The 66,570-nt window shown below is 38.3% G+C and overlaps 3 protein-coding genes across 7 annotated transcripts; 1 reads left to right on the top strand and 2 right to left on the bottom strand.

Annotated features, from left to right (window-relative positions):
• Positions 1 to 6,197: 6,197 nt before the first annotated feature.
• Positions 6,198 to 28,349, top strand: LOC107188898 (myosin heavy chain 95F). 4 transcript variants are annotated; one of them, XM_015577289.1, is made up of 18 exons: positions 6,198 to 6,252; positions 18,573 to 18,766; positions 19,247 to 19,320; positions 19,395 to 19,524; positions 20,215 to 20,379; positions 20,777 to 21,189; positions 21,600 to 21,859; positions 21,927 to 22,084; positions 22,415 to 22,579; positions 22,645 to 22,868; positions 22,990 to 23,181; positions 23,311 to 24,294; positions 24,787 to 24,926; positions 25,110 to 25,154; positions 25,641 to 25,761; positions 25,860 to 25,977; positions 26,295 to 26,510; positions 27,071 to 28,349. In XM_015577289.1, exons 2-18 carry the CDS (start codon positions 18,586 to 18,588, stop codon positions 27,220 to 27,222), a joined length of 3,738 nt encoding a protein of 1,245 aa, XP_015432775.1. In that variant the 5' UTR covers positions 6,198 to 6,252; positions 18,573 to 18,585; the 3' UTR covers positions 27,223 to 28,349. The 4 variants fall into 4 exon arrangements, with proteins under 4 accessions (XP_015432775.1, XP_015432774.1, XP_015432777.1 ...); XM_015577288.1 differs by having other exon boundaries at positions 26,277 to 26,510; XM_015577291.1 differs by lacking the exon at positions 25,110 to 25,154.
• Positions 28,350 to 28,687: 338 nt separating this feature from the next.
• LOC107188899 (fatty-acid amide hydrolase 2-B-like) lies at positions 28,688 to 41,607 on the bottom strand. 2 transcript variants are annotated; one of them, XM_015577293.1, is made up of 10 exons: positions 41,566 to 41,607; positions 35,055 to 35,227; positions 34,407 to 34,626; positions 33,651 to 33,868; positions 32,258 to 32,369; positions 31,233 to 31,531; positions 30,448 to 30,546; positions 29,836 to 30,003; positions 29,396 to 29,578; positions 28,688 to 28,977 (listed from the first exon to the last, which is right to left on the bottom strand). In XM_015577293.1, the coding sequence occupies exons 2-10, from the start codon at positions 35,220 to 35,222 to the stop codon at positions 28,885 to 28,887; spliced, it is 1,560 nt and encodes a 519-aa protein (XP_015432779.1). In that variant the 5' UTR covers positions 35,223 to 35,227; positions 41,566 to 41,607; the 3' UTR covers positions 28,688 to 28,884. The 2 variants fall into 2 exon arrangements, with proteins under 2 accessions (XP_015432779.1, XP_015432778.1); XM_015577292.1 differs by lacking the exon at positions 41,566 to 41,607 and adding an exon at positions 41,295 to 41,461.
• Positions 41,608 to 43,788: 2,181 nt separating this feature from the next.
• On the bottom strand, positions 43,789 to 54,511 carry LOC107188827 (fatty-acid amide hydrolase 2-B-like). The gene is made up of 11 exons (XM_015577193.1): positions 54,499 to 54,511; positions 51,317 to 51,496; positions 50,678 to 50,897; positions 47,796 to 48,013; positions 47,135 to 47,246; positions 46,326 to 46,483; positions 45,984 to 46,121; positions 45,528 to 45,623; positions 44,991 to 45,158; positions 44,661 to 44,843; positions 43,789 to 44,235 (listed from the first exon to the last, which is right to left on the bottom strand). The coding sequence occupies exons 2-11, from the start codon at positions 51,479 to 51,481 to the stop codon at positions 44,128 to 44,130; spliced, it is 1,566 nt and encodes a 521-aa protein (XP_015432679.1). The 5' UTR covers positions 51,482 to 51,496; positions 54,499 to 54,511; the 3' UTR covers positions 43,789 to 44,127.
• Positions 54,512 to 66,570: the final 12,059 nt, after the last annotated feature.

Raw genomic sequence — 66,570 nt, 5'->3', positions numbered from 1 at the left:
TTACCTCGTCGAACCGTCTTACGTCACACCGTGAAAATGGGGGACCGTGCTCGATTCGAATAACACATGTGTGCGTGTGTCCCCCCTCGAGCGCTTTCTTGTATCGATGAAACAATCGATCCGTGAACATCGGACAGGATCGACGTGTCTTTCTAGCCGTAGTATGCAAGCAGTTTTGTGTTTTTTTAATCGGTGTGTCTGTGTGTGTGTGTGTAAGTGAATTCGTGAGATGCAGTATTTTTTTCCTGTTTTCTAAATCGAGCTTCCTTCAACCGTTTTTAACGGGTACGTCATTCGCGTGACTAATCAGCCGTGTAACGATTGGGAAATACTGAATAATTAGCGATTTCAGATAGACCGTGACACCTGCCTCAAACCACGATTGTTCGAGCAGTTTTAACAGGATCTGGCGTACAAGGATGATTGCGAAATACTGAAAAACACGTTTGGGATTATGTTATCGTACATTGCAAGATGAAATCGTCTTCACTCCGGGTCATGTCTGACCCAAGTTATAATTCTTCTTGTGCTGTCTCCACAGTATTTTTTATTATTATTTTATTAATTTCGTTTTAAAATATTTTTGGTTATTTAGTAAACGTTCAATACTTATATCATTATATGTTACATAACTCCATTATTATTTCTTATTATTAGACTGCGGATGTTTATGCATGTCTAACATTCCTTAACATGGAAAAAATAATAAACTATAGATTTAAATGAAATTTAATATTATCTATGTGTTACTACAAATGTGAGTGTAGTCTCCAGTGCAGAATTTAAGATAACGCCCTATTTAAATTTTTAAATACTCGTACTTAAAATTGTGAATTTGCATAAACTTTGGTAATCTACTTATTACATAAATAGAGTGGGTTGAGAGAGACGTGCAAGGAAATCTTAGGCGCAGAAAGATGCGCACGATTCTGTGAAAAAAATTACCTTGTTATTTACTGTTCTAAGAAGCCCTCTGGCGATGATCGAAAACAGTAATTAATGAACAGTCTTTATATACCTGTTTCTTTAAAGAGATTGAATCGACTTTGAAATAACCTTCAGCGAATTCAGATCAATTTTTTTTATCTGTACCATTTTCGGTTACCTTGTAATCTGGGGCGTTACCTCAACTCTCGCCTTGGGACCAAAATATGCTAAACGTGAATAATTATTATGTACATTTACATACATATACGGTGTATTTCCATTACACCATATAGGTACATGTATGTACATATGTGAAGAGGACAGACAAATAATTTTTCGTCTTCGAGATTAGGTGCCATTTTGATAAATAAGCGGCCATTGTATTTCTTTCAACTTTCGAATCACTTCGGACACAATATTCAGTCTTATTGTTAGTAAAAATTCATTCACGATGCCCCCCCCCCCTAATCATTGATCTTAACAACAGAATTCCAATTCGAATGTCGGTTACCATTCAAATATCGTTCGCGACGATGAATTATATATTATCATCTCGACTGAATGAAATACCAACGCCACGGCGAGTATTATGCCGTCATAAATTATTCTCTCTTTCTTTCTCGATGATTACGATCCGTTGTGGATTCTCGTCACCATCGTTGCAGTCTGCGTGTGCGGTTGCTCCGTCGCTCGGATTACCTTTTTTCTTCCATTTACATCGCGTATCGCTGACCACGCAAGGAAACGAGATACGTGGAGTCGTTCATTTGCCAAAACGATTAAATCCGCGAAAGTTATATTATACTTAACCCATTAACGCCCAGCATATCGTATACGTTACATCTGGAAAATTATATACAGTTACAATTATATTACAGTCATGCAAAAGATGATTTTCTTGATATAGAGGGTACTGATGTAGGCTCCTTAAAGAAAGGTCGCTTACCGTGTGCAACGTAGCACCTCCTATAGAAAGAAAACAATCTTTTGTATGACTATTACTATGTACTATTACTATTTTTACTATGTAAAAATGGGAAATTAGTGTCTAAAGACAGATTAATAAATGTAGGAAAGAATTATCGAGATTGTATATGTTGTATAGAAAAAAATTCGCTAACGATTTAAGGGTCTGGGCGTTAAAGGTTTAAAAGTTTCAGATACAAAAAATTAAGCATCAATCAAATGCTGTTTTGGCACGAAAATTGGAAAAAATTCAAGAACTGCAGTTACGTCGCTTTGGCCAGTGAACGGCTCGTATTTATTACGGTTGCGAAAAACGCAGCGACAGACGGCAACGATGAGAAGGACGAACTGGAAAAAGAAACCGAACGGGATGCGTTTCCTCGCCGCAGGCGATTCTACTTTTAGAAAGCTCGAAATGCATTGTCGTTGTAAAAACCGTTCACCAATAATCTTAAACGATAAATTCCTCCTGGAGTATTCATGTATCTCGTCTGTGGTTTAATGCTCAATCCGGCAATTGGATTTCACGGTTTTGTCATTCGTCGACGGTGAATTGTTCGCAATTATTCTATTACCACGGTCATACTTATAATGGACGTTGAATCTGCGAAACGCAATAATATCGGCTTCGAAATACGAACGCTTAATGGCTGTTCGTAGTTGACGGCGTACAATTAGTAATCGCTAAATTATCCATTGCGATCTTTCCATCTGACGTGATCATTCAAGATATCTCTGTTATTTATTGGTTATGCGTGAATATGCTCGAATGCCGTAAGGTGTATGGCACTTAGGTAAACATGGTATAATTCGTAGAGTTCAAGGTTATCATTTGTAACGTTTCATCCTTTCGAATAATTCTTAATTTCATTTTATTCATTCCTTTCTTACCTGTCGTCTTGTATCGTTAAAATACGGACAGGTACACTTTTGGTCTTACATCGTCCGTTAAGTGTCTTACACGTTAGACGCAATAAACGCGATAAATGTCCGATTTCGTGGGTGGAGCTTACGTCATCGGCTGACATTGGAATTACCAATGCGCGATCAGAAAATCCTCCGCGAATTATCTAAACGGGAAGAATGGATTTATTCGAATCGTTCGCGCGAATAGATCGCCGGTAATCGTCCAAGTGTACGACTACGCGTCACAAGGAATTTCGCTGACGTCGGAGTACCTGGCTTGCGAATTTTCCTTATAGACCTGAGAATAGAAAGTTTCCCCGTTGCTGTTCATTGGGCCAGTTAGAAACTGCACACGGAAATGGGACCTCAGGAGGATTATATCGGTAACCATAAACGAGGCTAACGGTGGATAAGATCTGTGTTTCATTTAACCATTTGCACACTTAGGTCTTTTTTAATGTTTGAACAAAATGAAATCAAAATTTTCTGAAAAAATGTGCGCCGACTTCAAAACGCGCTAAGAAGTACAAAATAATTTTTATTTTTATTATTTATTTTCTACTTTTTAGTGTATTTTGAAGTCGGTCGAAAACCATATCCAATAGTAAAGAGTGCATTTTTTGAACAATAGTAAAGTTGCATTATTTGAAAGCTCGTTGGACGTAAGAAATCTGCGAGGCAAATGCAAATTTTAATAACGTCACTGAGGTTATCTATAAAATTATATTTAGAAAGTGGGTCTATGCAAATGCAGGTTTTACCCACTATACGTTGTGTGCCAGATTTTGTAAATAAACCAGAGTAGGGTGATAGAGAAAGCAAAGGAAGCTACAATTGAATTAAAAATATAATTCTCATGTTCCAGATGAATGAAGTTAACAGTGTTAAGCTGTATATCCATTTGTTGCGTATCATCGTATTGTATCACTGAGGATACGCAACAAGTGGATACGCACCTTTAGAAAGTGCAGTTAGCGACTAATTGTAAGAAGGTATTGGTCTTATATTATTGCTACCTTGCTAAGAATTGATAAAATGTAGTAAAGAAACGAAACGAGTAAAGTTTTACAGAAGATTTGTATTTGATTTTTATGTAATCACCATTAACAGAGAGAAGAAATTGAATGCGGTGAAGTCAGGTTAAAATTAAATGTCCACTAGGGGCCACTCGTATTATCCCCACGATTATGTTTGCTTATCTAACCCCCTACAGTGTTTCGAGTGGTCTCCGCTACCTTACTGTGACATCAAGTGATCTTGAATCGTTAATCGAATCTACGGGAGTCCTTATATTTTATCGATTGTATGGTAATCGATGTTATGGATCAACGTTCTTAAGTAATCTTGAAATATTTCATCTTTCTGGATATGTAACTGGGTAAAGTTTATCGTATCGTGTTCAGTTGAGACATTGTTAATGGGTCGTAAACAGAACACATGCATCTATTCGATAGATATTGTTAAGATGATCGTACTCTAATAAGAGTAAAGTACTTTTATTCACGCGAAATTTTCCACTGATTGCAATTAATATATTCAATCTTTATTTATAACTGTTTCGTGATACATTTAGATCGATGATTAAATCTGTCTACATAGGGAATGGTGCAAACATAATTCGGACAATACATAAAATTAAATGCATACTATGCAAAACTGGTCGAAGAAGAAGTATAATTTAGAAAAAAAATTGCAGGACCTGAACCTGTCATAACCTCGTTGGGTTATTATTACCTCACCATTTTCGTGTTTCCTAGTTAAGGCGCCCTCTCTGTGGTGAGTGAACTAATGTAATAGGACATGCATGTATCCTTGAAGATTTTCTAATGAAGTGACTGTGTGTTTTACTTATGAAAGGATGTCATGCTTTGAAAAGAATTGCAGAAAGCCATAGTCAGTCCAGAAGTACTATTGTCAAGGATTCTTCAGATAGATAGTTGAACAGAAAGCATCGAAACAAAAGAGGTTAGAATGGAACGAAAAGACGGTGTGTGAAAATATTTTCCGAGTTTGTAGTTCATAGTTGGATGCCATTAGAAACTGAAGGAGAATTGGCAAGCTCAGTTAAATGCCAAGGATGAAGGGGATTCTACATTGTTCCTTCCATTCCTTAGGCCTTAGACCCTACTATGAGAAAGTAATGTGAACGTTCTTGAACCTAAGAAGGTACATATTTAAAAGGAATTGTAAATAAATTATGACTCTAACGACAACCTTCTAATAAAGAAAATAAAATCTTTTTAAATTAATTTTAATATCGATGCGAATAAAATTTATCAAAGAAATACGGTTTCATCATATCTTTCTTCGCAGAAGAAGGAAGTACATAACGGGAAAGTTATTTTTCTAAAGAACACGAAACGGAAGGAATACCTTCGGCTATGAACAAACATTTAGAGCACGCAATGATCCGTGCCTCGTGTTTCCGTGTATTTCATCCGAAGAAATAGCAATGAAACATTTTATGTCGATATAAAACGAGGAGTTAGCTTTTCTTGCATATCGAGACGTGTACCGGTCGCACCTTGCGTTTACAAGCCATCCGAGGTTAACGAACTTCGTCTGATCGGGTACATTCTAAAACGTTGACCTCAGGTCGTACTTCTAGAATTTTAATGGGAATTTTAAATAAATACCATTGGTTTCAATAACCGATAGATTAATTGTACAAAATACTATAATCAAATGTTTCTCAACAATTCTTACCTCGATCGAATTTGGTACAGATAACGTACTTTCCATGTTCTGTTTTACCAGTCGTAACTTTTCATACAGGTTATCATAGGTGTCGCTACATTACCGTCACCGCTTCGTCAACTGCAGTAACCTACTTCGTAAAGAGGAATGTTCTCTCGATAAATAATATTTTCCCTCGATAATATTCTCTCGATAACTATTTATGTAAACGACATAAATACTGGCGATAATAGTTTTCTGTTTAGAAATATATTCAAGGTAACTAATTTAAAATTCAGAACGTTGTCACAGTAATCGAAAATTTAATGATTACAGAACTTAATTACTCGAAGTAATGTACAAATTTGAATATTTAAATGTCTGGGACCTTGGAAGAACAGTTCATATCTTTGAAATTGCAGTTTACGTTATAGAATCATAACTAGACTATTTCCCACAATTGTATATGTCATCAACGTATAACATCATTGTAACACGATAAAGTACTTATAAAATTATATACATTTTTTTCAATTATTCATATGACATATGGCTTGATTCATGTAAACAGGTTGACGTTTTTGAATTTTCGTTACCACCTGTTGTTACAGATAGCAATCGCGGTTAAATTCCCTCGGTACGCCAGGTGATTGCCGTGTGCTCGCGTGGCACGCCCGAAAACCCACGAAAATTGCCGATCCGATGGGACTGACGCGCCGCAGCGCCAGTTGCGTGTCGGACTTCGTGCTGACTGTGTCGTTACTGTTTCCCGGTTTGGTAAGTAACATTTTCTCCAATTACAAAATACCTTTGGATTCATTTCCTGCATGCTTGTTACTGTAACAATAGTAACTTGTATTCTTCGTTGAAATAGTTTCACCATTTCTGACAAATGCTCCCAATTCGATGCAGTCGTCGACATTTTCTGTTGCGACCAGTTCGAATATTCGTTTGTGTGTGTATCAGTGTGAAAAAATCAGCGGTAAAGACGTAACCGTTTATATTGCAATCGTTCATTACCGGAAAAGTTTGAATTTCTTATTGGTGATTTTGATTTCTGTGACTGTTACGTTTGATATATGCGTATATCGAGAGAGAGACAGGTGATTATGGATAGCTATTATGCAATTGAGGAAGGTGACACTCGGTTTAGAATTGTTAGTGTAAATTAGATTGAACAACAATCATTTTTCGGATAACTTCTACCGTGTAACATTCTCGTGAATTTTAATCGTTGAAAGAATCGGTATTGTGTTCCAACTATTCTACGCTTGATAATAGGCTTCGAGGTTGTCAATTTGAGAACGATGACATCGGGCTGTCGCGGTGCGTTCATGGTACACTGCAATCCATAATTTGTGGAACATGTGATAAATATAACTATTGATTTTATCAGTTGAGGAATAGTAACAGTATTGTCGATATACGTTGCTGTATATCCGAAATTGCTGTGTTCGAATATCTATGGACGGTGGTATCTCTGTTTATGTTTACGCGTACACAACGTGCAGGAAGCATCGAATAAGAGGTTAACAAGGCAACAGAAGTCCAGCGACATATGTACGTCTCACACGTTAACCAGGCATTCGTATTATGTGTATTACTGTTATTTGTTCACCTGTTCTGCGCGTGATGAGACATATGTTCAACCACGATTCAATTTTCATTTTTATATTCAGCAAAAAATATTAATATTTTGTAACTGTCTTTCTCGAAGCAAAGGAATAATTCCTGCTATTTGTATTCTTTTTTTTGTTTGCAGTATATTTAGAAGTAGAGATACGTAACTTTTCGTATCGATTTCTTTAACCTTAGATCGTATTCCATGTACTTCCATTAGTACGAGTGTGTTCTGTAAAAAAGAATTAATGGTGAGTAACGGTGGTTTCAAGTATCCTGTTCTGACACCGGGTAGAAGTGATATGGACATATGTATTGCGGTTTTCTTCAGATACATGCGTACCATCATTAAAGAGATCAATTTCTTACGTTCGATTTATTTCTACAAATCTCAGAATGTTCGAGTAAAATACCGGTACACAATCGTGTTTCATCTATGTTACTCACGTGTACAGTGCAATTTGAGGAAGAAATTATTAATATTGTTAGAGACGTTACTGATGCAAATTACGTTCGTTACAATAGTCAAGAAAAATAAGACAGCAGTTTTTCCATTCAGAAACTAGATAAACCTCTCAAGGCTTTTCACGTCTTAATCGTTGGTAACCGCTTCAGTACTAATTAGGTTAGGAGAGCATGATGTACGTCAGTTTCGGCCGTGAAAATTACCCTACGGAACTGTGTGGAACGTCTTCTAACGCTTCATTTCCTCGTAACCAGTGTGGAACGGTTCTTTTGAACTTTTAACATTTGAACAATTTAATTTCTTCCCCTGCCATTTTGTTCCATTGTTCGAACGATTAACACTTAAATTCTCTGTTTCGAGTTACGATACAGGTGTCAATTGGCAATTGTGGCACGGTTTGTTTATTTTGTAAAAATAACAAACAGGAATCAAGAACGACTGATTAAGACATTGCTTTCGTGTTTCACTGTTGCTTCATTGACAATCGTCGATCAATTCACGCAACTTCCGTAGGTAGTGTGCCGTATACACACCCAGTACGAAGATGATCGGCATTGTTGAAGGCAATAATCGTTCTACAATCCGGGGCATGGTGTATACATATATAGGGTGTCTTTATATTCTGTCACCATTTTTTTTCCTAACGCTTTCACGAAATATTTTTTTTCGTCTCCGCGAAATATGCCGAAGTTACAATAAGCTCTACAAACTTGTACTATCAAAATTTTGAAAAAAGTTTTTTCCTTAAAATAAAATGTTTAAAATTTTATTATTCCAGTCCGTGAGTCAGTATTCCCGTGTTAGTAACAACGTTTGTGCCGGTTTGATAAGGTTCTGTAATACGTCCCCCCTCTCAAAAATTTCATTAAGACACCTGTATTTATAATTAGTCTCGGTATTAAATTGTAATTGGCTTAGGGCTGCGTTAAGGCTTCTCTTCGATCACAGATGAAAAAACTATATATTCATGCCAGTAACGTGTACTGTTGGAAATGGAATAGAAAGATGATGGACGGTTGTCCTCTGTGGAGAGTGCGTATTGCATTGTTATTGTTACGTCGAGTGACGATGATAAAACGCCGCGATATTTTTCTTCCAGTTACAACCCAGGGGGTTAGGAGAGTGGAACGAAGGCGCACAGGTGGCGCGGGGAAAGCCAACGATCCTCGGTTCTCGGGTGAATTAGCGTGTGAATCGTACGCGTCTTCGTTCCCTCTTCCCCGTAAGTGTATCTGATACCGCGAACAAAAACAAAGAAAATCCTGGTTTCTGTCTCTCTTGGTGCGTGATGAAAGCTCGTTTCAGGGTATGCGTGTGTTACCGTGCGATTACGGAAGAAGCGCTCATTTCGAAAACAGTGAGTTTCTTTTCAGCCCCGCACCTGCCTCCGGTATCGTGTTACAAAATTCTGCTTCTGTTCGGTCACGTGACCGCGATGAATCTAGGAAACTCGCATAATTGCCGCCATAAGTGTTTCCGTTTCACGGAGTCCAGGCGTGTAACGGGGCGAAATTCAAATAGCAATGGTGTTAAATTCAATAATATAACATTTTCTTTTCTGGAATTCTTTTATTTACGACAGCAAGGAGGTAGAAATAAATTTTTTTTTAACACTGCAAGCAGTAGACAGATGTGCACTATGATAGGTCCCGGTGAAAATAAAACAAAATCGCCTCAGAACAGACGTTAAAATTAATGAACGTTTCAATGTGCACTGGGTCTGAGATGGTTAACCGTAAGGAAGCTCTTGTAGCGTTTCGAAGTTACACAGCCGTGTGGGAGATGTTAACGAAAGCTGGGTTTCGATCAGCTGACGAATTAATTACGGGGACAAAACGGCCCGACGTGTCCTTAATCGTGACACGAAGTCCAACGGCTAAACAAGATTCACCGTTGGGGTCCTTGGTCGAACGGTCGCCGCGCGCGTACACATGACTCACCCGACAACACGATACGTATTCTCGGTCTCTCTCGCGACATCGGTTCGCCTACATGGGAACGATCCTTCTTTCCGTGATTACGTAACACGGTCTCCAGATGCTGTAAAGGTGCGTTTCCACGTGACAGTGAATCGTGACTTTTACGGTCGTGACTAGACTGCGGATGTTTATGCATTCATAGCATAAAGGAGTATGTGAAATGCAATAGACGATAGAACTTACATCAGGTTTAATATATTTCTCATTTTATTCTTAACGCAATAAACTTCCTAGGAGGCAAAAGAAGTCTTTTTTTTTTAATTCTGCCTTTGTAAATTCCTGTATAAAATTTTATTTTGCATAAAGATCCGCAGTCTAGTGATTATCGTTCTCTATGCAAGGATCGTTGAATGTTTCTCACTGCACAGGAGATGGTCTCATAAATTCTAATCGAAGTGACGCGGAGCACCTAACCTCTCTTTCTCTCTCTCTCTCTCTCTTTCGTCATACGTGGTGCGTGGATTAAATAGCGCAGTGTGCCACCGCACGACATGCTCGAAATCACATCCCACGGCTCAATCTAATCGTTGAAAGCGGTCGATGACGATGATCGCGCGAAGGTTGTTCCAATTAATATTAAACGGCCTGCGAAACGATCGTCCATCACCGTGTACGTGGATCGTACGAGCCACGCGGTACTGTAACACTTGTTGCGCCGTTCACGATCCTCAGGTAGGTGTACAGCGTAACCGACGAATAAAGTTGGGCAGAATTTTTATTCGAATAGTACACAGTGAAAAGTAGCAGTATCTAAGGGTGTCTTTCTGAGTTTTAAACAGTTAATGAGATTAAATAATTGTTCGACAATTAAATATAGATATAATTATAAAAATAAAAATTTCCATGTTTAAACAATTAAAAATGACGATATATTTTTTTTTCTACAACTTCAGGTCGTACTTGGTAAGTTCGACTAATTGCTTTGTTATACTAACTTGTATTTTCGTTTATTTATATAATAAGTAAAGTTTATTTATTTACTAAATAATAAAACGTGTTGTCAAACGAGAGTAATAAAAAAAATAATAAATAGAGTGGGGACAGCACAAGAGAAACTATAACTTGAGTCGGATATGACTCGGACCTTACCATTGGAGGGTTAAAAATCGAAATAAGGCGTGTCTGGTTACGTACTGCCCTTTTCACTGTAGAACTCAACGTGTTAACGGTGGAATTTTCTTTTGGAAATATGCATCTCTGCGCGCATAATTGAAATCAATTCCAAAATTCATTAATATAACAAATATTATTAATACAAACATAAAAAATTCGCAAGAATAGGAAAAATTTTTGACCCATCGGTCAAATTCGAATATCTACGAGTACGAACGGAAAGTTTTATCTGGTCGTATAATCAGCCAAAGCTACTTCGCTTGTATTTAGATCGATTTTAAATTGTTATACGCCAGATAATGTTGTCGGTGAATATATAGGATCGAGTCATAAATAACAGCGTTATTATCGATTTCGTTTTTTTATTCTATCGAATTTTTGAAAACGACAAACATGTTCGATTTACGTTGCGAACTAGCAACAAAAAAACGTCATTAACGATCGTGACCAGTTTCTCGGGTGAGATCGAAATTGATTCGGAGTGCCATAAACCGATCTGGGCACGAGAAAAGGAAAACGGAAGTCGGCTCGTGACTCGGCACCGAATGTAGTTTAATTTACGATGGAAAGTTTTAACTCTCTAGGTGTATCCAGCCTCGCGATATAAAGAGAAATTGAAGTTCGTGAGGGTTGACAGATTTTAACGAAGTCGTATCTCTCAGGGACATATACAGAGTGATCCAAAAAGAAGAATTTATAACTTATACGGTAGATAGTATTTGAAAAGCGATGAAAGAAAGTTGTAATAAATATGGGTCGAAAAATTAATATTTTCAAAGTTATAAAAAATTTTTTTTTCGATGAAAACGACTGACTTTTCCGCTTTGGGAGCTATCGTACCTTGTAGAAACAATCGATTACCTTATCATTTCTTCTTTTCCTAGTTACAGAAGGTTTTCTACAATTTTCACTATAGTTTTTTTTACAATTTTCTTCATTGTCTCCGTGTGGTACGATAGCGGACAAAGGAAGAATGTCGCTTTAACGGAACCACAAAATTATTTATAACTTTGAAAATATTATTTTTTCGATCCATGTTTACTGAGACATTTTTTCGTCATTCGATGAGAACTATCTATATTAGAAGTAATGAACTCTTTTTTTGGATCACACTGTACATACAGGGTGAGTTAATAAAAACTACTTTGTAAAATAACTCGTTACCCATTAGTTGTATCAGAAAGCGTTTCAATGAATTATATAGCATCTTAAGGGCCACATCGGATGGATACAATTTGATTTTTTTAAATCTTATTTTTTTTTAGACGTCAAGGTGACCTTGAGTTTTTTCACGGTCAATGCATCTCTTTTTTTTAATATTACGTTGTTGTCGAGGAAGGAATTCAACGACCTATAGCAAGATGTTATTAAAAAAAGCATGCATTGACCTTGAAAAGACTCAAGGTCACCTTGATATCTCAACAAACATAAGATATAATAAAATTAAATTGTATCTACCTGATGTGTCCCTCAATATTTCATTAAAACGTTCTTTGATACAACCAATAGATAATGAGTTATTTTATACAGTAGTTCTTATTGACTCACCCTGTACCATCGAAGTTTCCATTTTTCCACGTTCACGTCTTTTTCTCCGTGGAGTTGACGGGTCGTTGGCCTCGCCTTACAGCCCCGAGGTGGAAACGCTCCATTCCTATGTGATCTGTATTGTAAATCCGTTGACATGACTCTCACCTCATGCTTTTCTGTGCTCCTCGCCTTGTTTCGTACCTGAAAACGTCTAGCATACACCTGGGTCTCGAGTCTACGGACAATCGATCGTCCGACAAAGAAGATCGAGAAGCCAATTTATCTATAGAAAGGATCTCAAATCACGAATATTAGATAAGAACTTTCGATTTTGTTATCGTCTTCATGGACACAAGAATTACTGATTGTCGCGCTTTATGTTTCATCGAATAAACAATTCTTTGTTAACACGTTGACTGCCACAGTGAAGAGGGCCGTACGTGGTTCTTGTTGGTCAGGTTCCACGGACGAAATCTGTCTCGAGAAACATTATGAAACCGTCTGGGAGCGTAACGTCCAATTACATACAGTGGCTATGCAACGCGTGGGCGTAATGCTTAATGAGCGTGTTCGCGGAAGGTGAAGTTAGCTTGGATTCCCCTGGGGTTCGTTGACCGTGACGACAGATAAATGATTTTCTTACTTTCTCCGCGGACGCGAGGTATCAGTGTGGATGGAACGTTGATTGTAATTCTGTGTCGGAGCGTTCGGGAGCCTCCGGTGTGCGGAGCCGTCCACTGTGACAGACATACAGGGAGTACCAAGGAATTAACGATGAAAGTGAAGCCGCCTGTGCGCTCGAAAGAGGCGGGGAATACGTTCGAGTTGACCTAATCCAGGATCGAGACACTCGAATCGGATGAATCTAAGGATGGAGAGACCGCCTGAACAGAATCGGAGGAGTCCTATTCGACCATTACAGGATGGGAAGACTGAAATCAGTGATCCAGGGTCGAGGAATCGTAAATTAGATGTTCTTGGGGTCCAGGAACTCAAGTTAGGGGACTGATGAGTTCCGATCATCTCTGAACTTGAAGATCTAAGTTAGTCAACCATTGGATCCAGTTATGGGACTGATATGAATTCAGAATATCTCTGAACTTGGAGAACCATTGAATCCAGAAATTAAGTTAAATGGCTGATGAGTCTAGAGGATTTTTGAACTCAGGAACCTAAGTCAGAGAACCACTGGATCCAGAGACCCAACCCAAAGGAACTGTGAACCTAGAGGCCCAACTTAGAGAATCCTCAGGACCCAAGATCGAAGCCAGAAAGCTACCTAGAAGCCAAAGTTCGGCATCCCAATCAAGGATTCTTGGACTCAAGGAGTCCCTTGGTTTGGCTCACTGAGATCGTTGATCTCCTAGGTCCTAGGGTTCCCTTAGTTTAGGTCGTTTGGTTCAGAGGTCCTCCGTATTGCATTCAGAAATTCTGTATATCGTCTGCACTGTCTCGTGGTCAGTAAACTGAGCACGGAAAATGTCTAGACTGAATTTCCCGTCGGATCCTCGATACTCATGGAAAAAAACAATGGTCAAGTGCACTCACACTACCTATTTTCGTATTCTGGCGTCACTTTCAACGTGACTGAAAACGTGCCTCGAAAGTTATCATTGTTACAGGACGAATAAACATATCTCCCCCGTTTTTTTCTTTGTGCTCGTGCCCCATGATTCCACGCTCGAATTTTGTTGGGGGACACACACACGTGACCAGTGACGCGTGTCTCCTCCCTGGTTCCTGGCCGTCAGGGCTCCACCTGCTCGCTTCCTGCTTCCTCCTCCGATTCCATTCATTCCGTTCCAAGTACGCTGCTTTTTTTTTATTGCGAACAGACAAAAAAAAAATAGGCGGAATCGTCGTCACAGAAGAGTGACGCACAACTGGACACAGAGAGTTAATACATTATTGCTTTATTCTGTAAACAGTTATACTTTATCTGTCGCAAATTTTTACGGATTCCGTCGGATTGTACAGATGTAAAAATTTAAATCATATTCTTAACGGTCAAATTCAAATTTAGACTCTAATGATCGAATTGAAATCTCAACGGTCAAATTTTATATTATTAAGACCGAATTCGAATCTCAACGATCTCACGTTCGAATACTTAAGATACAACGTGCTTTTGATGCTTTCGTACCGGCGTCGAGGACATGTGATTTATCTGTTCACGCATAGAAAACGGAAGAGGGAGGTGGGCGAACTTGCGCGCGGAGTGACGCGACAGCTGCGGTATACCTATTACCGTTTTTCTATAGGGAACAAGGTGAACGAACCGACGCGAATTCCCCACCTCTCTTTAACACGCATAAAAATATGTATACATATTTGTTTCGACGCAGTTTGGTGATTGGTTATACATCGAGGAGTCGCCGGTGACTCTGCCATAGGACCAAGCGTGTTAATCACGGTTTATTTTTATATAGAAGTGACCATTGCCCAGATTCATGAAAACAGGATCTCTCGACTTTAGCCCTGACAGATCATTCGATTCCATAAACAACACGTTGTTCCAGTAATATCAGTCTTCCATAATTAACCCTCGAACGATGAAAATGACTGGGGTTATTTTGACTCGAGTTTTCGAGAATTTCAGATCCCAACTCGACAGCTTCCGATAACTAATTCAAGTTACTGATTGTTTATATTATTTTAAATAAAAAGAAAATCAATTTACGAAATAAATTTTGAATGATGCATGGGGGTCCAAATGGACCCACACGCCATCAAAATCGTCGTCCACTTTCCAAGGGTTTAATATTTCCATACGTTTTAGTGAAACATATTCTGGGGATAATTTTGATAATCCCCCAAGTTCGAGGTTATTGTCGATTCGACACATCGAGAGCTCCGTTCGAAAGCGTGTAAAGGCGCATATTCACTGACGAACAGTTCACGAACGCTGTTGGTAACTATTGTATAACCACAAATGCTTGAGATAACTATAAATACATTACAAGTATCCCTAGAAAGAACCATAGAAGATCCCTAGAAAGAATAATTCGTTAACTGTTCGCGAACACTAAACGAAGACTCGTCTTAACGCGTGCACGGGATATCCGTAGGCGAACGCGCGGTTGTTCCATGTTTCAAGGATCGGGCGCCAAGGATCTACCGGCGGTTGCTTTTACCGTTACGATACTTCTAACGGGATGCTGAGAACGCGACGACTGGGGGAGAGAGAGAACTAGCCGAAACGATTCCTTTCTCGTGGGATTTCTGGATCAGCTGCCATCGTGGCGATCGTGTGGACGATATTTGAGACGGAGTTTTCGAGTAGACTAGCGAATACTTTTTAAGCGGTCGAGTTAAATGGAACATCCTGTATAATTGCTGTAGTATTGATCGATATTTATCAAGGGACACTATGGATTGTAGTGATGGACGATACAGTATTGATATCTGAAATATCGATACTTTTCGATTCAAATATTGATATTTTGTATCGATAGTTAATGTGGTGACATATTCCAGTATCGATATTGAATATGACGATATATTCCAGTATCGATATTTGATGTGACGATGTATTCTACTATCGATATTTAACGTGATGATATATTCCAGTATCGGTACTTAATGTGACGATATATTCCACTATCGATATTTAACGTGACGATATATTTCAGTATCGATACTTAATGTGACGATATATTCCAGTATCGATATTTGATGTGCTCGATATTTGACGTATCGATACCATTCAAATGTATCGCCATAACTACTGGACAGTGGTTGATTTATGCTTGCTGAAAAGTATTGCGTTCACTTGTTACCGTGATGTAAGCTACAATAATTCCACGATAGTGTATAATAGGTAGTTCTATTCTGTACGTGATTATATGTAGTAGAAATCGTACATATCACAGTGATCATATTTCTTATAATATTCGCTACTTGTCGGAAATATGTATTTTTCTTCGTGAAAGAGAATAATGTAGACAGGCCGTGGTAATCTGATAGAGATAAGGTATTAATCAGACATGCTACGTCTAACTCCACTTTCTCTTTTATCAGATGTACTTACGTACATTGAGCATTAATGTAGGTGATGTTCAGGGAGCTGACTCGAAACAATGTAGGAATTCCTTAATCGTTATTGCAATTGGAAAGTTTTTTTTATCTAATCGTGACATCTCTACCGTCAAACTTTTATCGATCGATTAACGAAATTCTCCAACAAACAAACGAGACCAGGCCTCGAATACTTGACATATAACAAATATATTTGTACATATATAATATGCAATTATACTGTGTCTAATATCTAAAGCGTATAAATACTTCTGTTTCCCACTACAAGCTTATTATCAAATAATCTCTTTCATCAAGTATCTCTTTCTAAACTTGGGACGCTCGTTTCAGCCAGAATGTTTGCACGTATTGAGCCGTAATATGAAGCTTATTGCAGCAACGGCGGGAGAAAGACACACGATCCAACGTGTGTACCGTTAAAACATACTGTATATCGTAAAAGCGCTGGTAAAAGGTTCAATGACAGGAATGCAGTACCCCGCGCAAGAACGTGGCGAGGGGTATACACATGTCACGATCGCGATGGCGCGAACTAATGTCTGGGGGGCATTTCATATTTCCACAGGAAGAACCGTTGGAAACGGTTCCCCTCGCGAAACGAGCAATTTCGGAATAAATACGGTGCACTGGCCCGTGACACGTGCTTCCATCGTTCGGTGCTTGGGTTACTCGTTAACTTTAGCAGTGAAAAATAAAATGACCATTTCGTATTGTAAGGGAAACAGAAATTTACTGATTGTGTACTGGACCTGAATAGGGCGACTGTATCGACCAACCTGGGACCTATCGACACGGTCCAGCGATTCTATTAATTCACTTAACGTAAATATAGATGGCTACTCTGCTCTATCTTGCTTGCAGTAGTTCCAGCCTGGCAAACGTGCTTGTCCTCAGCGATACATAACGTCGATTTTAAGAATCCAAACAAAACTTGACGCTTTATATGTGCCTTGTTTGTACTGTACAGAGTCTGTACCAGAATTACTCGAGAAATTATGAAGATAATGTCGAACAAGTACACAGTACAGTGGACTCTGAAGGGGAAGTGCCTCGCGTGGCAATATGTTCAGTGGCAATATAGTAAGAGTCTACTGTACAAGAATTCAGGCGAGGGTTAACCGTCAATTCGTTCGTTATGTCAATTCGACACATTTTTCTCGTTAAGGAACAATATTTTCTGTCATGTGTATGTGAATTTAACTATTTATCCCTTCATTATATTAATTTCCTTACCATTGTGTCGATTTGACACCGAAGGACAAAATAAGCGAAACGAAGGACAGATGACGGTTACAAATGTTTACGGTCGCGACGGATTGGTGGTTCCTTGTTTAGATTTATTTAGTAATTATGCGGGGACGCACAAGATCACGTTCGAGTTTACGAAATTATTCTGACTCGGTATATCTTGATCGCGCGATAACAGGCGCGGCAATGAGCCGATAAAAGTTCAGAAACTTCGGGCGTGCAAGTGCGTCTTTCGTGTCAGTCGACGGCGAGGATATGTACGTTCGAGGAACTTTTTTCCCATCTGCGTTTGTCGTTTATCGTTTCTCGTTGATCGTTCTTAGGAAAATACCAGGTATACAACGTTCAACGTGTGTTCCCTCGTGTCGTGTCTCGATGTCGTTCGTCCTTCGTTTCGCAAAAACCAGCCGTCGATCGCTTCTAAATCCCCATCGAGCGGCCTTTTACGACGGCGGGGGCACTTTTGCTGCTTCTCTCTATCTAATAACGGCGGGGCGCAACCTGATATCCTCCAACGTCTAATATCCTCGCGAGACAGGGGCGGCGGCTAGTGAACCGTTTCTGGTCAGCTTTCAATTTTAATTTACTTCGCTCCGAGGATACACTTATCGATCAGTGTTCCGTCGGTTGGGTCAATCGTACACCCTTTAAAAGGGCACAACTTTTGAAAAATTGGTCGAAATGATTTGAGTTATTTTGTGAAGTTAGAGACATTAGTTTACTAAATGTGTAAAAAAAATTGAAAAAGTTGTAATTAGTTGGAATCGCGAAGGAAATAGTAAAGGTCGTTTTTTACAACTTTTTAATCTGAGGCTATGATGAAAATTTAATAAATACATATCGGAGGGGATCTAGGGAGGGGGGGTATAGGGTCGATTGTCCCTTTCTCCTGTAGAAGTAATAAAATATGAAAATATTATGTCACTTATACTTATAAAAAAAAAGGTTCAAAAATGTACTTATGTACAATACAGTACTTTCATACACATCTCCCCCCCCCCTCCAAAGACTCTTGGTTTCCTCATTGATAATTACTGAGACTTTTCTGGTCAGAGCGTAAATTTATCGAATAATTTTGTTTTTGTCTGTCGGTTTTGTTGCAGAGCGTTGGCCGGTATGGAGAACCAACAGGTGTGGGTCCGGGACCCCCAGGAGGGTTTCATAATCGGCAAATTCGTGGACATGGTCGACGGGGATGCGCTGATCATGCCATTGGATGTGAAGTATCCGCATCGTACTTGTCATCTGGATGAAGTATATCCCGCCGGGGAGTACACCAAAGACGTCGAGGACAATTGTAAATGAAATATTTCAAAATAATTCGACCGTTGAAAATAGGCACAAGATTATTATCTATAAATATATAGATTCTATATCTATTCCTATGGGGGCTAATCTTTAGTTCCCCCCCCCCCCCCCCCAGCTAACTGCAACTTGTAACACCTTATTCTGTCTGTTATCGTATTCGCGTGGTTCGTCAGTATATAGCACAACGGAACCCACGTGTATCTCTCTTTATCGTTCGTACACAAGCAGATATTACCCGGTAACAAAATTTATTTATTAACCGCGATCTAGATAATCGTAAAACACATTTCGCGAGATCTTCGTGTAAACGGGACCGAATGATTTATCGTCGTTTCCGTTCCGAATCAGGATCACCCGAGTTCCCGAGTGATTTATCGTGGCCCGAGTTATCTCTTTTGAAACAAAAAAAAATATATATATTGTATAATCACTTTCACCGGGATCGCACTAATTTGTTGTATGTTCCCAGGTGCTCTGATGTACCTGAACGAGGCCACGCTATTAAACAATATACGGACACGTTACTTCAAAGACAGAATATACGTGAGTAATTCTATCCTGGCTGACGGTGTTTGGACAAATATCTTGTGACTGCTGTGTGAACAATTTTTTTATAGACCTACGTCGCTAATATCTTGATCGCGGTGAACCCCTACTGCGAGGTGAAAGACCTGTACTCGCCACAGACTATCAAAGCGTATCAAGGAAAGTCCTTGGGAGAAACACCGCCCCATGTTTTCGCTATTGGTAAGGTTTATTTGTAAATGGTAATAATAAAGTTAAATAAATATGTATAAGTTGACCGTACCGTAACCCTCCTCTCGATTATCGTTTGGCTTGTCAAGCGAATACTTTGTTGTCCCTCCGCTTTTGCTGCCGAGGCTCGGGCTTTGAGCAAAAAAAAACGAATTTACGAGGGTCTGAAGCATATCTCCCTATAAGATTATTGTCTCGGCGTGGACCCGAGTTTAGGACAATAATCGAGAGGAGTCTGTTCTACTATATGTGTACCGTTCTCTACGCGAACACTGACCAACTTACAATTCCAGCAGTAATTGGGATCTATATTTTCTCTAAAGATAAGAAGATGCACTAGATCTAGAAACTGTAGTTAAAGAAATGTATAGTGACTGACACGTTTGTCCATGAAAGGCTATCATTCTTGTATGATCAAATTACGTACAAAAAGTGCGAATTTTATTTCAAAATTAGGAAAAATTTACCACAAAAGGACCATAAGTGTCTAGATAATTGGAATATATAAATAGAAATTGTATAGAAATTCTTACACTTAATTGTTATTTCAAAAGTGTGTTAACGAATGTGTGAATCACTGTAGAAATATAATAGATTGGACTATTCTCTGGCCCAGCGTGTGCTCTATAGCGTTAAAGGTCGAACATTTCCTAACTGGTGTTATGACCTGTCAATTTTCAGCTGACAAAGCATTCAGAGACATGAAAGTGCTGAAACAGTCCCAAAGTATCATCGTGTCTGGTGAATCCGGAGCTGGCAAGACTGAATCTACGAAGTATCTGCTTCGTTATCTTTGCGACTTGTGGGGTTCGACGGCTGGACCGATCGAGCAGAAAATTTTAGACGGTACTATTCCGTTTAGAAATACGTTTTATAGAATACTCGAATATACAGGGTGTCCCAGTACTAATGGTACAACCGGGGAGGTGGTTATTCTAGATGAAAAGCTAAGTCGAAAATATGGAATAAATTTTTTTCATTCGAGTCTTTGTTTTTGAGAAAATCGGCTTTGAAAATTAATCTGAAACGGTTCTACTATAAATACTGGGACACCCTGTATATAATACAATATAACAACACGATCGATTGAATCTCATAGAATATTATACTAAAATTTAAAGGATCAAAGAAAATTCCTATTCAATTCTTTCTTGTATAAATTATTTTTTAAGGGTTGAAATTATATAAGCGTTCTTCAGTGTATCTATGACACAGTGCTCGATATAGATACTTATGTTTGTAGCGAATCCTGTATTGGAGGCGTTTGGAAATGCAAAAACCAAACGAAACAACAACAGTTCCCGTTTCGGGAAATTCATGGAGGTGCATTTCGATTCGAAATGTCAGGTGGTCGGCGGTTACATATCCCATTATCTTCTCGAGAAGTCGAGGGTGTGCCTTCAGAGTCCCGACGAGAGGAACTACCACGTTTTTTACATGATGTGTGCCGGCGCGCCGCCAGAACTTCGAGCGAAACTTGGTATCACGAAACCGGATGATTTCCATTACTTGAGGAACGGTTGCACCCAGTACTTTTGCAACGAGGACTCGGAGAAAAAACTGAACGACGTTCAGAAGAGCCGCGATCAGGTCGGGAAAGGTAGCTTGCACGATCCGATTCTGGACGATGTCGAGGGTTTCAACGCCATTGACCAGGTAAAGGATCAGTGGAAGAATTTTCCAATGATAAATGCAGTTCTTCAGATTGATTTTTAATTAAAAATTTTAATTGACCTGTAAACACACTTTTGTACACTGAAAACGTACCAAAGATTAATTCAACTGCGCTTCCACTGAAGAAAAATATTTCAAAAATATTGAATTTTATTCCTTTGTTAATGACAATACTGATTTTATACTCTGTTCTTTTTGCCTGTTGGATAATATTTTGCAACGCAGGAAAGAGCAACGGTAATCCCTCTGTTTCTTAAACCAATGGAACATTTTTTATCGTGTACTGATTTTTTTTCCAAGTTTTTTCATAGTTAATCACAGAAACAAAAATGATATTTTCTTGGTATGAATTCATTGATGTAACAGTAATTTTATACCTTTTTTCCATTAAGGCGTTAACACGGCTCGGTTTGAGCGAGGCAGAAAGAATGGAAATTTATACAATGGTGGCTGCGGTACTTCATCTTGGGAACATTATGTTCGAAGACAATCCCGAGGACACGAAAGGTGGATCCAGGATATGTGCTATTTCTGAGAAAGCAGCGCTGATGTCTGCCAAGTTATTGGGCGTCGATCCGGAAGAGCTTAGACAAGCTTTGGTCTCGAAGGTCATGCAGACTAGTCGTGGCGGTATTAAAGGAACTGTTATTATGTAAGTGTTAGAAATTCCAAAAAGTGTGTTGAATAATTATAATTGATTGTTTCGTCAACGTCTTCAGGGTTCCACTGAAGGTTTATGAAGCCAATAACGCCAGGGACGCTCTGGCAAAAGCTATTTATAGCAAACTGTTTGATCACATTGTAGGCCGTATCAATAAAAGCATTCCTTTCAAGGCCTCGAGTTACTACATTGGTGTCTTGGATATTGCTGGATTCGGTAAGTACTAAATTCATTATAACTAATTCTCGTTCTGAGTTATTTGTACTCGATGATGACTTATGTTTATCATGTAGGAAAATCTGAAATTTTTTTTACAAAGGTCCGCCGTTTAGTTATTTTTCATAATTTTCAAAATCCCTTAAAATCTCATTAAGTAGTTTCCTTTTAATAAATTACCAAAGATACCTTTACTTTTCGGGCCGTTACGACAGTGTTGTCTCCTCTTAAGATATAGAAGTACTGTTACAAATTATTGTTTAGTTTTAATCATATTAAAGTAACGATTAACAGTGCAAGTATGGTTATTGTCATTATCCTGTTTCACAGAATATTTCAAGGTGAACAGTTTCGAGCAATTCTGCATAAATTATTGCAACGAAAAGTTACAACAGTTCTTCAACGAGCGAATTCTGAAGTACGAGCAAGATCTTTACGCGAGAGAGTCCCTCAACGTGCCTAAGATATCTTATGTCGACAACCAAGACTGCATAGGTAAATATTCGAAGATATCGTTCGAGTATCAAAAGAACCATTCAACATTCGGTCTGCATTTCCAGATTTAATCGAGTCAAAAAACATGGGCATTTTCAGTCTGCTGGACGAAGAATCGAAGCTGCCCACGCACAGTTTCGCGCATTTCACCAGCGAAGTCCATCGTGTCTGGAACGGCCATTTTCGAATAACCTTGCCGCGAACGTCGCGTTTGAAGGCGCACAGAGAGCTGCGTGACGACGAAGGATTTGTGATTCGTCATTACGCCGGCGGTGTCTGTTATCAAACGGTATATCATACACGATTCTTGCTATTGTGCTGTTACGCAGGATGTACAAAAATAAAAAATATACGAATAATCCGACGGCATGAGAAAATAACGGGAAGGGGGAAATTTGTTTACTTTTCAGAATCAATTCATCGAGAAGAACAACGATGCGCTGCACGCATCGTTAGAAGCTTTAATTCAAGAAAGTAATAACAAGTTTCTTAGGACTCAATTCGCCAACAACTCCAGTCAGAAAGGGAAACTCACGTTCATCAGCGTCGGCAGTAAATTCAAAACCCAGTTGGGGGAGCTAATGGATAAATTAAAGAACAATGTGAGATTTCCCTTTGTTAGACCATCTTATGTCGTGGAGGCTTTTTATTTCACTATACATATAATTAAATGATACAGTCGAAGCTTTGCTTTTTGAGAATGTTTCATAATTTGATGTATTTGGTCGCAGGGTACAAACTTTATTCGTTGCATCAAACCGAACAACGACATGGTCGCTCACCACTTCGACGGAAACAGCATTTTGGGACAGCTTCGTTGTTCCGGCATGACGTCCGTGTTGGAGCTAATGGAGCACGGTTATCCCAGCCGAGTCCCGTTCCAGGAACTCTACAACATGTACAAATCTTATCTCCCGCCGGAGTTAGCCTCCCTGGATCCCAGGTTCTTTTGCGAGGCGTTGCTTCACAGCTTGAAACTGAACAAGAAAGACTTCAAGTTTGGGATCACCAGAGTGTTCTTCAAACCGGGAAAATTCGCTGAGTTCGACAAGATCATGAAATCGGACCCGGAGAACTTGCGGAAACTGGTGGCGAACGTGAAGAAGTGGCTGCTGAAGTCTCGATGGAACAAAATGCAGTTCTGTGCTCTGTCTGTGATCAAACTGAAAAATAAGATCATTTATCGTAGGTATCATCTGATCATTCTCCAGAAGACAGCGAGGATGTACATAGCCAAGAAGCAACATCGACCACGCATAAAAGGTGTCCTGAAGATCAAGAATCTAAAGGCGCAATTGGTTGGTATGGAGGAGACGTCGAAGCAGTTGAAGAACCGCGAGAAGTCCATGAACGATATAAAGAGACTCCAGGATGATTTAGAGGCAGCGATTAAACGGATCAAGGACAACGAGAGAATAAAACCGGCTGCGATAGACTCCCTTTACACGAACTTGGTTAATCAGGTTAACATGCAAATGGCGTCGCTACAGGACATGGTCAGGCAACAGAAGATCGCCGAGGAGCAGGCGAAGTTGAGGAAGATTCAGCAGGAGTTGGAGCTTGAGAAACACAGAAAGGAGGAGGAGGAACGGAAGAAAAGGGAGGAGGATGAAAATAGGAGGAGGAAACATGATATTGAGACGAGGAGAAAGGCGGAGGAAGTACAGAAAAGAAAACAAGAGGAGGAGGACCAGAAAGCTGCTGAAGTACTCCATGTATGTACTTCAAGTTTTTATGGAATAGAATGTATACTAGTGTAGCCTATGTTAGACACATTACGTGGCAGTATTTTTCTATTCTGTTTTCTACTTTGCTCAATGCTAAGCTTGCGCTGTAAAGATTAGGTTTAAAAAATGTCACATAAAATTGATAAGGAAGTGATGCACACCAGGTATCAAATAATCGATAGTGATTAGCAGTAATGCACCGCAAATATTGAGAAATTGATAATAATTAGAAATAATACACCACAGATATCAAGTACAAAAAAACTCCTTTTCTTCACATCCATTCCTTTCATTTTATTTAACCCACCTTTATGAGAACTATGCCCCTAACCTGATTGCCTCCTTTCCCCTTACTTTCTTATCTACTTCCCTGAACCATTTTATTATGTTCTCATTTGTTTTCAAAGAAAATATAAATACCTGTTACGAAAAGTTGAGTGTTACTGCTTGTACATGGAAAATATGTTTGCTATATTTCAGGCGCAATTAGAGAAAGAAGCACTGGAAGAAAGCAGATTCCGTGAATTATTGGAACAAGAAAGAAGGGATCATGAATTGGCGGTCAGATTGGCCCAAGAATCGAATGGACAGGTCGAAGACTCACCCCCGCCTGTACGAAGGTATGTGTATCAGTTTTACGTTTGGAATTTAGTACATCCTTAACATAACAGTTGAACACGAGTAAAAAAAGCTACAGAGAAAAGTAAACGAATTTTTATAAAAAAAATCCACGGTCAGTGTTTAACAAGAGTAACTTTCTTTTTGAACAAACAATAAGACTTAATTTTCTTAAATATGTATAGCGGTTCCGATGTACGAGTACCGTCGAACAACAACAGGCTAGCAAGGTATCGTAAATACTCTAGTATGAAATACTCTAACATTAGTATGAAACGTTTTATTGCATCGTTACTAACTCACTAACAATGGTTTCTTTTCTGTACTATAAGCCGTAGGCCTCCATCATTTTTTCTTTCTCATGATGCACAAGCAATTCAAATATTCGAGATCTGTATATAAATAGGATGACATGTAAAGTATAGAACATCTTAATGCTAATGTAGATTTGTAGATATAAGAAAAGTAATTAGACAAAACTTTATTATTAATGTACACTAGAAACATTGAGATGTTCTGCTTTTCCAAATGCATCATGTATTTCTGAGACAAATAACAATGGCAACGCCATCTTCACAAAAAGTCATTTTTAAAGATTCATTTAATCCTACATATACGTGTAGATATTTTGAAAATAAGATTTCAGACAGTCGATTATTTTAATAGTGTTTGGTACTTTGCATTTTTCCAGTGGTAATTAATGTTGTTTAAAACAGGTCCGAGCAAGTGCGCAATAATCAGGCAGCCATGGCCAACAAGAAGTATGATTTATCTAAGTGGAAATACTCTGAACTGCGGGACGCTATAAATACATCCTGTGATATCGAGTTGTTGGAGGTAAATTTCATTAAAAATTATGAAAAAATCCACGAGATATGTAATCGTTCAGTAACAAGGGTTACCAACGATATCTGGGTGTATGTTTTTTCTTACAGGCTTGTCGTCACGAGTTCCATCGAAGACTGAAGGTTTACCATGCGTGGAAAGCAAGGAATCGTAGACGCACCACTATGGACGAAAATGAGAGGGCGCCAAAGTCTATTATGGAAGCTGGTAAATATTGATGCATTTAATTGTCTTTTATTAATGTAACTACATTTATATCTTATAATTGTTTGGCAAACACAACGCACCCTCTACCTAGACATACTAATAATTAAATAATGTGACCTCTTTATCATCTCATTGCTACTATAAGATGAAAGATCGAGGTACCTTTCAGTATTAAGTCGAGATATCTTCAATATTAAAAAATATTCTTATATATCTCGTCGGTGCTACCATGTAGAACCGTGTTTGCCACTTTCTGCAACTGTACTGTCAATTTTAGACCGTGAGATACAGGGAAACAGCCGCTGTATTTGTTTCAGCCGCTAAAACACCCAGGACTCCAATGAAACAGACAATAGTCGAGTCCTCGCAACGGTATTTCCGAATTCCTTTTGTGAGACCAGCTCCGATTGGGCAGCAAGACAATTCCCACACATCTGGTAAAAGAGGATGGTGGTATGCCCATTTCGATGGTCAGTACGTGGCAAGACAGATGGAACTTCACCCTGATAAGGCACCGATCCTATTGGTAGCAGGTAATTACTAAAAGGAATCTGTTTCTCATATTTCCTATACCCAAGACTACAAATTATTTCTTAACCATTCTCTTTTCATAATTACACTTTGGCTGTGACTTAGAACTTTCTTCATGGAAACACTACAAATGCATAAACCGATCATTCATAGGGTGCTTGGACCTCTTTACACATTTACCTTATCATTACTTCATTACAAGTATCGTTCACGCTCAACACGGAAAGTCAATATGCAGTGTGTCCCATTTAAGTGTGACCCCTTGAATATCTTTTTCAATTGTCAAAATGACGCGTCCCGTAAACCTAGTGTTAAAACAAACATTGATGACCCTGAAAACTTCGAGAGAGAAACAACTACTGCAGTATACTGATCACTTAATACCATTCGAATTACGTGTAAAATATTTTTTCCGTTTTCACAATTAAAAAAGATATTCGGGGAGTCACACTTAAATGAGACACTGTATGTGTGTTGTCTACGCCAATCCTTCTTCTGCTTGACCTTGATAACACAAAGATCATTTGGACAATCAAAGGAATTATATGAATTTCTGTGAAAGGTATCGACGACATGCAAATGTGTGAATTGAGCCTGGACGAGACTGGGCTGACCAGGAAACGCGGGGCCGAGGTGTTAGAACACGAGTTCAATCGTGAGTGGGAGAAGCACGGCGGGAAGCCATTTCTTCCTCCGTGCGACCGTAAGAAATGAGAATTCCTCGAGATTGTTATTATACACATACAGCTAATTCAATTCCTCACGAATTGTTTATTCGTCGACGGTCCGGTCCACTTCGATGGTAAACACGCAGCACACAGTGCCTTGAAATTGGTGCCTTTAGTGAGTGTAAGGCAAAAATCCGTAGAAAGCACGGGGTGACGTTTAATTGACTCTGTTCATTGGATTTAGTCGCGAAACTATATAGGAGTAGCTGGGGAGATCCGTGGTGGATCCATGGATCGATCGAGATTTCGTACACCCGGTGCGCGCGTTGTAAAATAAACACAGTATTTCGGTCCGTTTACACGGTACAGGAAAGAGCCGATTCTTTGGCGTGATAATTTAGACTGCGGATTCTATGAATTTATCGCGTGTCTGCCGAGGGTAAAATTAAATTAGGTTTTCTATTGCTTTTAACTTAAACGATATCTTTGTAATTGCGTGAGAGGTGAATTCAGTATTCTTTCAAGAGTAAGGATTCGCGTTAGCTTCCGCAGTCTAGTGATAAATTTTAATATTTCAGTATTCGAGTTCTCGGTATTCGCTAAATCGAATCGTAGAATTTGCATTAATTGTTAACGTTGCGCAAGGAAGGAGGGAATATTCGTCGAGCAAAAGATCTCATTGAATTTGAATGAATTCTTTTTCTTTCCGTTTTTTTGGGGGGGAGCTGGTGTAATTAAGGATATCCGCCTTGTTATTAACTTATGGTATTAAGGTTGATTGTAAAGGCAGATGGTATTTGAATATATAAAATCATCTTTATACTTTGCAACGAAAACGACACTATGGTTCCTTGGATCAACACAGAGCTTTGTCGAAAACAACACGGTTTTTGATTTATTTAGCAAAGATATTTTTTATTATCGATAAGGCATATTATTGCACATTTAATTGCGAATTGTAGGTACGCCATGGCAGACGTAAATGATTGTTGCGATGAATAAAAATTATGTGCGTCTATCACTTTTCCGACTACGAATAAATACGTATTCATCACATCGCTTTCCCATTAACACCAATGCTCTTCGTAGATCGTAGCAAAGTTGTTCGAGAGATCACATTAGGTTCTATTAATTAAGTTCATTCATGTCTCACGACTTCTGTATGGTTAAGTGATTTTAATACTATGGTTTCCAAAATGAAAACATCAATAAAAAAATTGAAATTGCTAATTATCTACATTTATACTGTAATCCGTGTTGAATTCCAATTCTGTTTAAAATTACCATCGAGATCAGTAAATTAGTTTCAAATAGCGAATGCAATAAGTGTGTTCTAAAAATTATAATTTTCCAACAATATCGTCTTACTTGATTTCCAATTATTTTATCAAATATTTGTACATTACTGTACGAAATATTTAAATAGGTAAATTACTGTAAAAATTGTTTTCTAAGTTAACACTTAATATTTAAAAACTAAAAATAAAAACTACCCTTTGTTATGACGTGAGTAAGGCCTAACGGTACGTGCGTACACGTAAATGGTCACCAATATTACCTGAGTTTTATGACCGTCTATTATACATTCAAAACCCAGTAAACGAAACATTGGGTTTATTAGAGAATTGGACCGTTATTTTAACAATGATATAATACAAATTGTCCCTCTTCAGTTGTGTAAAAGAGACAATGTCAGGGAAAAGTTAATTTAGCTTGGGGGTGGTGTCCAGCCACCAAATGCTTTTTCTAATTCTCTGGCAACTGCTAGACAAAGACGATCCTGATGGGAGGCAGCCGTCACCTGAAATTTCAGGATTTCTCTCGTAACTCGCGATGCACTCGATATTATTTTTCTGTTTAATTTTCAGTAAGAACGAATTTTTAATTAAAGTAAATTCAGCATTAAAACAAAACATACAGAAGGGGAGATTAGTAATGCAATAGCTATTTTGAAAACATGTTCGTGGCTAATTTTAGGTTGGGTGGTATAGGTACTGAATTTTCCATAAAGTCACCATGTTTTTTTATGAATTCTTAGAATTATTTCATACCAATGAAAAATTTGTGTTTGGTACGCATTTTGAGATTAATTAAAGAAAGCGTACACATCGGCTTCAAAAAATAAATATAACATTCATTTGAAAAAAAAAAAAGACAAAAATATAAATCAGCAGAAAAATTTCATTCTCAGAATGAGAAAGAAACTGAAGAATAATTACCTGCAATCCAATCGGTAATCCGTCTCTGTTCAATCCCATTGGCACGTGCGTCGATGGCAAGTGCAACATATTAGCTAATGCCACATAGACGGACGAATCGGTTTGTAAGAATATTATTTCTGGATAGGATGTCGGCTGTGGAAATGTCGGGTATATAAACACCGCGTCGCTGCCCAGTAGAGTCTGCAAAATTATTCCTACGGGTTCATTTCCATCCTTGTTCATTTTTTCAATTAGACACATCGTTCTAGTTCTCTTTTCTTTTTTTTTTTTCATTAGAATTTTTATAAGTCCTCGAAAATTGTTCCAAATCACCCCAGGAATCGTCCCTTTCAAGAACTTACAACTATCGCGGGACACCCTGTACAATTAATTCTATTTCGAACACAGACACAGGCGTGTAATTTTGATAAAGTGTGTTTTTGTGTGTGGTTTCTTACATTGAATTTACGACGAAGATTCTCCTTTGTTTTTGTGACTCCGTCTAATTTGGAGAGAGGAATGAATCCGTGCAGGTACGACGTGAATACTACAAGCGCCAAATGGATCGTGCATCGTGACAATCCGAACAAAGCCTTTATCATTTCGAGGATCGGTCTCCTTTTACCCTGTCGACAAAAAAAAAAAATTCTCTGGAAGTGGATCGCCAAAGCCAGCAGTCGGATCATCTGTGACCCGTAACAACATGGTCGGGTCACCGATGACCCGTGACAAAAATGGACTGGTTATTGGTGATCCATAATAATATGGTCGGGTCATTTGTGACCCGTAACAACGTGGTCGGGTCACCGATGACCCGTGACAAAACGGACTGGTTATTGGCGATCCATAATAAACGTTTGTACCGTTTAGAACGAAACTGTAAGTTAAACTCAACTTATCGATATATCGAATTATCGGTAACATCAATATTATCGATATAATAGTATCTCCATGAGATCTTGTCCGTGGGGTCACGATCGACCCGACCACCGACTACGACGGTCCGTGCGTGATTAGGGTTTAAACAGGACACCTTATACATGCGTGCAATAAGAGGAATTAATCATTACCCCAGGATTTTGAGCTTCCAAAATACTGTCAGGCACCTTGATATGGCCGCAGCAACCCATCAAGCAGACGTGCATTTTGCTCACCCATTCCTGCGACAACTGCAAGCAACGACGATCCATTTTAGTTAAAAAACCGCGCGGCCGCGGATACTAGTTATTGCTCGAGATTTCGTTGTACAGTGATCTTGTTAGGATCTTAACCCATTAAGACCCAACGTTTCTGTAACGCAACATTTCGCTCACGATTTTCTTTTTCCTAGTGAATTTACATTATTGAATGCCAGTTTTTCATGTTGCCAAGTTATGATCGACTATTTCAAAGATCTCCGTAATATTTTTTTCGTCGTTATTTCTTCTTTCACTTAGATCCTACGACGTTTGGAAATCTGAAGAAATTGAAGTATAACACACTATGACAAATCAATTTTGTTTCTTAAATCATCGAAACATTTTAGTGTATCTTTCCCATATAGTTGTCTTCTAAAATATTGTGTCTACTTAGGTATGACAATGAATTTTTGTATATTTCCTCAAAATAATATATAAGTTATTTTATTTACGTTTTCCAATAAAAAAGAAAAAATTCCCAAAGTTGCATAAACACGACATTTTGTTACACAAACAGTACCGACCGGACGATGTTTTCGATAGAATTTATATTTCTTTTAACAAATAATTATATACGTGCGTAAAAAAAAATCGCCTTGTTTCACTATTTGGGACTTAATGGGTTCATCGAAATGCTACCGAGTCTGTTTTTTTTTTCTTTTTTTAAAAGTTATTACGTGTTCCACGCGTGCACCGTTCTCCGCCAGGTAACGCGTCCCTTCCTTAATCTTTTGTCTTATGTCTGACGTAGTGGAGTGTATACCGCAAAAACTGTCGAAATTGTCCACGTAGAATACTCTGAGGGACTTCACGTCCACCGGCTCGTCCAGCCGCAACGGTCGTTCGTATTTCGAGGTGAGCACTTTCATGGCCAGGTGCAGGTCCTCTGCGTACCTCGCCATCGGACCTAGCACCAGCATATTTTGGAACTCCGGGTCGTCGCAGTTGGGAAAATGTCCTTGGATGGACAGTATTCCTGCGAACAGGAAAGCAGCATACCTTTATGTTCACTGCTCGTCGCGTGCACCAGTGATCTGAAAACTAGCGTTTCATGACCAAAAGGGAATTTTTCAAATTTAATATTTTAAAAAAAAAAAAAAAATGTTTTTTTTCCCTATAAATCGACGACCCTCCGGTTCTTCAACACTAAACCTACCACGAACGGTCAGCGAACCATGTATAAATAGTGTGAAATATTTATAAGAATTTAAACATTGAGCAGGTTTTTCCGAGGATCTTTAAAATTGGTGTAGATTATGGGTCGTTTCGTTCCTACCAATCTAATATTTCAATGTTCTGTCTCATGTGTATATTTCCTGATGGCCAGTTGGGTACAAGTTTCGAGCGAGATTACCAGAAAGAAATTACAAAGGTTGTCTAGAAAAACCATAGCTATCTGTTTCCGTATTTGACTTGGGTTTTACAGGCAACGCCAGGTGATAAAATGGTAAAGCAAATTTGTAGCAATCTTGCAACAGGACCTATGTCAAATTTAGGGAAAAACCGGAACAAGGTTTGGCCAAGCCAATTTGCTGCCAATGTGCGCGCAAGTCGTTTGCAGGAAGTCTTGCATCAAACTTTTAGCCATAACTTTATAACAGGCATTGGACAAAATTTAGGTTTGCAGATTTGGCTGACTGGGTTAGTCCAAACGAGGATTAATATTATAATTAAAATGAAACGTTGATTTTGCGGGTATTACCTGATGTAGGTTTGTGACCAAATATCCCGTTAAAGTGGCTCGGTATTCTTATAGATCCGATCATATCTGAGCCCATACCAAGCACTGACGCTGCAGCGCCAATTAGCGCTCCCTGAAATAGACAGAAGAAAAAAAAAGAGTTTAATTTTAGAACGGCATATTAGTTACATTGTAGGAGAAAATTACACGTTGGCATTTCGTTATAATTTACGATTATTGCATCGGGACAGTTATGAGCTAGTCGTGCTATACAGTAAAGTCGTACGAAATATGGCAGTCACTGTTATCGTTGCGTCAACAGGATTTTCAATCATTCCTCTTGCGCAAGTTTACGATCGACTAGCGTGTATTGCACGGCGAGAACATGGTAGAAAGCGTGTTCGTTATACTGAAAAGATGGAGAATCTTGCCTAGATCGTAATTATAGGTGAATAAAATCCATGATAGCACGTCAAATATATCTACATTTTCCGAAAATTCTTTTCTATATTTTCCAACAATTTCGATTTTACTAGATTCTCCTAATTTCTTCATATTTCTACGTTTTTTTTTAGACTTCCTTTAATTTTCCAACATCTATATTATATCTATCATGGTCATTTTCGGAAATTTTCTTCGGGATGATAACGAAATAAATGGAAAATTGTATATGTAAAATTTTTTATTGTACAACTTTCGACGGAAAGGGTCGTATTTTTTGTTCTTTCTTCTTACAAAGTATATATACAGGGTGTCCCAATATAGCTTCGACTACCGGAAATGAGGGATTCCTGGCATCATTTGAAATAACTTTTTTCTTAGCACAAATTTTATCCGAGGCTTTGTTATGGAGATATTAACGAAAAACCCGAGTCGAGTGGTAGCCAACGCTACCGCTGGAGCTCGACCGGCAGACTCGCGCTCTGATTGGTCGGCGTTTTTCGTTAATATCTCGTTAACAAAGCCTCGAATAACATTTTTGCTAATTAAAAAGTTGTTCCAAATCACCCCCCGAGTGTCCTGTTTCCGGGTCGAGCAACATTTTTGGTAACTTCCTCTAGGGGAAAAAGCAATGTAGGTCTAAGGTACACCTTGATAAATTTATTTCAAATACTGAAATAAATTTTCAACCGAATGTTAATTTGTCCCGAAATGTGAGTAATTCCTGAGACCAAATGGTAGCATACCCTTCCGCTACGCCATTTTTTGTTATATGTGCTACCATATGCTCCTACCTGTTGGTATTTGGAATTACTGAAATTTCTACCAAATTAACATTCGATTTAATATTTATTTCAGTACCTGGAATAAATTCACCAAGTTGTAGGAGACTTTTCTTCAACGCACCTTTTTCCCCTAATGGAAGCTGAATTTCCTCGTGGACGTACCTCGTTAAAACAACGAAAAGTATTACCTCTCCGCCCGATGATCCGCCAGGCGATTTCCTCGTGTCGTACGAATTTCCTGTACGGCCGTGTAGAAAGTTCGTGGTGTGAATCGACGTGGAGAATTCCGAGGTGTTGGTAACGCACAGGGGTATCGCTCCGGCGTCCATTAACGTTTGGATAACGACCGGTGTTTCCGAAGCTTTCGCTTCTTTCCTGTTCACGTTGCCCGCCGTGGAACTCATTCCTACATTCAGTAGAATTTTCATTTGAATCGCGGGAAAACATGAAAACAAATTTTCTGTTAGAATTCGGGGCAGAAAGGGGGGGGGGGTTAAATTTCGCCAAATTTTGTATCTAAAGGTACAGAGTGAATAGATTCAATTGTAAAAAAAAAATAGTTCATTAAGACTTCAACCGTTTAATACTTCGACTGTTACGTCCTCCAAATATGATATTTTTTGGGGAGGGGGGAGGGGACATATACATACATTGCAAAAGGGCTGGACTATTTAAATACCGTTACAAAATTTTCTCGTGAGATTAATATTGAAACAGGACCTATAGTCTCCATCAACCGAACGCATATATTTTCGACGATTTATATCCTAAAAACCGAGACAATTTGTGTGTCTGGCTACGTACGGCCTTTTTCACTGTGGCCGTTCACGTGTTAAGGACTGAATTGTGTTACCGTTATTTTTTCATTCTGTTTGGCCCATAATTGCGTTGCAATAGTCTTTCTATTACGCGAAGGATCGTTCAACCGGTAAATCACTTCTTACCTTTAAGGGCCAGGCTCTCTTTAACGGTGATTGGCACACCGTACAGCGGTTTCTCCTTTTCCAGCATCGACGCGTTAACCTCGCCTGCTTTTAGCTTCGAGTCGCAGATTTTCGCCTCCTCGAGAGCCGCCTGGAACCGGTCCTCGATCACCGCGTTTAGAAACGGATTCACTTCCCTGATGCGATCGACGTACGACTGCACCACCGTCAGGCAGGAAAGCTATGTCCGAATGAGGTAGAAAAGTGACGAATTATATATCGATATGTCGATGTGATTTTGCACGATTAGAGAGATTACTCCAATTGCATATAGAGAAAGGTTACAATCATCATTTGCTATCGAATACTGCATAAAAAAATATTACAATCATAGAGGGATTATTTTATGCATTTATAGACTCTAGAGCTCTGTGAAATGTAATAAAAGACAAAACTTTTATAGAATGCAACCACTTTTCTATTTTATTCTTAACTTAATAACATACTTAAGCGAATATAAAAATCCCTACTTTTGTTCTTGTCTTGAAGAAAGAATTTATAAAATTTTATTTTTCCGAATTTGAATTGTCGTAATCGATTTGTCGAAAGAAATGCAGGATTATTTATCGGTAGACCTGGTACCCAATCGGTAGTAAATTAATCATTTACCTCTCCATCTCTGATCTTCTTGGCTAATGTGGTCGCGCTCATTTTTAATACACCATTGGTGATCGGTGGCAATGGGGGCTTTCTCCTGATGTGTATGAGCGCGATCAGGGGACGGATAATAAAGTGCAGGAAGTGTAGCGCCGAGACTGCAAAGGTGGGCAGGAACATTGTGCCTGTCACAGGAATATCAATTATTCTTCATATTATCGAAACTTTGTAAAGCTTTTGTTCTTCTAAACTTATATTTTACAGAAGTCACAGAGTTGGGCGCAATATTATTCAAATGATGATACATAGTCAAAAGCAACAGTATTTAAGGTCGTCATCCTGACCTTCAAACAGTTAATTAGATTAAACAATTATGCCCCAAGTGTCTACTTTTCTTCATCTTTTATTAGTTATTCAAAATTCGTTATCCAGATAATATCATTATCTGGATAACGAATTTTGAATAACTAATGATATTATCTGGATAACGAATTTTGAATAACTAATAAAAGCCTACGCTAAAACACAAGCCAAAACTTTCGATAAGACGTTTACACAAGATTTTGCTATGGGTCAAAAACGACCCGGCTCCGCCTTCCACGTGTCCGTCTTTCAAGGGTTAACCTTTCTGCTACTAAAATTTAAAACTGTAAACAACTTTCCCCTTACGGTGTAACAACTAGCCCCCTCTCAAGGCACTTTGACGCAACGAGTGTTTCGACTTTCAAAATGACTTTTTTTTTTCCAAAGTACATACATGGTTTCGGTTGAATCGTATCGAGATAACGGTTATCGGTATTCAAAAGTATGTATTTTAAGCGGGAGTGGTTAATTGGTTGAATACGGAATGTGAAAAAAAAAAAAAGAAACAGGAAAATGCAATGACTGGCCTCGGTCTCCCCCGTACACGCCGGAGAGTTCAAGTCATCCGTGGAATCAATGTGAAGAAAGCGTGGCGGCAGCGAAGGCGGCGCACGCCACGAAACGCTGTGTTGTTTAGTTCCGTAGCGAACAATCTGTGCCTGCCCGGCTTTTTCGCATGTCCCATTAAATACCGTAATTGCTCGCTCGTTAACCCACTTGGAAAAACCGGGTACAGAGGTTCCCTTGGAGGAATTCGATTACAGCAGCATAGTTTCACCCACGCGCCCCTGAAGGTATACTGACGTGCAAACTCGATTTCCGCTAGGGGAAAAAATGTCGTGGGGGGAAAAGGGCCTTTTACCAGTTGATAAATTGATTTCAAGCATTGAAATAAATGTTAAATCGATTGTTAATTTGGCATACATTTCAATAGTTTCCGTTTCCAAATGGTAAGAGGCCCTTACTCTTATGCCACTTTTTCCCCTAGCGGAATCAGAGTTTGCTCGTGATGGTACAGAAATGAAACATTTGTTCCATTTTAATTTTTAAATATTGATATCTGAAATTGTGAATTTGCATAACCTTCTGCAGTCTAATTACAACTTTTTTCATCGTGAAAACTAGATGTTGGGTTGTCGTGACATTAGTTGACAGTAGTTTACATTGTCATACAGTGTCAGGACAATGAAAACTATAATTTTTATTATCACGTGAAAACATACATTGACACCGTCGATGATTCTACATTTCTATGCCGTAGGAAGCACGTTCAATAACCGTTAGCGGTGGTTAATCGGGTTTAATCGTCTCGAGGTCCGATCGAGAACCATTTCCTGCGGAATTATTCGAATCGAAAACAAAGAAGTTCTCGTACAAGGTTAGATACGTGGCGACATCTACTTCCGTTCAGCCGTTGCTATCGCAAAGTGCATTTCCGGCGAGGAGGTTAGAAAAATTTTAGCGACCTCTGTTTCCGGTATGTCAGGAGTATTTTCCCTACTTTGGGAAAGCGCGTCGTTCTTCTTCGTCGAGCCGATGGAACCGTAGGTGATCGAAAGTGAATTGTTTTGGATGGTCAAAAGTGATTTGTCTGGATGATCAAAAGTGGAATGTCTGGATGATGAAAAGTGGAATGTCTGGATGATCAAAATTGTTGAAGGTATGTAGTGTGCTGCGCGTATTTTCTTAGGTTACAGAATCATCAATAGGTTAGGATCGTCGTAGTTGCTACCACGGGCCAAGTGAATATGTCTTGATTTGTAACTCGAGTGACAAAATTCATGCAAATTTTGAAACGTCGATTCAAAGAATTTCGTCAGTAGAAGGGGTTACTGAAGTTGTGGAAGTACAGATTGTGGATCGTACGGCGAATTGAATTTCCATGCACGTGTCACTATCCATGAAATCGGTATGCAATGTCGTTTATTGGACGCCGTTGGGGGTCTATTACACGCTCGTGCGCCGATAAATCGGTGATTCGTATGGGGGCCGGTACATTCGAAAAAGATGAACGGCAATATTTAAGGTGATCACGTATCTAGAGAACTGGGCCGTTTTCGAGCGATCGATGGGCCAGAATCTTAGGTGTTAAACGCGACGGGGCTGGTCTTGTTAGGCGCCACGACGAAATTCCTGTATCGGCGCCACAATAGAAAATTTTTCGTAGGCCCGTCTAAACTTTCTGAAACGAATTAGGCTGAGTCGGGAATAGGAATGAAACGATCCAAATAAATACAAGTAAATAATCGATGCTTTCGTTTCGATACCGAGTATTTTTAGTATCGATACTTTCGGTTGCGATATACACTGGGTATCGAAAAAAAATTACTCGGTAGGAATAAGTAATTATTCTTACAACAATTTTAACAAAAATAAATATAATTGCAATTTCAACAGTTGCTTTGTTGTTGTAAATAAATACATTCAAGTATTTAATCTCAAACGTCCATAAATTCAACAATTCAGTCATTCACTGATTGGTTTACCCTACAAACAATTGAATGTTTTGATGAAAATGAATCTTTGGATATCGATGGATCCATTCGATTTGCGAATAGTTTGGGGTGGTGCCACCATTAAAATCGACGTCGTTTCGTACTGGTTTGATGGATTTTCTTTGCGACGCCCCGGATTGGATCCGTTTTCCAATCGAGGCGGGGAAAGAAAAAAAAAATGAATTAGAGGAAAGTTGGCGGCGAGGAGAAACGGGCGCGATTACGTATTATTACGAACTGAAGGCGGTTTCCATCGGCGATAACCGGTCCCCGGGCGGCGGTTCTCGATTTACCCTGTACGGAGGAGGCGAGAGAGATACGCGCCCGTCAATCCGAAACGATGCGTTCAACCTGAATTCCAAGACGCTTGCGAAATCCATGCTGACGCCAGAAATCCATGTACGCTATCGAAATTTCCCTGTACCCGACTTGTTTCGAACGTCTTTATTCGTTTTCTAGCGAATTTTCCTATTAGATCGGCGCTTGGTTTAAATTTCCCGCCATTTACAACTCAGAGTTTCAAATACTTTTTTTTTGTACGGTCGTTTACTGTTCAAAAATAGCCGCCATTTTATAATAGTATTAATTTTTTATTTGAAGTCTCGGTCATGTTTAATTTCAAATAGTCAGTACATATATTGTTTAAATTTCCCGCCATTTATGGTCCAGAACTTCAAATACTTTTTGTACAGCCGTTTAAAGTAGACTCCATTTTTTACTGGACTTATGGATATTTTTACACGGGTGATTTTCAATTTTACGTTTGGCAGGTTCCACGTCCCCAGTGGTGGGGATAACGCCTGGACAATAATCGTGTAGAACAAGCCAGACGATAATCGAGAGGAGTCTGTATGCGTGTCATATTGTCCCCGAAGATCTGTACAAACTATGTTTCTTCCAAATAAGGTCATTTTCTGAAATTTCGCTTGACCCTATTGGATTCGCCATTTTGAATTTCGAAAATCTGACTTTAAAAAAGCCCAGACGCGGATCGTCTTAAAGATCCGTATATTTCGCTAAATATGAATAAATGATCGAACGAAATTGAAAATTTAGGCTGGACTAACCGATAGAGAATTTTATTAAGAAGAATTTTAAAAAAAAAGAACCTTAAATTTACTTAAAAATCACGACCTGTACAGTGATTTGAAACAAATAAGTCATTACAGTACCACTGTGCAGCAGTCTACGAGATTTCAACCGATGAATACAGCTCGTAAATACGTTCTTGCGTTTCGTAATTTCGTAATACACTTTTTATTCCACTCAATCTTATCTATGTATATGCAATTGCTACTAAGTAACACTGCGTAGCAAAAACACAAAATGATCTAACAACGTTCTGTTTAGAATACCAAATGCAAGCACACCTCGTTGATCATCTGACAAGAAGAAACTGGTTGTCATCGTTCGCTAATTTATCACAACGGTTTACACGTGGATTGCTTCTTTTTGTACCCCCCCCCCCCCCCCACTCCTTGAGCAACGTGTATATCGGTATCATTAAAAATGACGATGTCATTATGATAGAATTAACGGACACGAGAAATGCAGTTTGTGGGCGGTGTTAATCAAACGAAGGAGCAAGGTCCAGGACCAAACACGTAGACACAATAATCCGATCAACGGTCTATTAGTCTTTGTGATTAATGAATTCAGCATTAGTCGTGGCTGAGCCGACCAGACTCATTAACAAATTCGTGTGTCGCGTAGATCGCGTACGGTCGACATAATTGTCGGTTACTTGATGAAGTAATTCACATTATTAGCGAGTAATCACATCGATCGACAAATTTTTAACTTTTTTTCGGACTTCTATCATTCAATAGCCGTTTCCTATAGATTTTTGTGCCCTGAATACGAATCTCCGAACGGTTTTTCGCCAGAATCCTCGGTTTTCGAGAAATTTGATTTTGAAGAGAAAAATGTAAATTTTCCACTTTGAATATTTTGCAGATATTTTTTCATTTGTTTCAAAAGACCACGACGGAAGGTTAGTGCATATTTGACAGACGCTATTTACCGTGTTAATTAACGATTGAATAATCGCTCGAGTAATAATAACATGAATTCGATTATTGCGGTTACCAGTGACCAGAGAACGAACGCCCGGTGACGTTCATTCACTCACGTGGAATAGGAAAAACAAATGTGCAAAAAAAAGAAACAAAGATCAATAAATAGAGGATTAATTATCATGCCGCGATAATGGTCTTTTTTCGTTTTTTTTTGCTCGAAGCCACGAGTCTCGTCAATAAAACCGGTCAGGCAACAAAGTATGCGCTTGACAAACTCCACATTTGCGCTTGATATTTCCTTCTTTTCGATTGTGTACAATTGCGGAAGTCCGCAGGCTAGTGTTTCTTTTGCAAATGAGAAAATCGATTTTATCAATAGCTCTCGAGTCTCATGTAATAAAAGAGGCGGCGATGAGTCTCGTCAGTTACGAGCGATAATTATGATTATTCGTTGATTCAAGCCTGTATTTTAAAAAATTGATGCGCTGCGTATGAACCACGCAGTCACTGCTGTTTTAATTTAAATTCAGAGAGTGTGTAAATAATACGTGGAGAAATGTGCATACGGTGAGATAAAATCAATTTAATCTCTAATATGTACGAAGTATCGAAGAACGTGAGTTCCTCGTAAATGTAACAATTTTATTTGTACCTTATTGCACGTATTCTTGATTCTGTACAAGTTGTTCAATTTTTGTTTATCTCATCGATATAATTCAATGTTATCTTAATATTATCCATACCACAAAATCACCACACATTATCATTCAAAATCTCTGCATAATTGTTTCTAGGTCAATGTAGATTATCGAACCAATAATCTTTCGTTATCCGCTGTTATTAAATTACGATCGAACGATTAAATGAATTTAAAAAATAATATTTTTGAAAGTTTCCTTGACTTTACTAAATTTTGCATAATATCAGCATTGTATAAATTGATTAATCAATTAGAATCATTGTATTCCGTATGCCTTCCGAGCAACATGCAAAATTCAACATTTTGTCTTTTCATTAATTCTTGCTTGTTGATTGAAAATTAACTCACGATCCGAAGCTCGTACCGACCGATTTTCCGGGTGACATTACAGTTGGCCAGAATAAAAATTTGGCAGTTCGTACGCTTATTTAACAACGAAATGATTTGAAATTTGTAAATTTTATTCGAATTGAACGAACGAATTTTTATCAATTTTAGGGACCCTCTTCGACGACATTCACTCAACAATGTTCTTAATATTCTCTTGCAGACAGAATTTTTAGTTGATTTGAGTTTCGTATTGAAGATAAATGAAATTTCTTTTCCACAATTTGACCTGCTATATTTTCATTCTGGACCACTGTGCGACATGAAACTACGGACACCGGAATTTTACCTCGTGATTCTGTCGCCTTCTTTCACGAATTGAAAATCCTCGGTTTCCCGAGAAAAGCCTCGAAACACCTGTTTACGCGATTAACCAGGGAATACTATATACGTTCCGAAAGAGAACTTTTCTCCGAGCCTGCGTTCACGGCTTCAGCCAGCGATTCGATATCGAGCTCTTCCCGACGACGACTGTTCGCGGATGGAGATCGATTTAAACGCGTTTGTTAGAGGGCAGCCCGTCCGGCGACTTCCTTCGATCACGAAATCGCAGAACTCACTGGCAAGAGGCTCCCGGCTGCGGTACCAATTCGTGGTCGTCGTGCGAGAATACTCGCGGGCAAATGCGTCGCTTGCACGCGAGAGGGTGGGCATCGACTTTCTGTGAGTACGGAAATTTACCACTATTCATACATAGAACCAGTTCCAGCGTTAGGTACGTCCCGTACGTTTTCCTTGCATCGTATTTTCTCCGCCTTCCTGTCTTTTACCATTTTTTATCATTCCGAACATTATTGTCATTTTAGCTCTTCTGACAATTTTTACCATGACAGTTTTTACAGTTTTGGCCATTCTGACCATTTTTCCCATTTTGGCTATTCTAGTCATTTTTACCATTTTGGCCATGTTTACCATTTTGGCTATTCTAGTCATTTTTACCGTTTTGGCCATTCCGACCGGTATTAACTTTTTCCCTATTCCGACCATCATTACCATATTTTAGCCATTCTGGCTATTTGAGCGATTTTGGCCATTATTTTCATGTTCATGGTGTCTATTTTCGTTCCTCCACGTTTGTGCCCGTACAAAACGTGTTCAATTAATGGCCGATAGTAAGTGCCCTCCTTAATGCTGTTCTGATTAATTTGAGTTCTACTGCATAATACATAGTATAACATAAAAACCGCGTTACAAGTGCCCGGTTATTTTCCGAAGTGAATATTTGCAGAGTCATAAAAAGAATACAGTGTTGCATTGATAGCGATGGTCATCATTTTAAATACCTACTAAGATCTTATGTACTAAGTCGTTGAAGTCGTTTTAAGTTCATCTGTCGTTCTACGGAAACAAAAACATTCCAATCTATTTAAAAAAAAATGGAGGTGACCTTGAAATATCGAAAATACCTCCACCTGGAAAAAAACTATTAGCGCCATTGATTGGCTCTCTTCGTACTGTGCAATTTTGGTTGAACAAATATTTCTGTGAACCTTATAGTTTCGAAGATAACTGAGGTGGTAATAGTTATTGACTCACCCTGTATATTATGCCTGTTCCGTATGGTTACGACCTTATTGTTTTAAACGTCGAACCCGAGACGAGGAATCGACGCACCGCAAAAATTTCGACGGGTTTTGGGATATTATTCTTGGACGATGAATCACGGTGTTGCTCTGACGACAATGAATTCCATTGTGTCCTATATGGAGTTCCTTAATGTTTTCCTCAATGTCTTAATGTTTCCCCTGAACTACTTTGTGTTTTTCTGAATTTCATAAAATGTTCCTTAATTTGTGGATCGAATAAAATAGGCCCCGAGAATCGATAATTAATTAAAAACCATTGAAAAATTGACCCATCGGAGTATGGGACGGTCTAAGCCGGTGGCTGGGTCCAATGGTACCCATGAGAAGATAGACACGAATTTAAACAATCAAGCTTAAAGATCTCAAGACCTAAGCTTAAGGATCACAAGACCCAGGCCTAAGAATTTCAAGACCGAAGCCTAAGAACCTCAAAGACTCAAGTCTAAGGACCTCAAGAACTGAAGTCTAAGAACCTCAAGAACTCAAGTCGAATCATGGATCGATCCAGGTCGACTGTTTCCATTCCATATCGATCCAACAAGAATTACTCGACCCCTACGTTGGATCAGCTTCGACTCTCCCGGACCTGGGTGCAATAAGTTCATCAACGGACGTTTTTCTTCAACAAACAACTTGTATTTACTTTAAATATATACATATAAAAAATAATACTCTTACAGCTTATAAAAATGTGCGAACAACAGTATCGAAATAATTTGCACTATGACATACACAGCGAAGAGTGCATCGATAACGAGGTGAGGACCTTGATAAATGATAAAATGTCGGCGAATCCGGAAAAGTGTCGTGTGTCAAGGTCTTGCTGGATAATATTTACACGTAAATATTTGTTTTCCATATTTTCGTGCATCACAACATAATCGGTTACCGAGTCGTGTGCGATGTGCATTCAACCACGATCAGGGAACCTATGACACTGAAACTTTCTTCAAGAATGAATGCGTTTAAACATACAAAACAGAGAAACTATATATTTAAAAAAAAAAGCTATTACATCTAAATAAGTTATAAAAATATCTAGAAAACCTATCGATCTACCATATCGAGGTCCGTGCAAGTCAGAGACCACCGATCGGGAACACGCGAGTCCACGTTTCAGCCTCATCGGTCCCTGAATCGCGTGAATCTGAGACGGACCGAATTTGATTCCTTTATCCAGAAGGATCTTATCTAAGATCGAAGCATTTTCGTGGCTTTCTACTTTCTCACATCCAAGAATTAATATCTGTCTTTGACACTTTCTTTTCCTGCTTTCTAGGATATAGTCTCGATCATTCCCTGCAATCGCATCGAATAGTAACATTACGCGATAATCCAATTGTTGAACGATTTTCACGGATACACATGTCCCTTGCAGCGACGAGTAATCCTCTAAATGCCCTTGGTGGGATGACGAGATATAGTTGAAATTCGATGTATGGTACCAATTTTCAGCTGGATTGAAAATTTGGCGCCAAGACATTGGTGATTACGAAAGAACATCTTATGAACGTCTGTTGCAGGATCGACGTTAGATTAGACAGTGATTTCGGTGGCGGGTGGTTGCTGCCAACCGCCGAATGCGTTCTGGATCTCCTTGGCCATGGCGATGGTCAGGTGATCGTTGCCGGGATTCGCGATAATCTGTGGGGATGAAACCATTAATCAGCTATTTATACCATTTCATTAAAGTATATAGTAGCAGACGGAAAAGTACAGGTTTGTCTCGATTATCGTCACGAACTCGACTCCACGCCGGGACAATAATCTTATAGGGACTTTGTTTTTGCCCGACGCCCGGACCTCGACAACAAAGTATACGTTTGACAGGTTCCACGTCCCCAGTGGTGGGGGTAACGTCTGGACAATAATCGTGTAGAACAAGCTAGACGATAATCGAGAAGAGTAACCACTTTTCTGATTCTTTATATTTCTGTCCTATTTCTTAACATCAACTTAAAACCTTAATACAATGAGTTTTATACAACATTTACTTCTCTATTAAATTATGCAGGCCCTATTATAACATGCGATATTATAACATATGTATGTTAACGTGATATAATTACTTGAAGCCCAACAGGCAAGCCTTGTCTGTTCAGTCCCATCGGGCATTGGGTAACAGGAAATCCGAGAACGTTGTACAGCATCATGTAAGTGTAATTCGCGATCCTCGGGTACATCTGATACCGATAATGCGCCGGCGTGATAAACGACGGATATATCAGCACGCCATTGTCGCCCAAAACATCCTGTAATCGCAGAATTACACATTAATTTCCATTGATGATCATTTAAGCTTTTTTTTTTTTTCATTGTTTTTTAAATATATTTTCTGATGAATCTCGCGAATGATTCGTCGCCTGATCGCGCTTCAGTATTCTCGAATGTATTTTTACCTCGAATTGCTTCTTCAGCGACGCCATCTTGTCCGCCATATTGTTACAGTAGGATTTCGGGAACTTGCTGTACAGCCACTTCGTGAATCCGTACGCGATTATCGATAGGGAATACGGCGAGACTCGGAAGATGAATTTAAGGATCTCCAGAAAAATTCTGCACGATACCTGCAGTAATAGATATTTATCCCATTGATAAATAAATAATCGGTGAACATCAAAGACAGTTATCATCTTTTACTCTTGTTCGATTTATTCCGATCAACCAAGTTAGACTACATAGGTAGTTGTTCTCGGACAATATCGCGCAGATATTCAGTTGTTTTGTTTCCTTGTTTATTTCGTTGAAATAAAAAAGAAACAAAAATTGGATTTAAGGAACGATGCAACATCATAAAATTCGTTTTACAATTGAAATTGTTTATTCTTCTTTTTCTTTTTACTTGGAACTCGGTATGTATAACGCAACAATACGGAGCGTCTATCTGCAGTATATTTTCCGAGACAATTGTGTTAATATCACCGCGTTTTACTTACCGAAGCTGCGAATTCCTTCGTGACATCGTCCACGTCCATATGCAGCAGGAAACGAGTCGCTATGTCGAAAGCAAACTTCATGTCGTGCAACCTCGCCTGAAAAAAAACAACACTTATATAATACAGTAATAATATTTTGTTAATAAAAATATGGGACATTTTCATACAGGGTCGATTCTAGATGCGAAACTATTTATTCAACTTTTAATCAAATTTATTCAACAAAATATTTGACACCAAAGTTGGGGGCTGAAGATATATTTTTGGGAATGTCTTGGAAACCACAAGCAACAGGAAAGTTTTTTTTTAAATTGTCCGTTCTTGAATGGAGAATTTAGTCACAGAAGAAAATTTAAGATTATTTGGTTAAATAGGTAGTGGGTCACGATCGACCCAGCCACTGGCATGTAACCCCAAGGATTTAAAATATTCATTATTAAAAATCTTTTCACGAACCTTTTGCACCTTAGTCCCATAGGTTGTCTCGAGGTGCATCCTTAGTTTGTGAATGGGTTCCTTCATGTCGCGGCTGATGGAGCACGTAACTCCGCAGCATTCCTCCAGGTAATAGAATTTCATATTCTTTAAGGACACCTGTGCGACGAAACGATTTTAGACACGTTGGCTTAACCATGCGTTTTCTCATTAAAAAGGCCTTTTTTTAAAAACATTTTTTGACAGAATTTTTCGAAAATTTTTTCTTACTATTATATGAACAATTAAAAACGACATAAAATGCGACGTAAACTGTAATTTCAATTTCTCGAGTTCGTGTAAAGTATTGTAAAGTATCGATACCGTTTGTTCGAAACGACGAGAAACATCGCCCGAGTGTGATATGATCCTCATTATCAAATCGAGATCATCCGCGTATCTGGTCATCGTGCCTATACTGAAATAATTGTTCCAATTCTTGTCGGTGGATGTCGGGTTATGGCCCATGGAGCTCACAGAATCTGCAACCAATGGAATGTCGCGGTTTTATACTCTATCGACGTCTAGAGCTAACCAAACAATCCGTCATAATGGCGAATCTTATTTTACAATTATTTGAAATTTACGTTTTTACCTTTAATTTATTCATACATTTTATATCGTACTATGTTATGCTAAATTCGATTTAGTATACGTGCAACGTTTGGTAGTTCTGGTAATAACTTCCGGTACCGGCTTTAAGTTCGTTCATTTGTCCCAAAATGGTAGGGGAAGGGCCTCCGATCACTTGGTCTCGGAGGTTACTGAAATTTATGCCAAATTAACATTCAGTTTAACATTTATTTCGATATTTGAAATAAATGTACCAAGTCGTAGGAGGACCTTCTCCTGCGCTGCTTTTTCCCCTAGCGGAAATCGAGTTTCCTTTAAGATTACCATGGAAATATAATGAAAAAAGTAATCTATTTTAAAAGGGCGGAGTTACACAAAGAAATTTAATTGCAAAAAGTTTCGAGATTTTTAATACATCCGAATGATGTATCGGATATCCAATCCACTATTATTTGAAAGGATAATTCAGAATACTACCGTAACCGAAAACTGATCGAAATTCCCTAGAATAGTTTATTGTTATTTGTGACACAGAGGTCGATGCAATGAAAGACACTCACTAGCGGTGGGTTTGTGGCCGAAAACTCCGCAACACATAGCCGGAAATCGGGCCGAGCCAGCGATGTCCGACGAAAGACTCACAACGGACCCAGCGGAACCCAAAAGGGCTGCCTGAAAGAAACACGAAAACGATAATAATGATAAATCAAATATGAGAAAATATAATAAATTCAATTCGATCGAATTGTAATTCCGCGTTGAAACGATGTTTTGAAAACTGTTCGACACAGTGTCGATAAGTGTGTGATCGGCACTTACCGACCGAGCAGCCGCCATATTGAAGGCGACGCTCCGAGCCCTAGTGTCGCCTGTGGCCACGCATTGAAATCACCAGAACAAATGCATACAGTCACGATTTCAAAGCATAAAAAACTACTCTCATTGCTAATATCAACTTTTCACGAATTATTATTATTATTAATTCACGGATCATTGCTCAACAACAATTCACAGTGAATTTCCCCCGCGTTTGCAATCAATTGTAGAGATTAAAATCCTTTTTTAAACCCTTGAAATCCCCTAATAATTCTCTATAAGCTTAGGATCAGAAGTATAGATATAGATATATCTACAGGTACTAAGCATATGAATCAGTCCGCGAGTTTATCGTCTATTCATCAAACAAAAATAAAACAGACAACGTAAAAAGATGACACGAACCTCACCGCCCGAGGAGCCGCCAGAGGTTCGATTGGTGTCGTACGGGTTCCAAGTGGAACCGGTTACTAGATTGCTGGTCTCCCAGGCCAGACAGAGTTCCGGAGTGTTACTAACGAGCAGAATAATCGCACCAGCTTCCCGTATTTTGGTCACAACATCCGCGTCCTCGTCTGCTCTGATGGGAACCTTTTTCTTAACACCGACTGTGTGAGACAGCCCTGACAAAAAAAAAAAAGAATAAAAATACTTCATTATTCACGTATTACAGTGGACTCTGACTATATTGCCACTGGCGTGGATGATGGAAGAGGGGTTGTAACTCTTTAGAAAAATGTCGATAAATCAAACTCAGGCCTAGTCACCTGGTACAATTTCAAAAAACATTGTCACAATTATTTCTAAAAATTATTTCTAATGATTAGAAAATAAAGTAACTTGTTGTTTGAAATAATATTTCAAATAATGTTATTTCAGACTTGATCACTAGCATGGGCATTATTGTGAAATAAAAATAACGTATTATTTGAAATAATATTGCAAATAATGTTATTTGAAAAGTGCCTGGGTCTGGCGAAGACCGATGATCATTTCTCTTCCTGTTCTCCTCGATCAAAGTACACAACCACGGTCACAATGATTTAGTCATATATCTATACGAAATGATGAATGAAGGCAGTTTGTTATTCTGGGCTTGATAGATCGTGTAGATAATCTTCGTCGAATGGAAATTAGTGAACCGTTGTCTTACGATACGTTATTCTTATCGGTATTGGGTATCTGGAATGTCGTGACGATCTTGTTCGCTAATTTTCTTAATCATTCTGTTGATCCGTCGATGATTTACAGCGTGCCGGGTATAAATTGAGCGTTGATTTCTTTTTTAACTCTTTACGATCGTAGGATTCTATTTGGAATCATTAATTTACTTGACATTTATTACTTTATAACTCATATTACGATCCTGAAAATTCAATATGGTATTGTTATAGTTTAGTTTTTCGCCGTTAGATGAATACATTCTTGGAAATAATATTTGGAAATTGTTTAATGAACACAATTTGTTTTAATTTATAACATTTTTGTTTATTTATTTATTTTTTTAATTTAACTTTTCCTGATGTCCAAAAAATAACTATAGGTATTGCAAACAAATATTTCTTTTTCGTTTGAAGGAAATAATTCACGTCGGCAATATGTAATTACAACTGTATTATTTAACCAACAAAAACGAAATAAATATTTACAGTGCGTAAATAGTAAATGTGGGATCCACCTAGAAATAGATGATACAAATGACATAAGATTGACGAGACAGACGGGATGAATGAAATATTATTGTATTAAAAAAATTACAATAAAATATGTGATGATAGTTAACCAAGAAACGAAAAATTGCAAAATCATTCTGTCTTTGAACTCAACGAATTTATCGTTTAATTACATTCAGTGACCTTTATCAATTTTCTCACTCCGAAGTAACTATTCCCCTTAAACTGTTTCTCATTAATATATAATTATAAATAATTATTGTTTCTTTTGTATACGATTCCCAGACGTATAACAGTGAACGTTCCATCCATTGCCTATTCTCAAACACGTGCAACGAACTGTAGATCTTGAACCCATTCGTTGCAATGCCGACAGAATAACCGGTTTCCGTGTTACGATCGCCTGGTTTCGTTCGTGTTCTCGAGATTGCAACGGTGCGGGCGACCAGGAAAGCCTCGTATAATCTCAGCACACCGTGTGGTACACTCGATTCGATTTCTTTTTTCTAATGACCTGTTTTTTTTTTTTTTTCGTCTAATTCCCGCGAGTCTGTTGACACGTGCACTTGTGGCATTTTAATATAGTGTGCACCGTATCGTTTACGTAAGAACAAGAATTTATTAATAATGACTTAACAGTACACTTTATGAAAATAATGACTTAACAGTACACTTTATGAAAATTTTAGGCGTGGAACTTAAATGACATCAATGGGCACATCTCGTATCGTTTACGTAAGAACAAGAATTTATTAATAATGACTTAACAGTACATTTTATGAAAATAATGACTTAACAGTACACTTTATGAAAATTTTAGGCGTGGAACTTAAATGGCATCAATGGGCACATTTTATAAGGTTCGTGCTTTTTTTGTAGGTGGAGGCAATTCAGAGATTTCAAGGTCACCTAGATTTTTTTAACGGAATAATCAAATTCTGAGTAAAAATGTGTTAACCTTCGTATGTCCTAAACCTAATAGTTAACGAGATATTTAGAAAATAATTTTCAATACGTACTTACTATCTGGAAGCTATAGGTGCTCGAACTGATGCCCCTCAAATCAATACAACGAATTCAATACAGTGTTTATTTTGTAAATATCTCGCTAACTATTAGGTTTAGGACGTACGAAGGTCAACACATTTTTACTCAGAATTTTGATACTCTATCGGTCTATTGGAAACACTGATCCAGGTTTTACTGTAACGATTTAGCCTACTGTACCATATACGGGACGGGTAATCTCCAGTAACCCCCACATACATTCTTTTTCTTTGTATTTTTCATATGATTTTCGATCCTCCTTAGTTCTATTTAATAATAACGAAAATTCCATAAAATTGTCACTAAATTCGTGTCACATCTAAATAGGTTAACCGTCGACTTCCATTCATGGGTCATCAGTGACCCGTCGATGAACCCGTTACACACCTATTCATAACAGCAACAACGAATCAGACATCGTCTTATTTAGAAACGTGTTGATGAGATCATATTTATGGGTAACCGATCGATGATCCAGCCCGCAGGGCTTCAACGGTTCATACTCCAAAGATCGAAATATGAGTCAGCGTTTATATTGTCGGGTTATATCGAGTTTATTGGACGAACCTTGTACGGCGATGCTTTCCTTGACCGTCATCGGGACACCGAGCAACGGTTTCGTTCGCGCCAGTTCCTCCACGGTTTCCGTGGTCCCGGCGAGAAACTCGTCGACTTTACGAGCCTCTTGAATCGCGGCCTCGTATCTCGTCTCGACGATCGCGTTCAATATCGGATTCACATCCTCGCACCTCTCTATGTAGGCTTTAACGACTTCCTCGCTGGTCACCTACGGACGGATAAAAAAATCGAAAAAGTAATTATAGGCTGTGGATTTTATGCATTTATACCGAATATATGATTATTTAAATTTTATTATAGAAAAATATTTAATGAACTTTGACGAGGTATTTGTTTCATTTGGAACCTAATAGTATCCATAATAAGGTAATGGAATTACCGTTTGATACCAGTTTTTGTAGAATACAGAAAAATCTATATTTGCATAAAGATCTGCAGTCTAGTAATTCTATAGGATGTTTAAAAATAGTATCGCATTGTACAGTAAAATTTCGGTTGGTGTCTGAGAATTGGGACCGAAACCGGGCGCTTATGAAGTAGAGGAATCGATACTAAATATACAGGGTGTAACGAAAATGTTGCAGATCCTTTTACAACAAATTATTATTATTCTACTTGCGCGTTTACCTCCTTCGTGCGAATTCGCCTTGCGAGTTCAGTGGCGGAGACCAACAGATGATGATTCTTGATCGGTGGCAGTTGTTTCCGTTTCCTCAACGCCTGCAGCATGATGAACGGCGTGACCAGGCATGACAACAGGAACAACCAGAACTTCAGGATCTTTTGAACCATCAATGTGATCGTATCCTGAAAAAAAAAAGTATGCAGAGAACGTTTTCAATGAAACAAAAAACAGAGAAAACAAACATTTCGGGGGGGGGGGGGGGGGGGGCATACATATATCATGCCAACAATTACTTGACAATAAATTCGAGTTTATCAGAAGGTTAACGGATTTGACTATAGTTAAAATTGATGGTGACGAATTCATATGTTAATTGATGATCGGAAATCAATTTAAATTGCATTAATATGCAACACACATTTCGGAATTTCGTGTTTTATCAGTGGAAATGTTGATGTAAATTCACCTGTTCACGGTTCAATTTACGGAACCGGTAATCAACCCCGCGGGGCACTTCTGTCTGGGGTCTATTTTGACCCAGGATCGCAGAAACTTCACACCACCATTCCAGCTTACAGAAACCAACCGAGGCGTATCTGTCTTTTTTGGCATTTTATAAGAGGACCAGCATATGATTTCGAAAAAAAAACTCGTTCCAGAACTCTAAAGATAAGTGACCAGTAGGTTATTTTTACTAAAACAATTTTATACTATAGCGTGTGTTTAACGCGTCCATGTATGGCGATAAATTCATTAAATTCCCAGTCCATTAATCACGAACGAGTTTTTGTATTATATTATAGATAAATATATAATGTATATTTTGGACACACAGTGTTTGTCGAAAATACAGACACCGAGGAATAAATAAATACACATAACATACATATTTTCACGCTGAACTTCATTAAGTTGTAACAAAATTAGCCTGGGTAGGTTTACTTTGTTTATTACAAAAAAACATTCAACATATGGCTGGCATTATTAAAAGTGATAAATTGCTCTTTTCATAAAAAAAATTTACTTTTAATGCTGTATAGTATAATAGGTAATTTACTACTTTAACAGAAAACATTACAACGAGAATAGTTTGGAGTGAAGAAAGTGATTAGGGGTGGGAGTTCCTAGTGACCTTGGAAGTAACAATAAAGCCATTTCAATCACTAGAAAATGGAATAGCAATTACTCCAACACGATGGGAAAGTTCAATCCAAGAATTGCTCCACGACCATTCCAATTGACATTATTAACCCTTTGTTGCAAGATTACTTGTCTCAGAGACGGCTTTGAATTTTTCTTTCACTACCGCCACCTAGCGGAGAATTTTGGAAGCTCTTTGCGATCGAGTACTTTCAATTAACAACAAGTGGCGCCCTATTTTCCGGAACGATAATGAAAAGTAACATTCGGTTGGTTATTAATTTATTAGTGTAGTTCACGGTCAAGGCAATGGATTGTTTAGAAGACTTTGACTTCGGACACAGAACTTCGCGAAGAATCAGTTCTCGTTGCATACTTCTTATTACACTCGTGTAGATTATACAAGACATAGTATATTAGAGATTTCTATTCGTTATTTTATTACCCTATTTCTATTACTATTCGAGAAAAAAATTTTTTCGCAAAAAGCACAGAAGATTTTGCAAATTTAAAAGTCGGGTAACTTTAGGAGTTAGGAGTTAGGAGCTTTTGGAAATTACGGAATCGATATCTTCGAAATTCGGAAATGCGGCATGGAATTGTGGGAAACTAGAACTATAACAAGAATTGGTAATTTGATGGCTGAAAGACTGGAAATTTTGAAATCTGAAAAATCAGGAAATTTGTAATTGTTAGAAAGTTGGAAATTTGTAATTGTGGAAATTAGATGCTTGAGAAGTTGAAACTTTGAAAATATAATTACCGCTTGCCCATTGTTTAATATGAGAGTTTCCGGTTGAAAAGAACATTTTCCTCTTTACGGAATATTTCTGCATAAACACAACAAATATTAAGCTTTTTCTTCCGTTATAATAAAACTTGGAGGAGGTCATACACATCCGGTACTGATACCAAAAGTTCGCATAATTAACTGTGAGACATGAACTTTAATACAATGAATAAAACAAAAATGAAATTACAATCACTAAAGTATACAACTCATAATTGGTCGTGCAGACTGGCATAAATACTTTCAAAAGTGGTTCTTTGCCTTTCAAAAGGTACGCGAACGTGAAAGGGAAATATTTTTCTTTAGTCCCTGATCCACATTTACTTGATGGTATTGGACAAATTATTCTGCGTGTTCTGTTTATCCATTCCAAAACGATATTTTCGTAAATAAACGTTCAGTTTATCAATAAGCGTAAAAAACAGTTTTACGTTGCAAAAAATGGCAGAACAAAATGTTACTTTACGGAAATTAATTATTTACTATTGCAATTATTTCGAGAAAAGTTACTGTTCCTTTTTGTATGGTTGATAAATGCTTTCTTATAAACAATTTTAAAAAATCGTGACATACCAAAATCTTTTTTCACAGAATTTGCAATATTTATTCCTGTACAAAATTAAGCATATTGTATAGAAAGTCGGTGCAACTGTTAATGAAATTTTTACATAATTTTTCCAGAACCAATTGTCTTAAAAAATGATTTATAATTTCATTACCACTTACAAGTGACATTCACGAAGTGATACACGCCGATTTTTCTGTAACTTTGCTCAATCGTTTACGGGACCAACTTAACAATTTTCCCCTACTTAATTAGCACTCCTTTACTCTTTAAGGGAGAAACCACCCTTTCTATCCGAAGCATCCCTTTTACTTGCTCGCTCGTAACTCGTGAACCACAAAAGGTACCGACAAAAACTTTAGAAAAATTTCATATCGTTTTTAGTTCTCCATATGTCAATAGAAAAAAATTCTCAAAAAAATTAATCTTCCGAAAATTTGTTCCTATCGATATAAAATTTATCTAAACTTTTTTTCCATATCTACTGTATTTTACGAGTTACAAGCGAATAAGGAAAAGCCGTGGTTCGGATAAAAGAGGGCCAAATAGGATACGGTAGATAAATACAAGAAATAACCATGCACAGACCACAGAATGGGAAAAACGTGGATCGAGGATCATGTTGAAAGGGCTAGGATTGAATCCTTACGGGACACCCTGTATATCGATCCGTTTCGCAAACAACTCACCGAACGATTCGCCAGAAGCTTCACGTAAAGCATCGGCAATACGCACAACAGGAACTCCATGTTGTTTTTTCTTTCAGCAACTGTTTACTCTCGATATCCTCCGTCTTGTTATCCGTTTGTATTTCGCGCTTACGTCAACAGCTGTTTACCGAACACGGTTGTTAACACATGCACGACAAAAGTGGAGCGTTTATTGGTGGTTCATGCTCGCCCTGTGGACGTTTCTCTGTCGCCAATGGCCACTTTTCGTATGTCACCAGCGAAAAATACACTCGACCGATCATTCAGGATCCATCGAGATCGATCTTCCAACGAAATTATTTCAGCTATTTTTCGGTGACTATTTTCTTCTTAAAATAGTAATCTTATGCACCAAGTTTTCGTTGGTTTTCGAAAAAAATTTTTTTTTTATGTATTCCCTTTATTGGTTCTTTTATTCGGGTGAATGTCTTTGGTAATTTTCATTTAACTCACTCGATTTCGCTGGATCGAAGATACAGGTTTCGGCGTTTTATCGAATTTTTTGCGATACCTTCGAAATTTTTGTCGCTCTCCTCGTTCGTGCCATTTCTCGTTTTGGTCGACACCTTTTCTTTTTTCGCCACGTAGAATTCTTCTCGCTGGGAAGTTATTCTTCGGGGTGGTTGTGTCTCTTTTTTACAGACGGGAATCACTGAATCGAAAAAAACTGGTTTTGCACCGTTCAAATGTTCGGCATCGGTGCCATTTTTCACGGATGATTCTCGTGATTGTTACGGTGAATATTAAAGTTATGATTCTTTGTGAAATGGAACTAAACACAATCGTAAATTTTACTTTGCCTCTGTTTTCGTTTTTAGGTTTTTACTCTGTGACCATTTATGGAAATTTTGTTTTTTCAAGAATTTTCGTTGTAACAAAATTTTATATTAATATTGTAACAGATTTATATATTAATATTATCATACGGAAAAATGCTTAACCCTTTTCTCTATCCATCTAAACTTCGTTAAACCGTCATCAATTTGACCATTTCTAATTTTTAGTGCCTCTTTCGTGTATTCTCACGATTCATTAATGATTTTCACCGAGAAATGATACTAAGGTTTAAAACAAGAGAATAGAATCAATCAATTCAAAAGTTCGAAAAATTATCACCAAGCTTTTTACTTCTCCGTCAATTCCCTATCTATGTTACCATTTTAGCTATTCACGAATATTTATTTACACTCAATTCCCACGATTATTGCTCGAAAAAAATGTTACATCTACACAATCGAGTTAATCGCTGAACAATTTCCAAAAATGGTCACGTTTCTCCAATTAGTTTCTTTTCTCCGAATCCTTCATCATTGTTACCATTTATCCCGTCCATTCAATATTCTTCGCGCCCCGTTTCCCCAGGCAAATTACTCAAAAACAAATAATTACGTAAACACACAAGACGGAATCAATTACGAAGCCGCACAAAAAATGGTCACGTTCCTTCCGTTCCGTTTTTTCCTCTTTCACGTTTAGTGTTACCATTTGTACAGTTCATCGACGTGTTCCCTGCATTGTCTGTCCACAATCGATGCCCGAAGACGAATCGTTACACGGATAGAACGAATCGATTGCAAACTTCCGAAAATCGATCACGTTCCTTTGGTCGCCGTTTTTTTTTTTTTTTCAATTTCGAATCGATTGTTACCGTTTTCGATCTTTTTCAGTTCCCTGGGAGATGCGTCGGTTCACCGCACACGGTTGAAACTCGATCGGCGACTGTCCTTCGCGTGTAGATTTACGCGAGAAAACGGGTCGTGTCGCGATCGGACCGAAAGCGAGGGGACGGATTGCAACGAGCAAAAGATGATACACGGAACTTGTGTCCCGACCGATGGTCCCTGCGTAGCCGTACGTCCAAATATCGTACGTCATTCAGTAGTCGCGGCGCGGACTAAACGGGCCCGACACGCGTCCCGCATACTTAAATGAAAAACCACAATGGTGGGGCGGGTGGCGGTTCGTGAAATCGAGCGGCGACCTTCGGGAACCGGCCATCGAACGGGTTGATTTATGACCGCGTGGTTTAATGAGTTAACTACACTCATTGTTTTCGATCTGAATCGAGTGGATCGGGTCGAGAATCGGGTCGAGCCAGAAATCAGGTCGACCTAAGGATCGAGTCTTTTGAAGTAATTATATATTACAATTAGTGGTAGTTATATCCTATAATTATAGATTGGACGATAATTGCATAGTAGACCCAAGAATCGAATCAACCCAAGAATAGAATCGATCTAAGAGTTGGGTCGATCCAAGAATTCAGTCGACCTATGAATTGGATCAATTGGTATAATTACATATTGAAATTAATGTTAATTTCATTGTATAATTACATTGTATAATTACAAATCGGACGATAATAATTGCATAGTAGACTCAAGAATGGAATCAACCCAAGAATAGGGTCGACCCAACAATCGAGTCAACCCAAAAATCGAGTCAAACCTAGAATCGAGTCGAGCCAAGAATTGGGTCGATCCAAGAATTCAGGCGACCTAAGATTTGAGTCTACTTGTAAAATTACTGCGATGAGTGTTCGAAGGCTTCTCAGCACTGAACATTAAATATTTCATAAACTAAAGGCCATATGTGGCTGAAACAAATATTGTTGGCTTAAGAATTCCAACCACTGTGCTGAACCTCATTAAAAAGTCAGCGTTATACCTGGGAACCTCTCCTTGTCAGTGCCCGAGGAGCTTTCGAACACTCATCGAGGATTTACTGTAATTGGAAATGTTCGTTGATCTTTGCACATTCGCTCGTTTTTCCATGAATCTCGGGATTGACTCCGCCGCATAGACAAGGAGAGTGTGTTTGCACGTGGATCAGCTGATACAACAGCTTCGAAGAGTCGCACTTACGCTTTATATTGTCTTAAAGAACGGATCGTTTCGAACAGGTTTTCCGTCTGACACGATGGTGTGTGCCGTCGTGTTAACGAGATCTTTGAACGGGGGGGAGGCCGCCATCATGGGAACGAATAACTATAAAACGAGGATCGCATTTGTAAACATTACGACACCCACGAGGGCCTCTTGCACAATAATTCACCAACTGGATATAATATTCGAAAAATTACATGTTCTAAGTTGTAATTTGTAGACCTATTGCACGATTTATTTTTGTATAATTTTACAAGTTATATCGCTGATATTATTAGTAGATTGCGACTTCACGAGTTATACAAATTTACTCGTACAATTTTTACGAGTCGTGGAAGTCTAATCATTTTATTCACAGGTCCAATGTTTCGGACTAACTGATTGAGCGAATCTCTATTTCGTTAATTTCAAATATTTTAATCATGATCGATAACCTAATTTTTTCATTCTTTATCACTAAATTGTCCAAATAATAAGCTTCTTTGTTTCCTTAGTTTTCATAAGAACAAGAATTATTTTTAGTTCGCGTTGGTCTTCGTGCTCACTTATTAAAAGAAAGCACACTTAGCTATATGTATATGTACAGGGTGGACCACGAAACTTCATCAGCTTAGATTATTCTATTGCTACCTGTTCGATCGAAAATTGTTTTGGATGCTTAACCATCTGACATCATAAATAGAACTACTGATGGACGCCATTTTGAACATCGTTTTAATTAAGGTAAATGATATTTTCTTAATGTTTCTTTGGTTCAGAAGAAAAACAATTATTTTTTGTGATGTTTGCCGAACTTATGTCAGTATCCGTTAAAAAACGAGTGTAAAAAAATTATACGTTTATCTGTAAAAAAAACTGAAGATGACCTTGAAAATTGTGGAAAAAAAGGGTTGACAAAAAATTTCGTACAATCATCTTAAAGCTTTCCTTGAATCGTATTATACTAGCCAAACAAAAATTTTTAATCGAACAGCCAGCAGTATAATAATCTAAGCTGCTCACGTTTCGTGGCCCACCCTGTATATTAATCGTTAATTCCCTTTTATCATGGTACACATAAAATGTGTGAACCTCAGAAGAGCGAAGTCGGACAGTCAGGTGGCTTAGAATTTCTAAAATTATGCTTACAGAACACTGTTTGTTTTATTAAGAAACTTGTTACTGTTGTGCAACAGAATTTATTAGCACTGGTATCGCGCAGATTGTGTGACTCGTGAGATTTCACTCATAATATTAGTTCAATTGTGTAATATAGGGGCCAAATACGTAAGTTACAACTATAAAATAATAAAACCTAATCTAACCTAAACTAACTTTAAAATAATAAAATTGAACGTAACTCATTCTTGAATTAAATTCAGGATATGATAGTTTGATCTATCTCAAAAATAGATTAGGTTAGGTTCTATGATTTCGCTGATGCATTGAAATTATAAACAAATTTTACATTAAAGTCTAACCAAACATAACTTTTTAAGGAATAACGAACAACGGCTAAAACCTCTTGGAGATTACTTAGGAGTGCGTTCTTGGCAACATGTGTCAAGGTCAATGTGATCGAAGCAACCTCCCCTAACGTAAATAATTACCAAAAAATGTTTCGAACAGAAGTTAGTCGGTACTCAGTTGACAATATTAATTATTCTAAATATTAAAATTAATATTTAATGATAATAAATATTTTAAATATGAAATTTATCATTCCATAAAAGAATAAATTATCATAAATATTAAAATAATTATTAAATAGTAAATATTGATAAACAGACTTTATTTAATAAAAAATCAAGATCACCTCAATTTTGTTTGAATAGAACCGTATATTTATCTGTGCACCAATCGATGCAGTTTTGTATTCTCTTTAAAAAAGTATACTGGTTCTTAGGTAAAAAATTAATTAGTTTAGAAGTTATATGATTCTTGTCCGGAACGTCCATACAATGTGGGGATCGCGTAAATCTTCGAATAATTTCGATTCCCTCCGCTTCGAGTCAACGCCATGGGCCTAATAAAGGAAAAAAAAAACCTGAAAGGGCCAGGCAGCTTGTAAAGGAACGTCGTTATGACGCATAATGATCCGAAGGTTGCGCTGTTAGACGAAGGAGGGGAAGGACATTAAGACCATTTCCCAACGTAAAAGCCTAATAAGTTTTCGGACACGCGCCTTTGGCTTCGTCTGTCTTTGGGATTCCGTTCATTGCCGCCAGGAGAGGAATTCGAACGTGAAAGCGTCCAGAGACAGATTGATCGATACGAAAGTATATACGATTCCGTACGCGTTGTGTACCATCGGGTCTAGGTCGACCCGACTGGTTCTCTAACGGACGCACCGTTTGAAGGCCTCTTGTGGATTTTTCTCGGATCGCGATGTTTTGCAAGTCCTGCAAACAAGAAGACGCTCTTGCATATTGCGCGCCAAGATGGTACTTGGGACGTATCACGTGGTACAGAGTGACTAGAGAATCTTTATTTACCAGGGACTCCTTTAACATTAGGTTTACGGACATTTTTTTTACATTTTCTTTAAAAAATAACTAATTCTTTTTTAATACTCAATTTATGACGTCTAAATTGACGCTTATCGGTAGAGATAGGTATACCATATAGAGAATTTCGAGGTTAGAAGACATTCGAAATTTGTCAGAATGACGCGTCCCGTTAACCTAGTGTTAATTATTAGGCGGTGAGCTGGTTACGAAAATTCTAACGTCATTTCATGTCGAATTTTGCCGTTACGAGTTGGTTTGGGCCTAGTAATTATTTGTTTCGACCACCTGGAGATCATGCTGACCCCAACATTTGAAAGATACTTGTATAGGAATCACTTTTGTAACAACCTGTAGTCTTACGTACAGATGTGCTACGGATTCGTTCGATCTCGGAAAATTATTTGCTTCCATCAGCTTTTAGAGTCGTCCTGACCCAAACGTGTGAAAACCACTTTTGTATACGTACTACTTTTGTAACAGCTTGTAGTCTCGCATATAATCCCACGACAATAATGATAAATACTTCGATGCCTTGAATTTATTTGGTCTTAGAAAGAAACCATTTATCTCAACCAGACAGTTGAAGACTTCCCTCTCGTATGTCGCTATTTAAAAAGGACATTGACATTCTCATCGAGGAAGACTTATCATTTTTTTTATACCGTTATTCACTGTTATTCCGTAACGCTCGTTTTAATTATCACGGAAACGTTTATTGGACGGAATCGCTGTTGTACGGTCATTTATCGAATTGATACCTTCACATTTAATAATTAGCCGGTTCTGAAGGAAGCCTTTTTTTGCAATAATTTCAAGCTATAAATATCCTTCTTATTTGAATTTTTAATCATTCCCTTGCCAGGAAGGTGTCTCTATATTTAATTAATTAATTAAATACAGGAGACGTTTGCATTAATCGTGAGTCATCCGTCAATCCAATTAACATTCCCCTGTCCATGGTAATAATAAAATCCAAAACTGTCCGTTATACATCTTAAATCACCAACAGGAATATAAGCAGAACTCCTTCATTTTTTCCTTATTATTCACTTAATAAATTTGCTTCTTATCTAAAAGACTTCTTCTGTTTATTTTCCTCCACTAAATCAGTGTTCAGACCAGTAACTTTTCGACCCTGCTCGGTACAGACTTGATTTCCATCACCACGAAGTTCCCACGACCCAAACACTTTAAAAATTCCCTAATTGTGATCCACTTTTGCAATACTCTGTAGACTTACGAACGGATAATTTTTACTCCTAATTTCCTTGGTCCCAGGAAATCAATTAGTCGGTGTCAAGCTCGAAAAAATTTACTTTCCGCGAAATCGGATTCCTTTACATCGTTTTCATGATTGTTATTCTTAATATTATTATTAGCGCCATTTACGTGTCGCGTCACGGACGACTCGAGCTATTTGAGTTAAACACGTGACCGAACGTGTTAAATCGCACGCGTGCGATACACCGTCCCGTAGATAGATGTAAAGGGTGTCTCAACAAGAACTTGAATTTTAAATAACTTAAAAAAAAACATTCATTTAATTTGTTTTTTTTACATTTTATTATCGATTCGAAATTCAAGTTCTTGTTGAGACACCCTTTACTTGAACGTTCTATGGCACAATCGATGCGTATATGCAATCCACGTGGATCCGCGAAGTCGCCGTGCAAACTTGCTGTACATTCATATATGCCACGGTCCACACGTTCACATGGATATGAAATTCCGTTGAACGTGAGACTAATAGATAGAGACACGAGAGACTGATGAGAAAAAACAAAATGTCACGTGACGAAAAATCGTTCGATACGAGATGACGTCGTCGAAGTCGAAGACACGCCCCCTGTTGACTTGGTTCGAAATAGGGATGTTGGATTCCTAATCGATTCTTCGGAGGGTTGATTCTCTTGGGTAACACGTCAATATCGCCTATAGACTGCGGATCTTTATGCAAATATAGATTTTTATTGTCTATTTTACAAAAACTGGTAACAAACACAAATTACATTACGTTTGTTCAACGAAAGAAAATTATTAAATAAATGCACCGAGTTGGCAATCAAGTAACAGGCGACGTGCGTGGTAAAAAGTACAGATTTAATGGCTATGTCAATCAGGTGATAGAAACGTCATTAGCGAAGTAATGGTCTCTCGGAGTTTAGTGTTCCATAGGTTAGAAATGAAATTTCGATCTTAAACCTTTGAAACTTGATCTTCGAGCTATCGAATCCCTGAATCCTTGAATCTATGAATCCTTTCAGCTTGAACCTTTAAAACCTTGAACCCTTGAACTCTTTCAATTTGAACCTTTCAAACCTTGAACCCTTTCAAACCTTGAACCCTTCCAACCTTGAACTCTTGAACCCTTTCAATTTGAACCTTTGAAACCTTGAACTCTTGAGCCAACCGACTCTTGAAACCTAGAACTCTTGAAACCCAGAGTCACCGAGGCCTCAAATGTTTCAACCTTGGATCCTGAAAGTTTCAACCTTGACCCCTGAACTTCCAAATTTTTTAAATTTCGGTCCAGAGAGAAAATTACACTAAAAATATCTGTACGGTACAAAAGAGACAAAGAGGTCGCTGAAAATTGATAAAATAAGTGTACCCCATCGATCAATGAGTTTACAACTCGTTCAGCGGGAGAAGCATTCCGCGGAATGAATTAGCGAACAGAGAAACTAACAGAAAAAAATATTATTAGGACGGTTTAAAGTCAAACAGGAAGAGGAACGCGAAAGAAAGACCTAATCGGTCGAGAACCAATCAGGAAGAGAATTATCACGAAGAGCAATGAACGAAACGAGAAACGGATAGAAAGTACACAACACAAACGCAGAAGAGCCCGACGATCAAGAGAATGGTAACGTAACCTAGAATTAAGGAAGGTGAGCTGCGAAAGAGGACCTAATCGGTTAAGGATCGTGTTCAGGAAGAGAACGATTACAGAAAATAGCATACCGCCTCAGTAATTAACGTTCAGTGACTGGATTGTATACCTAGGAAGAATGGAATGACAGAAGTACATAAATACATCGAAAGGAAGAAGGTCGAAACGGAATCAAGAGTGACACATCGATTGTACGCGGGTAGAGATTCGATCAGTCGCAACAATTATCCGGTACGGTGAATTGTAAACCCGATTGTAAATCCATTAATAATTCAGTTCTATAATTGGAACCGAATCAAAAGTAAGATACAAAAAGTAGATACACACATGTGTATACAGCCACATTATATATAACTCTATAGATCAACGAATAGACTAATTCCCTCAAAGCCCATTTACACGTTCAAATAATTCGCACACGCTGACTTCTAAGTCTACTTTGCAAAGTTATTCCATACACATACAAATAATAAACTATAATTTTAATTATTACAAATGAAATAACACGTACAAGTCAGTTTGCGCAAATGATCTGGATGTCTAAACGGGCCTTAACTCGTAATACGTTCGAAAACAATCAATTTCAATGTTTATACCAACTCCCAGTTTTATCCAAATCGGAATCGACAAGTTAAACGTTCCAAATCTCTTTCAAATCATCCAGCTTCTCCCGACACCCCGTATCTCTCTCGAGCGCACAACAAACGATATTTACTTGCCCAACCGCGGTCGTAATACCCATGTTTCGGAACCACCAAATTATCACCACGTTGCACACCACCGGTCACACACAGATAAATCACCGTGTTGCGTGCGTATATACTATACACGTCCTCCCTGCGATACAGTAATCGAAGGAAACCAGAAACGTCTTCTTAGTGGTCGACTGGCGCGCAACAAACTTTCTCGCGACACCCGAAATTCTCGTCATCCGGGCTAACGGTTCGCTTTCCGACACTTTCTCGCGCCACTTCCGAACGAGCCCCCTCCCCCTGTGTGTATATGTTCGTTTGCGCACGTGTGTATACACACAATCCACCGTTACCATTCGATCCACGCGAACGAGAGACTCGCCGAAGCAAAAACAGGCGGGGGAACAAGGCGAAAGCGAGAAGAATCGTGCCTACCGGAAACTGCGCGCGATCTCGGTCGGTAAACCCGCCCTCGAGCACCCTTCATTATCATCCGTTCTCTTAACCCCTTGCTATACGATTTTTTTTACGACTTCACTCTCAAGAATTACTTTATCGTTAATGTTTTCTTAGATACAAAAGGAATTTTATATCTATGGCAAGTGTTAGATTTATTCTGAACCTTAAATGTTAGTACAGACACCTCTTGATTATTGTCCCAAACTCGGGTCCGCGCCGGGACAATAATCTTGTAGGGAGAAATGCTTCAGACCCTCGTAATTTCGTTTTTTTTTTTTTTTGCAATAAAGTATGCGCTTGATAGGTTCCACGGCATCCCTCCCCAGTGGTGGGGATAACGTCTGGACAATAATCGTGTAGAACAAGTCAGACGATAATCGAGAGGAGAAAACGAATACTATACATGTTTATTAAATGCAGTTTAAAATCGTTATCACGTGTCTGACTCGATGTTGTAAGGCAAGGGGTTAATTCTCTAAAGGTTTACCATTCTGTCCGCGGCGATCCGTAACGTGATCCACACAATTCCACACGTTTGTGCGTGTCTCTCGGGATCGACGTGCGTCTACAATCCAGGGAATACGGTGAACGGTAAGTAGAAGACTAAAGAACTAGCGACTCGACGGCCACGAAAAGAAAACGATTTTCATCGTTGTTCAGAGTGGGGCTGGTTGAGTTCTTTCTGGAAATCGTCGTTCGGTTTCTTTCCTGCCTGTAACCCCCCCCCCCTACCTCGTTGCTTGCGTCCATGTTGATTTTTCCGTGTCTATTTAAGGGATCCCGTGCCCTCTATGCGAATACATACGTAGCGACATTCAATGTGATTCAAAGCAGTTTTTTTCCGGATATACCAGCAGTGTGTTGACTTTTCGTTACGCGTCCGTGTTTCTATGTAGTGCTTCATTTGCAACTTTTAAAAATTTTACTGGTTCATAAAATTATTACGCACGGAGTGACCGAAGTGACCCCTGGAGGAGTAATACCGTTTTTTCTCTCAAGTCAAAGTGATATGGAGAGGTGATTTGATTCAGAGTGAGTTGGTTTTTTATCTGGCAGAATCGTTGCCGCGAGTCAAATTTTTTTTTTTCAAAAAAAAAAAAAAACCGCGAGTGTGAAAATTGCGTTGAGTAATGTAATCAAATCACTATACCGGGACAATTGTTACGAATGGAAATTTATTTCTTCCCTTCAGGATTTTACAAAGTTAAAACTGAATTCGACTAGTTTCATGGAGTTTTTTGTCGAAGTTATTTTTTGCTTCAATGTATCTTGTTTTCGTATATTATAAACACGTCAGATCTGGTCACGAGACATATAAAATTGTATAGATAATCAGATATTTATTTATTTATTTATTTATATACGGGTACCTAACCCTTTAGTACAGAATAGATATTCCGAGATCATATATCAATCCTTCGATGTTTCGACTATTTAGACACTTGTCGAGTTTATTTATTCAATTTTTTTTTTATTGTTAATTGTAACAATTGTCGCGATACGACGACTGTCTCGAATTTTGTCTGAACTCTGACGAGTTCAGCAACCTGTGGGGTCAAAGTTGATCAAGGTTACAGTATAGTGATGTACGAAATTTTACGGTTATGTTTTTAATAGTTTCATTTATAATCTGGTCGCGACGCAGCGTTCACGGTGGACTACGTCGTTTTATGTCGAACATCTGTTTCTTCGACCAGATGCAACACGGTGGCCTTGACTCAACCTTGATTCTGATTATCGACACCGAGAGAATCTGTGATGAAAAGTTTCACCTATTTGACTGTATATACAGGGTGTCCACCGTGTATGTGTTGCCACGAAATTTCAGAACTTTCCTTGAACTTTAAAGAAATAATTGTGTTACACAAGAGTCGAACTGTATTTAAGTGTGCATAACTTTTGTAAATCAAAGTTTCTTCGAATGGACGTTAGCATTTGCTTTTCTTTTAAATGGAACAACAGCATTGCTGAAATATTTTTTATTAGAAGGAATCATGAGAAACCACCAACTATAATTATGTTTAAAACAAAAATACAAATAACGTGAAAAATGTCAACAAAAATTGGGCAACGTCGTGATATATCAAGGTGTTCGCTTCAGAAACAATCGAACGCCTTGAAGGTACAAATTTACCGCAACGTTGCGTAACTTCTGTTGACTTTTTATTCGTTATTTATTTCTTTTTGGTAACATTTTCGATATGGATTCGTCGTAATAAAAAATATTTCAAAAATGGTGTGGTTTCATTTAAAAAACATTAGGTAACAACCATGCAGCCGAAAAAAATGCAGATAGAAAAATTCTTAAATACTGTTCAACTCTTGCTTAACACGATATTTTTGATAAAATTCAAGAAAAGTCCTGAAACTTCATGGCGACGCTTACATGGCACCTTGTATATGTATTAGATGCAAACAGCGAGGTTGAAGTTCATCCCGAGATCATAAAAGATAATTAAAAACGAAATATCGTTTAACATCCATTTTAACGACAATTTATTTATGTACTGACAGGCAAGAAAGTTTTCTACGGAACATTCTTTGTCCCTCGATCGTGAACTGCCCGAAGGCTAAAAGAGGATCCTGTAAGGGTGTCCTTAAAATCAGATTTTGAGACCAAAAAATACAGTTTC

Source organism: Dufourea novaeangliae, unplaced genomic scaffold (genome assembly GCF_001272555.1).
Source record: "Dufourea novaeangliae isolate 0120121106 unplaced genomic scaffold, ASM127255v1 scaffold141, whole genome shotgun sequence".
NCBI lineage: Eukaryota > Metazoa > Arthropoda > Insecta > Hymenoptera > Halictidae > Dufourea > Dufourea novaeangliae.
Note: the sequence above shows the minus strand (reverse complement) of the source record. Positions and strands in the feature narration are given on the sequence as shown.

What these genes read in the sequence shown, in the direction of transcription:
- LOC107188827 (XM_015577193.1), bottom strand. Translation starts at nt 51,481, where the DNA reads ATGGTTCAAAAGATCCTGAAGTTCTGGTTGTTCCTGTTGTCATGCCTG. An exon ending in GGCGAATTCGCACGAAGGAG is followed by an intron (nt 50,898 to 51,316) that starts GTAAACGCGCAA and finishes ATCCGTCCGTAG; the next exon opens with GTGACCAGCGAGGAAGTCGT. An exon ending in GCTTGCCTGTTGGGCTTCAA is followed by an intron (nt 44,236 to 44,660) that starts GTAATTATATCA and finishes TCATCCCCACAG; the next exon opens with ATTATCGCGAATCCCGGCAA.
- LOC107188898 (XM_015577288.1), top strand. Translation starts at nt 18,586, where the DNA reads ATGGAGAACCAACAGGTGTGGGTCCGGGACCCCCAGGAGGGTTTCATA. An exon ending in CGAGCAGAAAATTTTAGACG is followed by an intron (nt 20,380 to 20,776) that starts GTACTATTCCGT and finishes TTATGTTTGTAG; the next exon opens with CGAATCCTGTATTGGAGGCG. An exon ending in GCGGTGTCTGTTATCAAACG is followed by an intron (nt 22,869 to 22,989) that starts GTATATCATACA and finishes TTTACTTTTCAG; the next exon opens with AATCAATTCATCGAGAAGAA.
- LOC107188899 (XM_015577293.1), bottom strand. Translation starts at nt 35,222, where the DNA reads ATGTTCCTGCCCACCTTTGCAGTCTCGGCGCTACACTTCCTGCACTTT. An exon ending in AGAAGATCAGAGATGGAGAG is followed by an intron (nt 34,627 to 35,054) that starts GTAAATGATTAA and finishes ATTCGGACATAG; the next exon opens with CTTTCCTGCCTGACGGTGGT. An exon ending in GATTACCGATTGGATTGCAG is followed by an intron (nt 28,978 to 29,395) that starts GTAATTATTCTT and finishes CTGAAATTTCAG; the next exon opens with GTGACGGCTGCCTCCCATCA.